Source organism: Dipteris shenzhenensis, chromosome 30 (genome assembly GCF_047967505.1).
Source record: "Dipteris shenzhenensis isolate YYH24624 ecotype China chromosome 30, Dip_SZ_1.0, whole genome shotgun sequence".
NCBI lineage: Eukaryota > Viridiplantae > Streptophyta > Polypodiopsida > Gleicheniales > Dipteridaceae > Dipteris > Dipteris shenzhenensis.
This window is the reverse complement of record NC_141625.1, coordinates 10,582,795-10,654,883: the sequence shown is the minus strand read 5'-3', so window position 1 is coordinate 10,654,883 and position 72,089 is coordinate 10,582,795. Positions and strand designations below refer to the sequence as shown.

At 40.4% G+C, this 72,089-nt stretch overlaps 2 protein-coding genes across 2 annotated transcripts; both read right to left on the bottom strand.

The window, feature by feature from the left end:
* Positions 1-17,828: 17,828 nt before the first annotated feature.
* Positions 17,829-23,448, bottom strand: LOC147881704 (cell number regulator 6-like). The gene is made up of 5 exons (XM_087401871.1): positions 23,398-23,448; positions 23,209-23,327; positions 21,643-21,757; positions 18,600-18,862; positions 17,829-18,355 (listed from the first exon to the last, which is right to left on the bottom strand). The coding sequence occupies exons 2-5, from the start codon at positions 23,317-23,319 to the stop codon at positions 18,134-18,136; spliced, it is 711 nt and encodes a 236-aa protein (XP_087257997.1). The 5' UTR covers positions 23,320-23,327; positions 23,398-23,448; the 3' UTR covers positions 17,829-18,133.
* Positions 23,449-44,140: 20,692 nt separating this feature from the next.
* On the bottom strand, positions 44,141-46,849 carry LOC147881703 (transcription factor KUA1-like). The gene is made up of 3 exons (XM_087401874.1): positions 46,363-46,849; positions 45,744-45,952; positions 44,141-45,644 (listed from the first exon to the last, which is right to left on the bottom strand). The coding sequence occupies exons 1-3, from the start codon at positions 46,697-46,699 to the stop codon at positions 44,946-44,948; spliced, it is 1,245 nt and encodes a 414-aa protein (XP_087258000.1). The 5' UTR covers positions 46,700-46,849; the 3' UTR covers positions 44,141-44,945.
* Between the last annotated feature and the right edge of the window lie 25,240 nt (positions 46,850-72,089).

Here is a 72,089-nt window from a genome sequence, read left to right as displayed (position 1 = left end):
TCGATAGTATCTTCTATTGATAGTGAGGTCTTGGCAACAATACAGGCTCTAGTGAGCATGCCTTTTGGTGACACAATTGGTGGCTTGTGACACAGTTCGATATATTACTAATATTTTTCTTTGTGATGCCACCCTCTCTCTTATGCATACTAAGAATCCATTGCTCCAAAACTTTTCCTTGTTGATTTCTTTGCATTGGTATTGATGCTGATTTTAATTTGCATTTTGGGAAATGTCTTACTGTATTAAGGTATGTTGTAGTCATGCTGGAGAGAGTTTACATCAACAAGTATGTCAAAGATCTCCAGATAGCATTCCGCTAAGTGTGGACAACAATTGAGAGATCTCAAGAGAAACAGGAGAGAACTATCACAACTTGTTATGCTGAAGTTGGGAATGACATTATCAGTTGTACAGATGGATTTCAATGCTTCAATGAGAAACCAATCATCTTGTATTGTTGCTCTTGATTGAGCATAGAGATGGCGATTCCGCTATAACTTGGCATATATGTTCATACATCACTGCAACTACAAATGGTGATCTTGTAGTTGTGCTATGTTTAGTCACTAGGATATTTAGAATGCAAGGTGGAAGAGAAGAGCAAGGAAACAAATTTGTTAGAAGGATGGATTTGATACCAATGTAGATAGGGGGAGGGACAGATTTGGAGAAGGGGGATAGAAATAGCAGGATGGAGAGAGAGGAAGGGGAAAAAGGAATGGGAGTTGAAGGATTGTAGGGGGGGGAGAGAGAGAGAGAGAGAGAGAGAGAGAGAGAGAGAGAGAGAGAGAGAGAGAGAGAGTGAGAGAGAGAGATCTATTAACATCTTCAGGAGGCCTTACGGGTCTATACGACAAAGTACACAAAAAGAAATAGTAGTTACTACATCTTTGGGAATTAGAGAGTCGAGAAATGCACATGGAAAACTCAGCTTAAAGTTACTTTAGCACACAACTATGTTTCTAGTCTTACCATAAAGTGGCTTTCATTACATCAGTTTAAGATTGATAGTCTTTGGGTTTAGATTTGAAATCGTTAATTAAAGCTTGCCCATCTAGATAAACCACCCATTTGCTTGCTTCCCTCACTTTGGTGAGTTCATTATTCCTTTGTTTGAGCTGAATCAGAGTGAGCTCCTCAGATATCCAAATCTTTGTACCCCTCAGCATATGTGTTTGTTTAAGGATCTTAACTCTTGCTACCCTCCATCTGAAGTAGACCTGTGCTTGTGTGCCATTTTGATTGATATTGCATATATCATTCTTGTCCCATTCAAATTGCGGTATTTCCATCCTGAGGCATGTGATAATGTCTTCTATGGATTTTTCTTCATCATCATGAAGGCACTCCTCTTTCAACCCTGATTGCATAAAATCATTCTATTATGCACACTGGATTCTTGCTCTTTCACATCCATATAGATCTACTTTATCTACTTTTTTACTTACATTTTCAATAATCTCTCCTTTGATCGAACTTACTTGATTAGTGATGGTCGTTTCCTTAACTGTGGAGACAAGCTGTGGTGTTGGTGGATATACATTGCATTTGTTGAGTACTTCTACCATAAATTCTTGTTTTCCACTGCTCTCCATGTCTTCTACCTTCCAAGAGCTACAAGTTGGAGATTGAGCTCTCATACTTCCTATTGCAAAAGTAATAAATCTTCTCCTGTGGGTTTGAAATGATCCTCTGCTTCATATAGATCTTTGCATAAGGTTGGGGGGGAGAGAGAGAGAGAGAGAGAGAGAGAGAGAGAGAGAGAGAGAGAGAGAGAGAGAGTGCGAGAGTATGTGAGGTATGAGTGGGGAGACTAGGAGATAAGATTAGTCAAAAAGTGAGTACATGTGTGGTGGGTTTGGACTTATAGAGTATCTATTCTAACTCTCATTAGAATAATCCTTCATTAGTCCCTTCCCCCCCTTTATTAAAGATACATGTGCTACTTAGAAAGAAGGAGGGCAACACGATCTAAAATAGTACTCAGATATATAACCGAAATAGTATAGATGTATAGGTGAATCTCAAGTATAAAATCTTGCCAACATATGTACCAACACCTCTAGAAACAATCCATAAGGTAAAAAACAAGGCTTTGTTTAGCTATAGCTTTAAGGAAACTCCTCTCTGCCATGTGCCTCTATGATAGGCTGAGCATTCTTTCAAAATTTGTGTTTCATTATTCTTTGTTGAAAGATGCTTCATTGTTATTTGTCATCAGAACCTTCCTCCATAGTTCCTAATGCTCTTGTACTAGATGTAGGTCTACACCTAGGTTTACTTTGGTTCTGATAGATGTCTTCTCCAACATGAATTGATTCTTGAACTCTTTGTTGCCTTGCAATACAGCCTAAAGTGTGGTGTACGATAACAAATATTGCCCCCTCAAGGGCCTATCTATAGGGCCTACATCCCTCAAAACTTGGCTCACTTGTTGTAGACTAGCTGACTAGTCTATCAACCAACCATAGGCTACATCAATCGACCCTATTTTGGTAGCCTGTTTAAGGCCCTTCTTACAAGCAGCTCTGGCTAGGATCTACCCTAGCCTATTTGCAATCTCTAGGCCCTACAAATTCCAAGAAATTGGAAACGGGTGCGGGGAATACGGGGGGCGCGGAAGGGCGGGGGGGCGGGGTTGGAGTGGCGGGGGCGGAGAGGTGAAGCGGGGGGCGGGGAGAGCATAAGAGAGTGGGGAGAAGAGGAAGAAGGATTACAAGGAGGATAGGGATTTTGCAAATGCAAAGAGGACCTCAAGAGAAGAGAGGAGGAATTTTTTTTGGGCAGAAAAGTAATGTGTCTATTGCTTTATATCATGTGATACATCGAAAAGATAGAACCACATCCTGAGTAACAACAACAGTATAAACTCCAAAATCCAGAGTGACTTTTCAAAGATGAAATGAAAAGCTGGAAGTTTCTTCCTTGGAATCTCAGGTAGCAGCAACAGAGGTGCCTGTGGAGTGTCCCTGGGCAGCAGTAGTATCTGTAGAATGTCCCTGAGCAGTAGAAAGGGGGTCAATAGACATAGATGACAACTAGCTGAGATCAACAAAGATAGGAGTGAGCTAAGCAAAAGAGCCAGAACCAAGGATCTGAATGTTGGCTCTAGGAGAGCCATCTTGAGGCTATTTTGATGGGTCCACAACCATAGAGGGGGAATTGATGGAGAGGCACCCAATAGTAGAGGTAGAGTGGATGGGACTAGCAATAGCAAAGTAGAGGGAGCTTTGCTTGAAGAGGCATGAGGATAATGAGGAGCTGAGCCTAGGGAAGAGGGGAGGGGGTAGCTTTGCATGATCAGTTGTTGCAGATCTTCTTTAAAGAAAAGGGGGTAGCTTTGCATGATCATCTGAAATAAAACAAGAGCGCTTGTGCCTGGAAATATCTGCACTTGACTTTCGATGTTCAAGGTTGTATGCACTAATAAAGAAGTCAAGTCTCCTTTTTTCCTGTTCCACCATGCAGCAAACATAGCATCAGTAGAAAGACTTTTATGATTAAATTGGAAGTTATTTCTAGATATCCAAATGAACCAGAGTGCATGGGGGCCCTAATGAGAAACCAAGGCTCATGCCTTATCCTACAAGCATCTCCTAGAAGAATAGCTTTCTAGTTAACAGCCTCACCACATTCCATCTGAATAAATTTCCATACTTTTTCGGCATGAGGGCAAGCAACAAAAAGAGGAAAGACATCCTCAACAGAGTTTAAACATCTCACACACTTGCCATCCCCTTTACCAATGCTGAGTCCTCTTGAAATAGACCAAACTGATTTATGAAGTATTAGCCAAGCAAGACAAGACATTTTCTCTGGCACATTCCTAATCCAAATTCTGTAGAATCTGGAGTATCATTTGGCTCTATCATCATTCAATTTCCACCTTCTGTTAAGAGTTCTAAACAGATCCTCCATATCAGCAGTGGGAGTTGGGATGGGTAATAAAGAGGAGTACCCCACCCAGCTAAACTCCTTGTGCATGCATAATACTAACCCTCCCTTCCAAGTCACATCCCCTTGCCATAATTCCAACCTTTCCATAATCAGTCTCTGATGTTGATTCGTTAAAGAGAACTCTCTTCTTATTTTAAGCCAAGATTTCCATTTGATATGTTCTCTATTCCAAAGCTGCCCCCAAGTTTGAAGCCCTTTCTTGAACAAGCTAGCTACAACTAGAAATTGTACATCTGACAAAGTGGTAGATCTAAATATAGAAGACACCCAATTAGAATCCAGTAACATGAAGTTACCTTTGCCAGAGAAGAGGATATAAGCTTTTATCTCTTTAAAAGATCCCCAGATAGACTTCCATAGGGGACTCCCCTTGGATTTACAAGGTTTAGGGTTAAAAAGAGCAAAAATAAAGGGATATTTTTTCTAGTTAGGTGCCCTGCATGGTCTAATATAATTCATGTTTCTCAATAGCAACTGGGCCTAATCCTCCTCTAGATGGAGAGCAGCTTTGATAATCTAGGTGGCAAAAATTTTTTTGGCAGAAGAGGATTTGTTAATCACCCCTAGACCCCCTTCTTCTTTGGGTTTGATACAATATTCCCATCTAGAGATTTTGTTAGACCCCCCCCATAAAAAGAATCTACAAGCCTGATAAATCTATCCAAGCCAGTTTTGGATGGAGACCAACAAGATAGATAGAAGATAACAATAGGATAAAGACAATGATTAAGGACCAATTTCCTACCAGCAAGATTGGCTTGGAAGCTTCTCCATTTGTCTAGCTTTTTCTAGAATCTGTCCCATACCCACTCCCACCTCTGCTTCATTGTGACATCAAACCCCATTGGTATCCCCAGAGTCTAAAAACTATATGTTTTTGTATCTTCATGCATCCTAGCTATTGAAGAATCCCCTTCTCTTTTCCACTGAGAGTAGCATATCCTGTTTTGGAGTGATTAATACATGAACTTGAGGCTTGATAGAAAACTTTAAGGAAATCCATTACACACCTGACATCTTGATCAATGTTTCTAGCAGCAGTCAAGGGTGGTATCATCGGCAAACTATTGGCATAATAATTGCTTACCATTACTAATTTCTATCCCTTTCAGAGATCCCTCTTGTATTTGGCTTCTAAGAAGCCATCCTAGAGAATCATCAGTAATTGTAAATAAAAGAGGAACTAGAAGGTAGCCTTGTCTAATTGATCTCTTGAGAAAAAAGGAGTCACTCATAATAGCATTGACCTTGACCCTAGCTGTAGCATTAGTGAGCAAAAGCCTAACACTAGACACAAAGAAGGGGCCCATTCCCATATCCTACAAAAATTGGATTATAAAGTCCCACTCCAACCTATCATAGGCTTTATCAAATTCCACCTTAAGAAAACAGATATCATGTTTGGTTTCCTTAGCATACTCGCACCTTCCCAAATGTTGATGATAGCTTCAAGAAGGTGGCATCCTTTGATGAATACTTTTTGCTGTGGAAGAACCCAATCCTTCATTTTTCCTTGAATCCTTAGAGCCAAAGCTTTGACAAATATCTTGTAGCTACAGTTTAACATTGTAAGAGGTCTCCAATTTTTTAACTCATCCTTAGGGCCCTCCTTAGGAATTAGTTTTATAATTCCTCCATTTATGTGAAGGGGAAGACAATCTTCCATAACACTTTCATGCCATAGCAATAAAAGGTATGGTCCAATTAGTTCCCAAAAAGATTTGTAGAATTCAATAGGTAGACCATCTTCCCCTGGGGTCTTCCCATGTGCCATGACATTCACAGCTTCTTTCAACTCTTCTAGGCTGAAGGGTCTTTCTAGATAGGGGAGGTCAAAAGATTTAATAGCCTTATCTCTTATTATTTGGCAGTGTTGTCTTCCTCTCTTAGTGTCCTCATTAAGAGGGCAAGTGCTAGAGAGTAGATCCTTGAAGTGGTTCTCAATATATTCAATATTCTCCTCAAGGTTGTTTCCTTGAGGGCCATTTGGTCTTTTAAGAAGGGGAATCTCCTCTTGACATCTTTTCCTTCTGATAATTCTGAAGGTTTCCTTAGTGGGCCTATCAATCTTTCCATCCCACCAATCTCTATAGTACACTCTGAGTTGTTCTTACTTTCTGAGCTCTCTTTTTGCCTTGTTTAAGCCTTCCTGAGCTCTCTTTTTGCCTTGTTTAAGCCTTCATGAGCCTCTTCATCACCCTCTCTGGCTTTTTGCTCTAAAGTGCTGATATTAACTTGAATGCAATCCATCCTTTGAGCCCTAATCTGAGCCCTTTTCTTTCTGGCTGTTCTTAAAATATTCTGAGTATCCTTGACAGCCATTTCCCAAGCATGTGATGCTGAAGTGTGCTTTGAGAAAGCACTATGCCAGGCCATCTTTATTAGATTCTGCACACTCTTAAATTGGAAAAGTTTGGGGTCATCTTTGAACCAAGAGGGACTCCTCTCCCTAGGGCCAAAATCACATCTCAGCAAGATAGGCTTGTGGTCTGACAAGATTAAAGAAGAGTATGCTACAACTCTTAAAGAAAGATGCATGTTCAAGAGTTTTGGGGAAATATAGAATCTGTCTAGTCTAGCCTCCCTTCTGTTTTCCCCTACCTGATTGTTGCACCAAGTGAACTCTCTGTTGTTACTGACATCAACCATCTGCTAGTGTTCTTTACAATCTTCCCAAAAGCCAGTAATTTAGATCCTTTGATGCATGTGCCCATCCCCTTCCATCTGTCTGCTTTGCTCTCTACCATATTGAAGTCACCCATTATTATGCAATTGCCATGTGGGTATTGTAGAGATTCCCATAGATCCCTCCTTTTTGAAGCTAAATTAGGAGCATAAACTTAATTGACAAATACATCAACTTCTTTCACACAACACTGCAGCATTAACCATATGTTATGAACATGTGTAATAACTTGAGAAATACAATCCTTGCAGCATAGTGAGACAAGATACCTAGAGCCGTGCCCCCTTTGCCATCCTCATGGGTAGTGTAATACCAAATACTTCTTCTGTCTATTACTTTTAGTCTATCTTCAAGAGTAGACCTACTTGCCTTAACTTCTTGCAATGCTAAAAAGAGAGGTGAGAGCGAGTTAGCTCTTAGCCAGAAAGCTAATTCCTCACTCCTACCAGGATCCATCAATCCTCTAACATTAAGAGTCAAGAAAGTCATTGATTTATCTAACATTCTTCTTCTACCCCTTTTTAGCCCTGGGGTTAGGGCTGTTCTAGCACTGTGGTTGTTTTGGATTGTCTTCTCTTATGTTGAACTACTGTGAATGCCTTGCCTTGACTAGTGTCTTCCTGAGAAGGTAGAGTGTTTTGAGTGGCCTTTCCTGGATCGTCCTCTGATTCTTCCTCACTAGCTTCTACTTCTTCCATTGCATCTTCCCTATTAACATCATCCTCAAATTCTTTGGACCAACCAGCCTCTATGACCATGTTATCATCTTGGTTGATAGTGTCCCTCTTCTCCAAACTCTCCTCTTGTTCCTTGAGAGGATCAAAGAAATTCTTATTAACTGTCTCTGATTATTTGTTATCTTTTTCACTCCTTCTATTGATATTCTAACCAGTGGACTGGCTTTTATAGGAGGGTTTCGAGTTTTAGGTACCCACTTTTCAATGGGAGAGGACTGCTTGGTAGTATTGGCTTCTAGCTCCTTTGCTTTAGGTCTTTTTAGAGGACAATTCTTGACCACTTGTGTGGACAGTCCACATAGAAAGCAAGAATGAGGGAGATTTTTATAAGAAAGTGGTTGCTCCCTAAACACACTACCATTTCTGTTAAGAATGGTAAGAGTTCTAGGCATCTCTTCTGCTATGTCCATTTTGATGCAAATCTGGGGATTTCCTCTAGGATTGATAAAATTTTCTTGCTCTACTCCAAGGACTTCTCCATCCCACTACATAAGGAGGGAAGTTGGTTGCATAAATAAAGAGGTAAGTCTGGGAGATCCACCCAAACAGGAATCTTAGTTAACTTAGGAGTATCAGGGGAAAATTCTTTACACCACCACTCAAGATACAAGGGCTGATTCCTAATAGTCCAAAGACCATTTTGCATGGCTCTAGAGGCCATTTCTGAATTTTCAAACAGAAAGACAAAAAAGCCTTTCTTAAGAAATCTTACATTCAAGACATTCATACCTTATTCATCCTGATCCAGTCTTCAATGAAAGTGAGAGGGAGCCTTACTCCAGGCAGAAAACCTACTAAGGCATGGGTCCTTAGCTAGACTAGAGAGTCTTGAAGCAAATTTTCACATCAAAGAAAGCCTTTACTGACTTACCTTCTCGATCTACTGGATTCGCTCCATTAGAGTGTTGTGCTCCATCCTCATCTGGTTGTGCGTCATGCTAGGGTTCTGTGATGCCCGATGGCAAGAGGTCCTCAATTTCTTCCTTGCCAATTGCGGGTAGCCTCGAGTCTCCAAAGTCGACCTAGAATCGACTCTATCCCTCTTGAGTCTTTATTGGAGGAGCCTCCACTTTGTCTCCGGTTACAGTTGGTTGACCTCCATTGTCTCTTGTTTGATCGTTTCGCATGGTTTCGCCTTCACTTCTTTGGTTGAGTGGATGCTTGGAGGTAGAGCTAGCACCGGTGCCTGAGGCTCTTCCTTCATTGTTGTTTTGCTGCTTCTTCGCTGGAGAGACTTCGTGATGTGGGCTTTGTGTAGGAGTGGAGGAGTATGGATGGAGGGATCTAGCATCACCTTTGAAGCCTCTCTCACTATCACCATCATCTTCAGTCTCCATCATAGGAGAGTTTTGAAACTTTTAAGGAAGAAGATTAAAAAAGAGTAAGAGAATTGCAGGGTCCAAGAGTGTACCTGCAATGTCTATACATAGTTGAGACTGTAAAGGAGCATGGGCTCTAGAGTGAGTGTGCAATTGCATAGAAATTGAGTTGAACACAATGGAGAAAGAATATTGATTTCATTTTGTCATAGCATATGATCCTGGGAACTCTCTCACCAGGACCATTTGTCTATATTGACCCCACCACACTGATGACTACTTGATTGCTAAAGTTTCAACCAAGGGCATGACTAAGGGTGATTCAATTATGTAGTGCACTTTGATTTTTTCCCTAACAATTTTTATCATGCCCCACCATGGCACTAAATATAGTTACTAGGGGTTTTGAATCTGTGCAAAACCTTAGATCCTCAATTCAAACAAGAAAAATGATGAATTCTTGAACTTAAAAATCGCCATTGAGAAGAAAATCTCGGTGAAGTCACAAGTGAAAAAATTCAATACATGTTTGCATTTTTCCACACATAGAAAATTGTAGTTCTAATGTGAAGAGCAATTGCCATAGAAGCAATTCCATATTAATGCCTTAGTCACTTAACCAATGATCTATAGTTAATTCCACTCTTCTAACAAGAATATATAGAAATTTTGAAGAGTAATATACAAACATTAAAATCTATTACATAAAGATAGAACGCTCACACAATAAATGTTCCTACAATCCATTAACTTACACAAGGAACTTGTCTTTCTCTCAAAGTTTACAAAGATCGATCTTTATATCCACCTACATAATGAATAACCATAGATATAACATTGTGTGCATGTGTACACGTGCGTGTGCATGTGTGTGCACACATGCTCACACACACGTGCTTGTTAATGATCTAGTTCTCGACTTCTAATGGACAATTAATAGCATTTCATATCTACATTTGTAGTCGTATCAATTTGACTCTTCAAATTTACATGCTGGTTGCATAGATTATGCCCATTAGAACTTCTTTCCACCTCTAGTTTCAACCCAAGTGGGGTATAAACCCCAAGTTTTTAGTATATCATCAACATTGGAGGTACACTCGATAGAACATCCACTAATGGGCATAATCTATGTTGGTTGCATAGATTATGCCCATTAGAACTTCTTTCCACCTCTAGTTTCAACCCAGGTGGGATATAAACCCCAAGTTTTCAGTATATCATCAACATTGGAGGTACACTCGATAGAACATCCACTACCCAGATGAAAGTGGAAGTCACTTGTCTACTATTGGACACATGACTTAAAACTCCCAAGCCACCCATAGACTTTTTGTGCCGTAGAAAAATTTCTACCCAAAAACACTACTAATAGCTGAGAAGCTGAAATTCTACCAAAACAAAAATAAAATGAATAAAGGGCTAGCCATATCTAGCAATAATCTTAATTTATTAAACAATGGAAATGTGATTGAATCAAATCACACTATAAAACTGCAAATTCAATTATCCCTTTGGTAAATGTGTCTCAGCATGCCTTGGAACCTTTTTAAAGGGGTTGATAAGCACAATCGCCATTCAATATTAGAAACAACCATGCCTTCCCAATCTCATAAAAATGTGGACTATTGACTAGAAACACCCATGAGTGGAACTTGAGAAAATAAGATTCAAATAGAGGATGTTGCATTAGCCAAGAAGTCTAAAAGAGGCTGCAAACCAAAGGCCACTCATGCCTCTAGCTTTTAGAAGAGGATTGTGCCAGCCAACCCCTGATATTTGGAGGTCATTGTCAATGCTATAAGTCAATAACTAGTCTTGAAGATTGCAAAGCCCTAGTCTTCATCATCTTCTTACATGTCAATGAGTTAGGTGTACAAGGCCAAAGAGTTACCCAAACCTTATTATTAAGCTCAAGTGCCCCCTAGACTAGACAAAGTGCAATGATGGCCTCATGCAAATATTTGAAGGTCCCCTTGGATATTTCATGCTTATATTCTACCACCAACCTTTTTATACTTCTTCTCCCATTATTGCACTTTGGTTTTCCATTCTTGCACACATCAAAGTTACCTCCAACACTTGACTACTCATAGATTGGTATGGACATCGAGTGATATTTGGATTTGTGTGGGAGATGTTCACTCAAATATAAGAAGGCGCATCTAGATTGCTAGAATTACCATGTTAATTCCCATTGAATTCCTTAGGGGGTGGACACGCCTCCTCAAGAAGGGGAAATACACCATGCATTGTGATGGCTTCATCCACTTGCTATGAAACTTAAACTCATCAAGCTCGGTGGTAGGCAATCGATATACATCCACGTCTTCTACCTATGTCTTGAGTATCATCAATCGGGCCTGGGTCACAAACAACTAGGCACGCATCAGGATGTAGGTGTCTGTAAGCTTACGAATCTATGTTAAATGAGATTGGACCACCTCATCATCCCATTGTTCATCATCGTCATGTTGAATTTGCAAAGTCATCATATGCTAATGAGACTATCAACCTCTCACATTAGCTTGGATTGGAGATAACTTGAGAACTTTACAAAGGCATAATCTCCAACTTAGACATGAGTTCAATGAGTTGATTAGTAACGACCATCACTTAGGGAAGTCACTTGTTGGTTTAGCACATTGCTATGACCTTCCTATTAGACCGCATCTTGCATAGGTCATAGTTAGGTTACTTTACTACAACTATTCATGCTCCTCTACGTGTTGTCACCATAGAAGTAACTCTTGTTGCTTGCAATATAGACAAATAAGTGGCAAGCTACATTGTTCCATCCCTAGATCATAAACAATTGAGATGCAAAATGGACCTGGAATTGAAGGCAAATCCATTATAGCAAAGAATGGCTTATTGGATTGCTTAGTGACAAATGGCTTGAGATTTGGGATAGAAAAATAAATAATCAAAGTAGTATAACTATCTGAATCAATAGCTACATCCATAGCCATAGCTAGAGGCATAACTCGAGCATCCTAGGGTTACTAGATTTGACACATGTAGGTTGCCCATTCCACATATGGTGGGTTGCCCGTTCCACATGTAGCACACCTCTCTCCTAGGCTACAAACCCATAATAAGGCTTTGACTGAAACCCATTGAAAGGTTTAGACAATTTTACACCATTCAACATTGCTAACTCAAAAGTACATGTGTCAAATTTCCCACAATATGGTAGGGTCCTAACCATCACCACTTTGAGCTTACCCAAGTGATGCCTCACCTGAGAATGAAAGACCAACTCCTCATCACCAATTTCAAAGATTCTAAATTGCTATTACAATCTACTAATGCTTTGTGGCAGCATTGAGCCAAATTTATTGACCATAGTTTACGTTGACCATAGTTTCTCTTCCAAAGCTAGAAGCTATTCTTCTTTAAATTCAAGTCATGGAAGCTAGCCTTTCCCTTGGTAATAAAACATATAAAATGGTGAATAAGCCTTGCAGACACTAATAAAGTTTTAAAGTATTGGGTTGAGTTTGAACAAGCTTTTCTAAAAGAACTTAAGAATGATCTAGAAAGAGCATGGGTATTATGGGTAAAAACACTCTAGTCTAATATGTAGCAAATTATAGAGAGGCCATCCTTAATTATAGAGAGGTGGTCCTTAAAAATTAAGGGTTATTGATGAATTCCAAAAAATAAGAGGTTTTGTGAGGGGTTTCAAAGACAATTATAAGGTTGTGGTGAGAGTTTTCTAAAATCTTTGAAGAGGCTATCAAGTATGCCTTGCCCAAACATACGATGGTACAACAGGAAAATCTAGAAGTGGAACTATGAGACAAACTAGTTTTATTCCTCGATTCAATCAATTTCCCAATTTAAGAAAGGGACAATTTAAGAAGGGGGTTTCTCAGGCATAGCCCAAGAAACTCCAAACACAAAGATATCATCTTTTCAAAAGAGAGGATTATGAAAAAACCTAGTAAGAAAAACTTTTCTTTAAAAGTATAGAACTGCCTTAGGAGCCAAAAGTCAGGATCTTAAGCCTTAAATAAACCTCCATAAAAACAAGTGTTATGGCTTAAAGGCACCATAACAAGTGTTTGGGAGGTTTATTTGTTGGAAGCTTAACCTCCAAATAAGCACACATGGTGCAAAGTGTTATGGCTTGAAGGTACCATAAAGTAGACAGAAGTAGAGATTAATCATGACGATGGCACCTATATCTTCTACCTAATATCATTGGCAACATGGAGGCAACCCACGTTTGGTCGTCACATGATTTAATGAGGATGCATGGAAATATTAAGGGGGGGAAAGGAAGGATAATGGTTGATAATTTTGCCACATAATTTCTTAAACTACTCTTCATTAAGTTACTTGAGAGACCAAGTGCCTCTCTCTCTTCCAAAAGGCAATGATAAGAAAGTGTGGGACACCATGATACATGGTGTAGAGGTGACATTCAATACTGTTAGGATGCTTTGGATTCTCATATCATGAATCTTGATAGAGCAAACGTTGTTAAGCGGCAAGAATGGCTTTATAGTCTTGGGCATAGCTTGCAACAAACTTACTTATATAACTCTATCTTGAAAAGAATGGTATATTCTAAATTCAAGGGGAACTTGATGTATGTAATTCTCCACTTATTTTTTCAATGGAATTGCAACAAAAATGCAAGGTCTATATTTGTGAACTTATTTTTTATTGATGATTTTATTTATAGCGTATTTGCTGTTGAGATATCTTATTCATCTAAAAATTTAAACTTTTACTTGATGATGTTGAAAAACAGAAATATTTTTTTAATGATTTAATGTGGTTGAAATTAAATATATTTTATGTCTGACTTGCATGATGGTTTACCCCTTCAGAGAGAAGAATATTAAAAAATAGATATATTTCCTAGATCTAGCCCCATCTGTAAACACCCTTATAGACTTAGTCGCATGGAAGAACATGCAATAGAATATAAACAATCTAAGCAATTAGACCACTTTTGTCAAATGTTCCATATGCTTTTTCTTGGTTTTACTATAGAGATAAGGATATCATCTAAGGATACTACAAAAATGTTTTCTAAATACCTCCTTAAGAGTGTCATAAATATTGCGAGTGCATTAGGAAAACAAATGGCACTACTGTAGATTATTAATGTCCATATCTAAATCGGAATGATGTCTTAAGTACATCCTCTTTTCTAATTTTTACTTGGTGATATTTAGATCTTAGATCGAGTTTAGCCCTTGCAATTGATCGAAGAGCTCATCATCAATGCGAGGCATAGGATATTTATTTTTTATTGGATTCTATTTAAAGCTTGGTAAACTATGCATAAATACACATTACCATCCTTTCTCTTTACCAGTTAGATTGGTGAAGACCAAGGTGAGCTACTTGGTTGAATTTAGCCTTTTTAAAGATATTCAATTGAGATAACTCTCTTCTTGCTTAAGAAACCAAGTGTGAATTCTTTGCAAAAGAAGTACAATATTTGGGACATAATACATCCCATGAAGGGATTCATATGGATCCCGAGAAGATAAGGGCCATATTGGAGAAATATATATTCTTAGGATATTCTAGATTCTATAAGAGATCTCATTGAGCAATAAGCCAAGATAGTTCTTTCGATGAAGGATTAACTGAAGGAAAAGGGAAATACCTTCAAATGGGATGAATCTTAAAGGAGAGTTTTGAGAAGTTAAAAGTAGCTATAGCTACAACTCTTGTCTTAAAGGTAATGGATCCCAATGGCCATTTGTGGTTGAAACAAATGCCAGTGATTTTGTAGTTGGGGTAATACTTTTACAACATCCAATATCTTTGGAAAGCAAAAATTTAGACCACGCTCAATGAAATTACTTAACATATGAGAAGAAACTGCATGCTATAGTTAATGGCTTAGAGAAATGGGGACACTATTTACATGGTGCTAAACTTGAGATCATCTTTTATGAAGAAAAAATCATATGGATTTGCGATCAATCAGAGCTTAAAGCAAGAAAAGCTAGGTGGGTAATGCAAGAATTCAATTTTCATTTAACATATAAATTTAATGTGGTACCATATTCCCTAATTTTTCATTTAACATATAAAATTTAATGTGGTACCATATTCCCTAAGCCTAATGCCGATGGTTAATGAATTAATTTAACTCAATTCCAAATAACTTCGTAGAGTCCTTAAAAGGAAAATGCGAGTTTGATTCTTACTTTTTTGAAGTATGAAAAGCAATTATGAGAAGGGATTCAATAGCTTGAGGAGCTTTCATTGAGCAGTCACATGCAAATGGTGACAGAACACATGTTGTTAGGACTCTCAAATGAAAAAATATAGTATTAAAGATGACTACAAGTAGAGTCAAATAACAATGACATTAGGTACTAAATTCTTTTTTAGTGTCATGATAGTCCTATTGCAAGACACCCAAGAATTTAAAAGACACATGCTTTAATTTTTTTAACAATTCTTTAGGCCTGGAATAGATAAGGATATCTAAGAAAATATATTAAAATGCCTGGCCAATAAAGTTAAACATCTTAAGATGGGCAATCTACTACATCCTTCAAAGATCCCACCTAGCAAATGGAGAAATATCTCCATGGATTTTATAATTGCATTATCTAGGACACAGAGGCAACACAACTCCGTGTGAAATGGAATTGTTGACCAAGATGGCTCAATTTTATTACAACCAACAAAGAGGTTAAAACTTTTCGTATTATCGAACCTATTTGTGGAGCATATTTATAGATTGTATGGACTACCAACAAGTGACTAGGATCGCAAAGTTAATAGCCATTTTTTAGGAGGCCGTATTTATGAGGTTAGAAGCTACTTTGAATAGGACCACTACAAATCATTCACAAAGTGATGGTCAAACTAAAAGAGCTCATCAAAGATATGCTTTGGGAATACATAAGTAAAAGGAAAACTAATTGGGAGCATATAAGAATTGTATGTTATTGAACCACAAGTTTTAGTCCATTCATGATATTGAATAGAGCTCCCAATTACGATGAGACTCAAGAAAGAAAAGATTCAAGTAACGAAACACTTTCTTAAAGATATAAATCAAATGCTTAACTTTGCACAAGATAGCATTAAAAAGAATCGTGATAAAGCAAGAAGTTATACAGACCAACACATAGGAAGTTAGAGTAAGAGAAATTTTTAAGATGCCAGAATTTTCAAAAACCCTAAAGAGTAGTAGTGTCCAAAGTTATCTCCTTGCTATTGTGGACCATTCCAAATACTTAAGAGAATTACATCCAATTTTTCATGTAAGTAGACTTAAAGTAAATAGTTGAATTCAATGAACCTCTACATCTTTACCCCTTGACTCCCAAAAAGTTTAGATAGGCAAGAAAAAAGAAAAAGACAAACAATATATCAAGAATGTTTGGTTAAGTGGAAGGATAGATGTGGAGAGAATTAACTTGAAAAGTGTGAGTAATCTCCAACATAGGTTTCACATTTTGTTTCAAGGACATGAAATTTTGTTAAGAGGAAGGAAATGTTATGTCAATTGTAATACCAAGACTAGTGACCATAGTATAAGGGGATAGATAATACTTGCATAAGTGGAGCCTAAAGGGCTTGAGTATAGTGCCATTCCTAGGCTCAAACATTACTATGAAGAGGTGTAAAGAGAAGCAAATGAGACGAGTTTAATGTAAGGGTCCCTTGGGGGGCACATGGCACCAAAGTATTGGGCCAAATAGCAAGCATTGGGCATAGGGGAAGGGTTCAAAAGAGACATCAACTTGGAAGGAGGTCTTGTGATAGAGTCTTCATAGAAAGAGAGAAGAAAAAGCAAGCTTATGAGGCTGAGTGGTAGCTCCAAAAAAAGCCCTCATAGCTCCCAATTTCTATGGAGTCAACCATTTCAACAACAATCCATGAACTCAACACCACAAACTCCATGGGAACTACCGCTTCCATACCAATGAAAATGGAGTTTGCCCCGTAGTATCAGTTTTATGTGCTGTCCAAAGTGCCCAGAGTGCAGAATGTGATTGTTGATCTTAGATCTAGAAACCACATAGCCAAGTAGTATGCCTCTTTTCCCTACGTACACACACTTTGCCGAGTTTAAACACAATCGAGACTAGCGGCATTTTGTCAAACACTCAGTTGAATGATCCAAGTGCTCATTGTCATGCCAAACACACTGAAATTGTCCAATAACATCTACGTAAACATCATCAAATATTTGTGAAATTTTTCTCGGACCATTCTTCAATTCACGAGGCATGAGTTATTAGTGCTAAATGAATCACGAGTAACAAACTAGCAAGATTTGAACAGCCATGTCGGGTCACACTTGGCTAGTCATTGGCTGGCTTGTGGCTACAAAGTAAGACAATGATTCGTGCTAGGGTGAGTAAACAAAGGCGAATTTTTCTTTGGTAGAGATTTTATATAACCTTGCTGAGATTTGAAGGTAACATAACAGTACCATACCTGGAGTGCCAGAAGTTTCTAAAATTTTGTTCAAAAACAATTTCGTCCAAAACAGACAGGTATTTAACCTGATGCCTTCATACATAAACACAATTTCCCATGTTGCATCTAAAAAGCACCATTGGCTTCATTATCAATTTATTAACACATGGCATGCTGAACTTGGAGAATCGAAGGATAAAAGGTGCATGCTACATTTTCTAACAATCAGAATACAGTTTTCAAGCTGACTTCTTAATATTGTGTAAACATTAATATATGATCATGATTTGTTCCTCATTGCAATGAATTATTCAAACGGAAGGAAACCGGGGGGGGGGGGGAGATCAGAGAGACATAATCAGGCAAGGTCTATGAAATAGACACCTTTGTGATCAAAAAGTCTGTGTCATGAAGTCCTATCTAGCATTTAACCCCCCAAAATCTGAATAAGATATATTCTAGACCTATGAAGATGTATATTGAATACCAAAATTATCTCATCAACTTCAGGAGTGTCTATTTTTCTTAGCATCTCAATCCATGATAGTCAACCTCCAAGATTCAAACCATCATACACCGTGCAGGCTGCCACTGCAGAGAAAAATCAGGAAAAGCAATTGGATAGCACCAACCAGGCAATGAAGTCGTCAAAAACATAAAGTTTACTCAGAAAATCCTCAAAAGGTTACCAAGAAATCCATGCAATAAAAACTGAATGCACTCCCTTAGAGATTAATTAGTCATTAAGCCTCACTCTTGCATCCACAGGAATTCAAGTCCTGAGGGGACATGTGGGTGGGTGTGACCTGCTAATTACTTAAAAATGTTTGCACTAAAAACTTTGGAACAAAACAGTACTAACAGCAGGAAGAGGGCGTGCCAGCATAAGAGCATTACAAACTGATCATCAGCTTGGAAGGCCAACACTCATTTAACCTTCCCTTTCATGCAATCAATTTAGCTATTCTAAACATTACTAATGAATCTGGAATATCGTTCATATTCACATTTCAGGAAGCTTGTAACTCAACCATAACATCTCTTTCCTTGCCATTAACAGTCTCCAATTTTGGAGCTTGGTCCACATGCATCTCTTGTGGTGCAGGTGGATTTACAATGGTCATGGGCATGACAACATCATCAGAAAGTCTTCCCTGCATTTCACGGTGTTCCTGACAAATAGCGCACCAGTGCATGCAGCAATGTACCACACATGGATCACATGGAGAATTCTGCAGCAAAAAAGGATCATCCCTTGCAACAATTGATGTTTAACAAACTTCACAATACAACCATGTGGAGAATACTCCCAAGATACAGATACACACCCAAACAAGGAAGACATTTGCTTTTAAAACCCAAAAGGGACCACTGGCAAGTATTCAGAAATCATCACCAGTAATTACAAGAACATGGAAAAGTGAGGAATTAACTGTGATGACAAAAAACCAGATCAGAGTGTGATTTGGATATTACCTGTAGATGGTATTTCTTTTGCAAGTCTTGCCTGAAGAGCCCCGTGTATATCCCACAGACCCACCAGGTAAAGAGCAATCCTTCTCCTAAGAGGAAAGCAGCACGTGGATTCACACCATGGAAAGCCAAAGTTGCTGCTGCAAGTGCCAGACCTCCTTCAATGAAAATAGCATGACATGTGCAAGGCCTAGTCCATGGTATGTCCTTCATTCGTTCAACATTCCTTCCAAACAGTACACATGGGCAAACCAGGCCTAACCAACCTGAGACCGAAACCGGGAGTTAGAGACTTCACAACTTTTCCACAAAGGAAAAACAGGTGCCTAGACACATTACATCAGAGGTAACAAAATCATGAAATTTGATGGCTTTCATGACTGTTCATGACAAAAGTCATCTAATTGTGCATCAATTCACACGTAAAGAGATTAACCTGCAAGAAAAAATCATTAGAGAGAGACTGTCTTTTTTCTCATATATTAAACCTACAATTGCAACCTCAAAAGCAGGTAGCATATTTCCATGTACACGATATTCAGTGCAAGAAAATACACACAAGGACTTGGAAACAACTCTTGGATTTTGTCCAAGCCTCAAGGAGAAAGTAAACTTATATTCAAAAATTCACTTCTCAAAGGAGAAAGATAGCTGCTCAATACCTTCAAAGTCTGTCCATTTCAGTATCAATGATAAAAGAAGATCTAATGAGAATGCTAATCCATTCTTTATACCAACAAATGATCATCAAAAGAATACACAACAAGTAAACGTCTGCACTTTGCATGCAATTTTTTAATAAACATCACATGAGCTGTACAAGTAGATTCCTTGCGAGCAAAGTTGCACTCCCTGCGAAGTAAGAACACTGGCCAATACCATATTCCTCACCAAACTACCAAAAGTGTGACTAAATCCCCTTTCAGAGACAGTGTTACACTTTCCTTTAAGCCTGTAGATTTTACAAAGTTTTGCTTTGGTATCCTCTATTTGTGTATTTAAAAAGTCATTTAAGAGGCATCCAATCCAAACGATCTCCAAACCTCTCGTTGTTCTCTTAAAAGAGGATCGGAGTGCTTAAACTCTCACCCTATCTTCATGAAAGGGTTTCTCCAAAGAAAACTCATTGAAGCAAGCCATCAAGGTAGTTTCGCCAGCGAAACCCCTTTGAACAAGGTCTTTCAAGGTAGTTTCGCTGGCGAAACTACCTTGGACAGCACTTTTAAAAGTGACATAACTTTCACATCCAATGTCCAAATATAGTCATTCAGCCACTCAAATTGATTGGAAAACCCCATTTGAGCACATCTATGGGGTTATATTTTGGAAAACCTTGCATATATGGTATTAAATATTACATGTATTTTATGAGAGTGATATATAAGCCCAAGTTAATACTTATTTACAGTAATTTAAACTTCTGTAGAAACATGTCCATAAATATATTGTTATTAATACTATAAAAACACTTGAAAGATATTGCCATATGATATAAATGTGTTTAATAAGTAATTATTTATGTATAATATTATTATGTTGAGAGTGATTATGAGGGACGTTTCTTAAATGAATTATTTTTCAATACTTTTTTAAGGTAATAACAAGGGTACAAAGGGATGTCTATGAATAAGAAGATTTATGTTATGTAAAAATGAATATCGACTAGTTTGTATATTTTTATGATAAAGGGATCTAGTTCTAATGAAAATAAAAGTGTAAAAACCATGTTTCCTAAAGAAATACTATTTCTAAAATCTCTTGAAAAACACGCTCGTATAAACTTGCTCATAGGTTTTTGCTCGTAAAATTGACGCATCCGTCACAGCTGAGCACAAACTGGTCACAGTTGAGCAAAAGGCTGGTTTGTAATAACAGACATGCATTTCCATGGTTACATTTTTCTATGAAATCAAAAATTAATGTCTATGAACCGACAAGCTCTTCTCCAATCAGGAGCATGTGTGATGTAGATGCTTAACTGTGTAGTCCCAAACAAGGAAAGGAGAAATTAGGATAGGATTTTTTGGGGCAGAGGGCTATGCTCCATCCACTAATGTAATGGTGTGATGGATGCAAACAATACGCAGGGTTGTTGGACAACCGTCCTCATCCTCATCTTGGCGCATTTGGGTCACCTATGAGGCCTAGACTGAAGCATACATGTGGACCTAGCATGCATTCAGATCAGCTGTCTCCAATGGTCAATTTGGCAAACTTGTACTAGTTGAGCTTGCTTGTCGGATAGAGTTGGCAAGTGGTCACCTGAGTGGTCGGAATTCAAGCTGGCCTGAACGGCACATAGGTGATAATGCTCCCCTTACCTTTTATGCATTGAAGCTCATTAAAAGGCATGCCGAAAGGGGGAGGAATTGCTTATTTTATTTAGTTTTCTACTTGGATTTATTTTTAGCATCTCCCCCTACTCTGACTTGTGCAATTTTGTGTTGACCTGTTGCATTGGCCATATGAACTAAGTCATGAAATATCACTCTCGTTTGTCTTCGAGAAAATGCAGTTAAGGGGGATGATTTACCACTTTAGCTGCTTCAAGCAGAATCAGTCTTGACATCTCATCAAGATGACTCCAAGAAGCTATTTAAAAATTGGCTACCATTTGGACAGACACAGCACACAACTGTACTGGAATTTGATGCACTAGTATTTCCAAAGAAGGTGTAAATCAGCACCTAATTCTTCAGCCTTAACAAATTTCTTTCAACCCAAAAAGACTGAGCAATGAAAGCTCACCACCCTCCCTAAATCTGAGGACTGGAATCAACAAATATGCAGCTGTCATAAGCTCTCCCTAACACATAATTGGGAGATAATCGTTGTAGCTGTCCTAGATTATTATGGTCTGTTCTGGGACAGGAGATTCGCTGTATGCCTGAACAGCACACATTAGATCATCTCTGAGAAAAAAAATAAAAGAACATTAAATTCTAATTAACAATGCACAAAAATATGCCAAGCCGCAGAAATCAGCATTCAAAAAACCAAAAACCTGTAAGGCAGGGAGAACTCTGAAATCCAAACAAATACATACAAGAGTCCGTGTCCTCTGCACAGCCACAGATGCCTGTTGTCCAGGGCTCACTTCCAGGTGGTTCATAGCTTTCTGGAAGAGGTTGACCACACTCTCTGCACCGATGAACCACGAGCTGATACATGTCCACAAAATTAGTGATGTAATATTTGGGCAAATGAACGTACAATCGACTCTTCAACCAAACCCTACGCACCCACTACTTACATTGGCAACCAACTCGACCCTAACTACCTCTTGTCCATTCCCTTATATACAAACCCTTTGACAATGCAGATAAGATGCCACCTATTTGCATTTACATTCATTGGCACGTAATCATTAAAAACATAGGTGCTGTCAAGCCAAACGATGAAATGCTCTAACATGCCCTGATACATGCAACGAGTCCTTCTGACACAAGGGGCCCCACCGGCTTGATTCGGTGTGCTCCAACAACAATCATTTCAGATCAGTGAAGACGATGTTGACTGGGGCAAATGGATCGCCCTATGCTTCACCCAACCCTTGCATTCGTTCTCCTCCTTGCTAGTGCCATTCGTTGCTAAGCCTTGGTCGTTCATTCAATAGTTCCCTTTATTGGAACCCTATCTCCTCATCCAAGGGGTTCAACACAACACATGCTCTTACATATACTTGAGCATCCAATAATACAAAGGCCTTCATACTGAGTTTCTATGAGCACTACGAGGTTGAAGGGCAGACTCAGCCATGACAAAGGCTAGCACTAAAGGAGAAGGCTAATCAAAAAGTAGTCCACACTCTCTTCATTCAAGCTAACAACTTCTTGGAAGACTATACAATTTCATCTAGTCTCTCCCAAACGAGAGAGCTTGCAATACAGCCCCAAACGGGTGCAAAAAAGTCCCCGTTCCTAACTGTTTTCAGCCCTTGATGGGCCATTGACAAACCTATTATAGCTGCTGTGTGTGTCTGGGAAGATCCTAGGCCCATTTACACAAAAAGAGCAACGGAAAACTAACGCTAATCCATTATATACCTTCCCCCAGCATACAAAACTTTTCTTATCCACATCAGACCTCCTAAGAGATCTCTAATTTCTTCAATACATACACAGGCTGCAAAGTGCAGCAACAATCTACCGAGCTAAATAACGAGTGTCTGGACAAAAACAAAAAAGATCCAACTAGCGCATTTCCAAGAAAAGCTTCCTCTTCGAGATTTGATCTCAAACCGATGATGAAAACGTGCTACGGATCAAACTTTAGCGGAGACAAATAGCGACATCCTCCGATCCGTTAGGTTGCAATGTACACGTTACTTTGAACCCAGGGAAGGCTAGCCATCAATATTCTGCCATCCATAAAACATGACTGACCAATTCACCAAGAATTACCCTTCAAATCTACGTGCGGATGTTGAGAGATCGACTAATCCTAAAGAAACTTAGAGGAGCTTATTTCGTCGTGGTGATCGAGGGACAGATCGATGTAACTTACAAGCTCTATATCGATCAAGAGTGAGTATTTTGATTAAATTTGCAAAAGGAAACAAGCGGCATAACAAGAGCCCCGTCCACAACTGCTGGATCTACTGTGGGCAAACCTGGGGAACAGTGACAGGTTGGTTGAGCTCTCCGGGTCGGATCTCTTCTAAAGGAGCTTCCTGATCCTTGAAAAGCTTCACGTAACGGGAAGGGATGCCGGGGTCGGCCATGCCCCGATCTGTGCAACCAAATTAATCTGCAAAGAAGCAAGCGAGAAAAGCTTCAAATCTGGGTTTATATGAACGAACTCTTGTTCTTGGTTGTGTTAAGACGTCTTGTTGTTGTAAGACATGATCCAGGTCTTGTTGTTGGGTGTGTTCACATGATCCTGTGACTTGTGGCCTTAGCGTTCCTTTGTATAATTGGAGTGACTCTTGTTGTTGGGTGTGTCGACACGATCAACGTCTCATGAGCCCCGCCTTGTGGCTTGACTTTAAAGAATTGTTCTCTCGTTCCTTTGTATAAACGGAGTGGGGTGTGTTGACACGATCGACGTCTGATGAGACCCGCCTTGTGGCTTGACTTCAAAGAATTGTTTGTTCTCTCTCTCTCTCTCTCTCTCTCTCTCTCTCTCTCTCTCTCTCTCTCTCTCTTCCTCTCTCTCTCTCTCTCTATCTATCTCTCTCTCTACGCATATCATCCACACACATTATCTGAGGTTGCTCTCTCCCTCAATCGGCTAAGGGTGGTTTCGGACCACCCGCCCACCCATGGAGAAGGAAATAGAATTGGAGGATGCTTGTCGTGATTCACACCACCCCACAATCATCAGACCGCTAATTTACGTCACCAAGGTGTGATTGGTGTAGTGGTTGCATGAGATGGAATGGGCCAATCATGTAGCGATTGGAGGTGGCCATGGAGTGGGCAGCTTTCATGAGCCAAACACAAATCTTTTGTGTCAGTGTCTAGGCTCTCGTCTCTCCTATTGGGCCAACTCGAATGGTAGCCCTTCATATCATCTTTTGGAGGATGCCAACACAATAACCAGAATGTAATTAGATGAAAGCATTCATACAATTCGTCGTTACATTCCGGACCAAGCTATTGAGCTAGAGAGGCAACTCATGGTAGACTTTCAAGGATTCTTGTCCCGCTTGGCACCCCTAGCCACTCTTTCCAGCACTCTATGAGAGACCAATCAAATCATGTACACTCACCAACGTCCATGCAAATATGTGCAGCTATGGACGATTGGGTGGGTTGTGTAGATTGCTATGCTACTGGACACGGTTTTCATACAAGGCTAGGCCTTAGCTAAAGCGAGCACTTGTTCGTTTGAACCCACTTTAAGTTACAAATAGTGCACATGCATGCGCACGTGCATGTGCATGCACATGTATAGGCACTCATGATGACACATGCGTATGGCAAGGGTTCAAGGGCATTGTGTAAACTGGGTGGGTTGTGTAGATTGCTATGCTACTGGACACGGTTTCATACAAGGCTAGGCATTAGCTAAAGCGAGCACTTGTTCGTTTGAACCCACTGTAAGTTACAAATAGTGCACATGCATGCGCACATGCGTGTGCATGCACATGTATAGGCACTCATGATGACACATGCGTATGGCAAGGGTTCAAGGGCATCGTGTAAATTGTGCGGAAGTTTTTATCGTGAATCAAGCATTTGTTTGGCAAGTTTACATTCAGTTTCATCGCTTTATTTGTGCAGGACTATGTTGTGCGAAGATTGGGCTCCAGAGGGTTGACTCTCAAGATCATCCACAGACTTATAGGTGAAGCATCTTCTTATATGTTTCACAATGCAAGCATGGTGTCTAGACTTTAATATGGGGCCATTAATTTGAAGGTTTTGTTTTCATTTGTGCAGGAGGGATGCAATCATTCTCACCTAGTATCAACGATGCTAAGAGAGTCTTCAATTTGCTAGCTCTTGAGGCTCAAAATTAGAAGTCGACCTGCAATTTGAGCATGCGTATTGATAAACGATATGTGGGCCGATGTATTTTGTTGCTTGAAGTATATAGCAATGAATATTTGTTTCCTTTGTGCAAGATGGATGCATCCACTCCTGGAAAACATTGATGCTCGAATAGATTTGAAATAGGATCGTGAACAAACCTTGGCTATGGACACTCTAAAAAGGACAATGTCAAGCAAGGCTTCCTATTTTTTCATTCCTTTAGCACTCAATCCAAAAGCAAAATTATGCAGTAACGATTTTCCACATGCTAATGAGGATGCTTTTGTAGAAGGGGTTTCACATGTAGTTTAAGACAATGCCATGCTCAAAGGTTTGTAATTCAAAGGTTGGTTTAACGAGGGTGACTTGAAAAATTTGCAATAAAGTTGTAATAACAAGCATGTAATTGGACAGAGTTGGCTCTATTTCAAAAGTGTTGATCTATTGCATGTGCTATATTATGTGGCTTGGCGAGAGCCCTACCTCTTATGAACGTGTTTTGTGTAGATCAGGATTCCTGAGCAGAGACTATGGTTCACAATGCACCAACAACTATAGTAATGTTGTTGGAGGCCATTTTCACAAATGTTTCTGCTATGCATTTCTTTTAGTAGAGAAAGTCGGATTTTCTGTAAGGACGATGGTTGATCTAAAGCTTGGTGCGTTTGATGAGGTGTGATGCAATCTATGCCAAGGAGATTAAATCACTCCAATCCTTTGGCTTTGCCATAGGCTAGCACACTTACATACCCCAAGGATATATGAGATTAGCTCTATCAATGTTGTTAGCTACCGGTAATTTACACTCTAAGTTGCATTACTGAAATTCAAGTTTCCAAACCATTGAAAAAACTGCTTGTTTAATACGAAGGAAGGTAAACTTTTCTAACATGGCATCTTGCCATGTCATGGAATTCGAGGGATACACAAAATTTTGTGTATTTCATATTAAATATATTTTGCATGGAATATATATCAAAGGAAATAAATATATACAAAATATATTTTGTATGATATGAACTATTTATTTTGTGCAAAATAAATTATTTGTAGTTTCCATTATATTTTATACAATGCAAACTATTTATTTTGTATGAACTCTATTGTGTACAAAGATTTATAGATTTAATTTAAAAAATATAGGCATGCTTGTGCAGACCCTACCTTGTTCTTCTATACTCTAATTGTGGACACCTATGACACACCTAGTGTGCTTATTATAAAAAAAAAATCGTGTTGGTTTTTGTCCAAGTAAGAACTAATATGCTTGGCCAGGATGCTCGAATAAGACACAATGAAGTGAACCATGTATGTGTACGCCACTCAATGCATCATGAAACTAACCATTTGTGTTATGAATATCGAGTGTTCTTGTAAAGCACATTGATTGGATTGTTTCTTTAATGTATGTCGCTAGATATGCATGTTTTGAGTACAATACTCCATACAAAATCACATGAAAGCACTTGCAATAAATATATAGAACACGTAGGGAATTGAACTTGTTAGTTGTCACGTGAAGAGATAAACGAGCTTTGAATTATAGTATACTTGGGTTGGGTGGAATAAGAGCAGACGTAGCGAACATGCCAAAAATTTTAATTCGTTACTAGTCACATGAAGAGATAAACGGACTTTATCTCTTCAATAACAAATGTATAGAACATGTAGAAAATTGAATTCAGTACTATCACATGAAGACATAAACGGACTTTAAATTATAGATCGAAAACAATGCAAAAATTGAGGCGAAGGTCCAAAACAAGATACATCCATTTATTTATAGTAGTTTTCTTCTTTTCAAAAAATAATACTTTCGAGACCTTGTGGGGGGCCCTACCTTGTTCTTCTATACTCTAATTGTGGACACCTATGACACACCTAGTTTGCTTATTATAAAAAAAAATCGTGTTGGTTTTTGTCCAAGTAAGAACTAATATGCTTGGCCAGGATGCTCGAATAAGACACAATGAAGTGAACCATGTATGTGTACGCCACTCAATGCATCATGAAACTAACCATTTGTGTTATGAATATCGAGTGTTAGCTTGTGCAGACCCTACCTTGTTCTTCTATACTCTAATTGTGGACACCTATGACACACCTAGTGTGCTTATTATAAAAAAAAAATCGTGTTGGTTTTTGTCCAAGTAAGAACTAATATGCTTGGCTAGGATGCTCGAATAAGACACAATGAAGTGAACCATGTTTGTGTACGCCACTCAATGCATCATGAAACTAACCATTTGTGTTATGAATATCGAGTGTTCTTGTAAAGCACATTGATTGGATTGTTTCTTTAATGTATGTCGCTAGATATGCATGTTTTGAGTACAATACTCCATACAAAATCACATGAAAGCACTTGCAATAAATATATAGAACACGTAGGGAATTGAACTTGTTAGTTGTCACGTGAAGAGATAAACGAGCTTTGAATTATAGTATACTTGGGTTGGGTGGAATAAGAGCAGACGTAGCGAACATGCCAAAAATTTTAATTCGTTACTAGTCACATGAAGAGATAAACGGACTTTATCTCTTCAATAACAAATGTATAGAACATGTAGAAAATTGAATTCAGTACTATCACATGAAGACATAAACGGACTTTAAATTATAGATCGAAAACAATGCAAAAATTGAGGCGAAGGTCCAAAACAAGATACATCCATTTATTTATAGTAGTTTTCTTCTTTTCAAAAAATAATACTTTCGAGACCTTGTGGGGGGCCGTCGAGAGTATTGTATCCTAATGGTCCTATGGTGGTGTTTTCTCTAATGTGTGAGCTTAGTCTACATTTTTTGAAGTGTCCAAAATTTTCACTTCAAAATTCTCATCGAATGGTTAATGAGTAGCAAATTTGATCGCCATCTTTATCAATGGGTTCTTCCTATGTTGGGCAATCCTTCTCGAGAGGTTTGTCGTGTATCCTATAGATTGTCTACCAATCGAATGCACATTTGCTATAAACTATGTGCTTCGGTTCATTTGTTTGCATTGGCACTTCGTTGCTGGCTCTTCTTTGTTGTCCCTGTTGTTCTACTGGTGTGTTTTTTCTACCAAGAAAATAGTAGATGCAAGCATGAGTGAGGCATCAAATAACTATGTACTACATGAAAGAAGCAACGCTTTTCATTTACTTGCCATGGTTTGCTTCTGAAGATATGAATGGATCTGTATCTGCACCAAATCCTTGGTCATAAAGTGGCTTATTGAAAAAGTAAGTGACCTTCTCGCTTGTGACAAGGGGGATCGTGGCATTGTGTGTATGCTTGTATTGTTTCATGCATTGTTCTAATACTGCATTGCCTTGATGTCTTGTTTTTTCCTTCACTAAATCTAAAGACACATTGTATCCAAATCACAGTAACTCATACGTATATACGGATATGCCATTTGTTTTTTCATCTAGCAGTTTCTAAGCTTTGATGTTATCAAGTGGTTCTTTCAACTCATCAAATTCAATCTCGAGTTCAAAAAGAAACCTCTTCCAAAAGGCCTATCATGATCACAAGATGTGTTCAATTGGGTTTTATAGTGTGTATTTTTATGACTGATATTAAGAAATGGTGGAATGAATCTATGCAATTTATGTAGGAATGTTAAATGCAACATATCATTTGCATATCTGATGCCTTTTGATTCCTATCTGGCTACCTGTTGGTCATGGCAAGTGTCCATATACTCATGAAGCTCCTTGTAATTTGTTGAATCCATTGATGTACATAGATGGTCGGTGGCCTATAACATTGGCCAAACACATTTGGCTTGTTGGTTAGATACTGAGTCTTCTTGGCTGCCACACAAGCGTGCTAGTTTTCGTGTTCTTTTTTTACATCTCAAACACTATAATAGAGTTTAATCGTAAGTGCAAAAATGAGCAAAGTGCTTCTGCAAATTTTTTTTTAGGAGGGGGGTGCTAATTCGTACCTTGTTTGTATCCATGTGCCTTTTTTGTTTACAAATTTTGATCCACCGACAACAACTGAATGTTGCAGACAAAAAGATAAAAGAAACAATCATTAAAAGATTAAGTTCGGCTTATTAGAGGGAATCCTAGAAGTGGAGAGATGTGTATATTTTTTGCAATGCAAATATGAATGTCTATTGTATCACCAAGATTCCTATCATAGTATCTAGTGGCATTGGAGTAAAGTAGTTTGGATGTGGAAATCCAAGGATTCACAACTTTGATCTCTTAGTTACATGGGATAGCATCACGTATCCAAGGCCTGGTGCAAACGCTTCACGAAAAATGAGCAACACTTTGTTTGAGATCATTGCACCTTGCGATTTGTTACCCGTGATTGCATATGCGAGTGTTAAAGGAAATGTTGATTTGTCGTATCATGTGCCATTCACAGCCTTTCGTTGATGTTTATAACGGGGTATTGTAATTGTTGCTTTAGTTGTATCGATGATGACAGTAATTCCGATTATCATGCCCGTTGTAGACATACTAATTTCATGAATCTTGCATGTTGCTCCATTCGCAGCAGTGATGGTGAGATCAATGCTTTCTATGATCATCACCCTTACTCCGATGCTAATTTTGCTAACCTCATAGCAAGTACTATCATTCATCCATTCATGTAGTGATGGTTTGTTAGTAGCATTTGTGTGGACGGATATGAACAACCGACTCTGGTGGATGAAATTTTTCTATCAACACGTCATTGTATGCACGCACATCTACTCTATCTATGCATATAGTGGTGGTTTTTCTATCAATGAATCGAAGAGCCTCTTCTTCATTAATGATGCATTGGCTAAGGCGTTTAGTGATCTCTAGCTCCATAGGCTTTCTTTGTCTAATGGATTGGAGGATGATACATCTTTACATGTGCCCAGTGCGATGACGATGTTAGATGGAATGGAGCACATAATTCTGCATGATGCTTCCACTAGGGGTAGTTGGGCTAGGTCGCCAAATAGTATCAATAACTTTTGCTTAAATGGGTCAAGCAATGTGCCGTTGGCGTCGTTTACTATTTGTCGATCCACCAGATCAAAAGTCATCCTTGTTAACATGGGCATCTCATCAATGATAATTGCATCAGCTTCCTTGATAGCATTGTGCCGCTCATCAATCTTGTGGATGGACAATGGGTATTGATTACTGTGAATAGGAACCTTGAATTGGTAGTGTACTGTTGTGGAAATACTGCTTAACTATATCACGGCTGCTCCAGTCGATGCAGTCAGTAGAACCATCTTTTTTTGTGAGATCAAATGCAAGACATAGTATTCTTCATGGAATAACACATTCCCTTTTCCAACTGTAGGCAAAGGAACAAGATATATTTGAAGCACTTCCCTTCATCAATGTGGTGAAAGTATGAGCCACTTAATCCCAAAGCTATGATAGCAAGAGCCTTCTTGTTTTTTATCAACCAATTAGCTTTTTCTTTTGTAGACTTCTTTCCATTCACAACATTCCATATCCTAATAGTGCTTCCCACTGCATCTCTAAGTTTGCATGTATCCATTGTTGGAAAAGGAAGTGCAATGTTGGCATCAAAACAAACATCACGACTGACACAGATACACATGAAGACCCAATTTACACACCCTAACACAAGCCACCTACATCATTGTTGAATATTGTACCGTGTGCAACAATAGTGCCACTAATACTAAGCTCCACCATATCACCAATGTTGAGCATATTGCCTACAGAATGTTCATGACATTGTGTCCAACATCATCATCTTATATAATTCATCTCTCTCTCTCTCTCTCTAAGTGAGTGCATACAAAATGTTCATGTTTCCAACATCATCATCTTATATAATTCATCTCTCTCTCTCTCTCTCTCTCTCTCTTCGTTGACATGCTAATTGGGAGCCAAAAGTACAAGATTGGTTTGAAAGCCGATCTTTGTCTCTCATGCCCGATGGAGGATGAAAGTTCAAGATCGATTTTAAAACTGATTTGAACTGTCATGCATGGTGGATGATAAAAGTTCAAGATCGGTTTAAAAACCGATCTTAATCTCTCATGCCTCATGAAGGATGGAAGTTTATTGGTGGTTTCAAAATTGATCTTTGTCTCCCATTCCTAATTTAGGATGAGAGTTTCAGATCGGTTTTAAAACCAATCTTGATCTCTTATGCACGATGGATGACAAGAGTTCAAGATTGGTTTTAAAACCAATCTTCATCTCGATCTTCATCCCTCATGCCCGACTAAGGATGAAAGTTTAAGATAATTTTCAAGACTAATCTTGGTCTCTCTTGTCCTATGATTGATGAGCTATCAAGAACAGTTTTGAAACTAATTTGGTACAGAATGCTTGTTAAGGATTAAAGTAGAAGATCACATTTAAAATAGATCGTGGTCACGCATGCACAATGGAGGTTGAATTTTTAAAACTGATCTGGATCTTGATCTCTCATGTCCAAATCGATTTTTAAACCGATCTCGAACCCCACTGTCATATGAAGGATGAAGCCAAGATTGGTTTTAAAATGATGATGGTCTCTCTTCATGGAAAAGATTAAATTTTTGTTAAAACCGATCTTGGAATATTAGGTGAGTTGGAGGATCATTGATCAAGATTGATTTTAAAACTGATCTTCATGTTGGAAGCCGAATGGGGGAAGAGAATTTGAGTTTGTTTTTAAAACCGATCATGGTCTCCATCATATCATGTGAAGGTTCAAGCCAAGATCAGTTTTAAAACCAATCTTTGTCTCTCAACCATGGTAAAGTTTAACATCAATCATGAAGTCTTATGTGTGGTGGAGGATAAAAGTTCAAGGTTGCATGAAGGATGAAAGTTTGAGATCAGTTTTAAAACTGATCTTAATCTCTCATGCCAGATGATGAAAGTTTGAGATCGGTTTTAAAACCAATCATGGCCTCCAACATGTCATGTGGAGGATGAAACCAACATCAATTTTAAGGATGATCTTTGCTTCCATCAATGATGCAAAAAAGAGAGGGTCAAAAACATACTTAAGAGCAACCAATATGTGGTCTTTGTGTTGGTGGACTACCAGCACAAGTTTTGCTCATAATACCTTAAGCTTCAAGATATATTTGATGGATCTAATAGATACAAATAGCCAAAAAAAGCTCTAGAACCTATCTAGACATACTTGCAAAATCATGATCTAGAGAGAGAAATACTAAATTATCTAAACATAATTGCAAAACCATGATCTAGAGAAAGAGAGAGAGAGAGAGAGAGAGAGAGAGAGAAGTGTAGACAAAAGGTTTTGAAAAATGAGTGCCCTCATCATAATGATGCTATGGATTTGGTGCGAGAGAGAGAGAGAGAGAGAGAGAGAGAGAGAGAGAGAGAGAGAGTTCGCTTGCTATTTTTCACATATGCTCGCCAAAAATCACACCCATTCAGCACTCTAGTTGAGATGTACTTATGGGAGGGAACCCACAATTACTTATGGGATGGAACCCACAATTGCTCCAAAAAATGGAAAAACAAAATTGGGCAAGACACTTGTCGCATAGGTGGGTTTGAAATTCAACATCAATATGCCTATTAAAATCAAGTGAGCTTTAAGGCCTATTTCATCTATGCTAGTTGAGCATGGGAGGGAAAACTCTTGGTGCATACCTATACGTGAAGTTCTCTAGCTCTCCTGATAGTTTCTGGATTATGACTCATTCTAAGACTTCCACAATGTATAAAAATGAAGCCTTCCACAACAATGTACTCTATGGATGATTCTTTTCAATCTACAACCAACTATGACATCACCACGATGTCTAGGATATGCAAAGATGCACTTGTGATGTCAGTATCTTATGCATGTGGTGGTAGGAATAAGACAAAGAGAAAAGACCACACTAGGCATTGTTCTTCATTAGAGAGAAAAATAAAAAATGATTCCACTGAATTTTCCAAAGTGAAAGATAAGTTGCTTTATATTGGAAAAAATTGCACTTCTTTAATGCCTATCAAGAAGGGTGGGGTAAGTCTACTTAGTTGATGGAGGTTACAATGAGAGCTATGTCTATTGATGTGATTTTATTTTACCTTTATTTTGACAATGGTTTGAGCAACAGCTACTTCAAAGGTTCATTGTCTTTGGTCCCATCTGATTCAAATGCATGGTTATATTTTGGGTGGTTGACACATTCCCTCTTTAACCATGTAAGTTATCATAATATTAATGCTACATCATGTGCATTCAAAAGGAGTGGTTTTCCTATTCAAATTCATGAAAATTTTAATAGGAGAGGTTGTAAGTTTGAACTTTACAAAAGAATGTGTTAGTCCATAAGTAAAGAGGGCTGGTTATATTGGGAGGGAAATTTTAGTTCTAATAGACACCCCTTGAATGCATGTGGTATAGAAGGTTTCTTAAGGGTGCTTCTCTCAAGGCTTGGTTGGATAGAAATTGCAATAGAAGCTATCTTGAAAGCTAGGATAGGAAGAAGAAGCCACAAATCTAAATAATCTTCATACTTGGATTGTTCATGTGGTTTTGGAAGGATGTAACAAAACCAGAAGGATTCAAATGTGCAGGTCAGAGAAGTTGTTATAGTTCAACAAAGTAGTAAGCTACTATTCCAATCAATTTTGGATGAGCAGAGAGCTTCTAGGAAGAGGCTTCAAGTAAAAGTTGTGCATGTGCTAGAAATAGCATGGATGCACATGTGCGTGCTAATGATTGTTGCATACAATGGATGAATTGTTGCTTGCAGTTGTATGCAAGCCTTTGCCTTGATTTGGAAGCATATTCTACTTTGGGTTTAGTGTCATAAGTATAGTAAGTTTCATGCATGCCCTAATTTTAGGCACATGCATGGGCTAGAAAGATATGCATGTGGCAGATATAAAATAGGTAACTCATTTTGGGCTTGTACCACCTAATTTAGGGTCATGGGAGTGATCTACATTTAGTCACATGTAGAGTACAAGTGAAGGTAGTCTGTGTACTAAAAGTTAGTAGCCAATCATGTGAGTGACTGAGTGTTGCATGTAGTTCCTTTTTGGGCTAGGCCTTGTTTTTAGGAGCTTGCTTCTAAGTGCTTCCAAGTCCACCACCGTAGTAAGCAAGACACAATCTAGATTGGAGTCGTTAGGCCTACTCTAGGTTGGTTGTACTAAGTCCACTTGCAAACTAGGCCTATTCTAGGTTGGTTGGACTCCTCTAAGCCTACTACTCTAGGTTGGTTGCACTAAGTCCACTTGCAACTAGGCCTTTCTTGGAGGATTTCAGTCCTATTGGAGATATCGGGTCTGCTCTAGGTTGGTTGGACTAGTTGGACTAAGTCCACTTGCAAACTACAGTAATATGGCCTACTCTAGGTTGGTTGGACTAAGTCCACTAGCAAACTAGAGTAGCTAGGCCTACTCTAGGTTGGTTGGACTAAGCCCACTTGCAAACTAGAGCTATTAGGCCTACTCTAAGTTGGTTGGACTAAGTCCACCTGCAAACTAGAGCTGACTAGCTCCATGCCTTTCTTGGAGGATTTCAATCCTATTGGAGATATTGGTCAATACCCCACATACGAGCCCCCAAGTGAGAAGAGCTAAAGGGTTAACACCTCAAAATACTTGTGGGTACATGAATCTATATGGGGAAGGGGTGAGGCTACCATGGAGGCAATAAATGGTTTCCACATGGGCAAAAAATTGCACATGAACCTACAGGGGGAAGGGGTGAGGTTGCCATGCAAGCAACAAATGGGCAGCAAATCATAGTCCTTCTTAGAGTTTCTTTGAGGCAACCCAAAGGACCACCACAAAGTGCCTACATTGGGCTCGATGTTGGGATACAAGCCCATCCCTAAGCCCATGTAGAGAGCACAAAGTCTATAATAATGCACGAAACCAAAGCAAGAAAAGGTTTGTAAGAGAGAGAGTAAGTGTGGTGTAGTCCATCAACTAGATAGGTGTTGCATCAGCAAGTATGGTAGGAATGCTCCCTACTCCCTCCCACTCCTCTCGCACCCTTGCCTTTACTTGTATTCTAGTTCATCAATTGCATTTTCAGCCCTAAAAATTCTTCAAAATCCTAAAATCCCCTTCTATCTCTTATCTCAAAATACTCTTCCCCTTAACACTAGAGAAAGAGAGAGAGAGAAGAGAGATTAACATATGCAAAAGGCCTCAAGGGTCTATGAGACAAATTAAAACAAACCAAAAGTGATTTACGACATCTAGATAACTAGACAGTCGAGGGACTATACAAAGCTAGCACCTCCTGAGTTATTATAGGGCATAACTACATTTTGATACTACTATAAGGTGGCCTTTTTAACATCAGTTTAAGACTGAGAGTCTAGGCTTGGATTTAGAGTCTCTAATTAATTCTTTCCCATCTCGATAAACTACCCATTTTCTTGCTTATGCTTCCTTGACTTTGCTGAGTTCACTATTCTTTGTTTGAGCTGAATCGTGGTGAGCTCCTCAAATACCCAAATCTCTTTATCCTTCAGTTTATGTGTTTATTTGACGATCTTAACTCTTGCTCCCCTCCATCTGAAGTAGACATGTACTTATGTGCCATTTTGAATGATGTATATATCATTTACATCCAATTCAACTTTTGAAACTTCCTACTTAAGGCACATGATTATATAATATATGTCTTTCTCCTCATCATCATGAGGCAACCATTGTTCAACCCCCATTGCATAAGATCATTTTATTTTTCATTGTAGATTTGTGGTCTTTGACTTTGGAATCCATATAAATATAAGCTTTATTTACTTTGTTGCTAGCAACAATATCATCTCTTCTTTGATAGAACTTACTTGATTAGTGATCATCCCATTAACCGTTAAGACCAATTGTGGTACTGGTGGAGATACAATCCATTTGCATGGTACTTCTGCCACAATTTTTTGTTTTCCAATGTTCTCCATGTCCTGTATCTTCCTTCTAAGAGATGCAAGTTGGAGTTGAGTTCCCATATTTCCCACTGCAGGTAATATATCTGCTCCTATGAGGTTTGAAATTATCCTTTGATTTTGAATCTTTGGCATAGGGGAAAGGTGATGGAAGGGTTGAAATGGTCAAATTAGAGACCTTGCAGGTTGGAGTCAAGGAAAAGGTGTTAAACTTGGGAAATTCCATGGTGGCTTGTGTAGATTGGGCACCCCCTTGCTAGAACTAACCCCCATTTTGGGCTTGGGGTTCAACCCAACTCAGGGTTAAGGGGGAGTGGACTGAACTAAACCTATGAACAAAGGTAAAGTGAGTTGAAAAGAGGTAATATCCAGTTGAATTGTGGCCTAAACCTTGGGACCTTAGAACTTTGATAAACAACTATTACTTTTTATGAACAAATGGGCGAACTTTGGAACGGTGGCGGATGATTTTGGAGGCATCTAGGAGTGAGAGGCTGAACAAAACTGTGGTGGACAACTTTGGAGGTGGTTGGGAGCGAGCTAAATTGGTTGTGATGGAGTGAGTTGAACGATGAGCGGACTGTGAGAGAGATTTTGGAGCTGAAAGATTGAGTAGACTATGAGATAGTTGGAGATGAGCGGGTTGAGTGAGAGTTTTTGGAATTGAGCAAGTGAGTGGGCTGAGTGATAATGAGAGAGAGAGAGAGAAAGATCAAAAGACCTCATGGGTCTATGAGACAAACTAAATATATCAAAAAGTGACTTACTACGTCTGGATAACTAGAGAGTTGAGTGAGTGCACAAAGCTTTACTCCTCTTGAGTTGTTATAGGGCATAACTACATTCTAATACTATCATAAGATACTTTTATAACATCAGTTTAAGGCTCTTTGCCTTTGGTTTTGGATTTGAAGTCCCTAATTAGGCCTTGCCCATCTCAATAAATTGATCATTTTCTTACTTTGCGTGCTTTCTATACCTTGGTGAGTTCACTATTCTTTGTTTGAGCTAGATTGGAGTGAGCTCCTTAGATATCTAGATCTTAATACCCTTTAGCTTGTGTATATCTTAACTCGTGCTGCCCTCCCTTTGAAATAGACTTGTGCTCGTGTGTAATTTTGATTGATATTGCATATATCATTTTTGTCCCATTCAACTTGTGATACTTCCTTTAAAAAAATTATGATTATGTCATGTAGTATGTCTTTCTCCTCATCATCATGAAGACAACCATCTTTTAAACCATCATGAAGACTTCCATATAGGGATTGACTTTATTTACTTTGTAACTAGCATCAATAATCATCTCTTCTTTGATAGAACTTACTTGATTAGTGATCATCTCCTTAATCATGGAGACAAACTGTGGTCCTGCTGGAGATATTATGTATCTATATAATGATTCTTCCATAATCCCTATTTTTCATTTCTCTCCACGTCCTGTACCTTCCTTCCAAGATCTACAAGTTGGAGCTTGAGCTCTCGTATTTCCTATTGTAGGTAATAGATATGCTCCTATGGGTCTAAAATGATCTTGTCCTTTTAAGTCATCTTTGTATAGGGGGAGGGCAATGAGAAGGCTATAATGGTTGAGTACGAGACCTTGTTGGATGGAGTTGATGCAAAGGTCTTGGAAAATCCCACGGTGGCCTACATGGATTAGGCACAGGCACGCCACCTACTAGGACTAACCCCTAGGTTGAGATGGGGCCTTGGGCTTAGGGACGAGCTAAACCTTTGAACCCTTGAATCTTTGAAGTGAAAACGAGACTGAACTAAAAGAAAAAATGCAGGAAACTAGAGTTGGCAGTGCCAAGCAATTTAGAGCTAGAGCTTGAAGTGAAGACCATGGCAATGGAATGGACCAGGCGCCATATAGATAAGAACAACCCTGTGCTAGCTTGCAGTTGAGTCACATTGCCGAGTTGAGGTGAACGGCTCGAGAGTCGAGGTAGTTAGAGCTAAGTGGCTATGATATGCCTCTTGCATCCCTCTTTTTATTAACCTTTCCTCTCCTTACATGTGGCCCTATCCTACTAGCAAATAGATTCATTATTCTAGAACAATATATTTCCTTTAGGTGATTTAAACCTCAAAATCTGGAAAGACACTTAGTGAAAGTAGGCACATTAAGTAGCAATGATACGATCTACTCTAAGGATCACTAACTAATTGGTGCTAAGGATCCTACACAACATAGCATATCCAAATAATGGACCTGCTAGCCTACCATGAGGGAGAAACTAGAGATTGAAAATGTTGGACACATTACCATAATCTTCAAACGATGGCATCAAATTCAAGCTTTGTTAGTCCTAGCAATACTATTTAGGTATTATTGAAACAACTACCTTGTAATTACACACAGCCTTGATAGCTCTCCCTAATTCCTCGAATGATTTCAGTCATCTATTTTTCCCATCTAAATGTTTTAAAGGCCCTAAGTCTGAACAAACTATCCCATACATGTCACTCAACCTAAGGAGGAATGTAATTGAAGGGCCTCTAGTTTTTAATGGAGGAACTCCATTGATTTATTTGGTAAAAACGTGGAGATAGGAAGATTAAGCTATGGTCAAAGAGATAGCTTCAAAATTCCATGTAAAGGAGGAACTTGAACTCAATTTCATGTAAAGGTGGGGCTTGAACTCAAGATGTCCTTTACCCACTCACGAGGTCTTTGCACCAGGCTACATGAAGATATTGTGAAACGAATGTTAAAAGGGTTTTCTTTCTATTATAAATAAAGGGGGCAATGGATTCTCCATTATAATAGAGGGATGTCAATTCTGCTCTTTACTCCCCACCTCTCCCCCTTTCCCCTCTTGATTTCCCACCCCTCCCCTACTAGGTTTTCCACTAATTTATATATTTTTGAATTCTTTTCAATTGGGGGGACCTATCTAATCCCTCATTTACTAGTTCCTTGTTGCTAGTTTAATAAATACCCTAATACTTTCAAGGGAAATTGGGCTCTTCACTAGTTGTGGCTTGTGTAGTCTCTCACCCATCTTCCTATTTTTACATTCTTCCTTTAGATAGGGTATCCAATAAATTCATGAATGAGTGCAACATATATGAAAAAAAAAAACTATTTTGCTCCACTTATTTTTCACTTTGGTTATTATATTATGCACACATTCAATCCTCTTCAATTGTCTTTAAAGTTATGTGTACATATTACTAGTTTCAAAGCTAGCAAAAACCTTTTATGAAGCATAATTAGAGAAAATATTTATCTTATTAATTTAAGACCTCTAGAAATGAATCCATAAAGAAGAAGTACTATGTAAAATAGAGCACATTCCCTTAGTTTGAATCCACAAAGAAGAAAAATTAGAGGATTAGTGATGGGATAGGAGTGTAGATATTAGGGTTGATCATTGTAAAAGTCTAGGACACTACTACCATTAGCCCCTTTTTTGATGCTATTCTTAGTGTAAAAGTTTTCCTTCAATATTTGTGCCAAAAAAACATAACATTGGAATTTCCATCAATATTAGCATTGATAATAGTATGTAGGGTGGAAAAAGAATCGATATTAGCATTGAAACTATTTTAGGAAAAATATACAGCATTGGAAAATGCATCAATATTCAAACATGCCTAAATTTGGGTAGTGTGGGGTTTCACCCTACCTAAACCTCGCAAAAATTAAGTCAAATTCAAATGTTTCACATCCAAACTATATTGTATCAATGTTGTCCTCCGTCCTTTGATCAATTGAAGTGTCATTAGAATCTTCATTATGAATTTGATGCAGCTCATCCTCTCGATCATCCATGGCTAGGTCTTGCACATCTTCAACATGTAGACCGAGGTCTCCAAAATTAGTGTCTGAGAAACCCTCTGAGTAACTCTAACAATCTTCACTTTCAAAAACTCTCATAGAAGGGGTATTGCAAGTGCTAGCTTCCAACCCATCTATTTCTTAATCTTTCATTTCATTCTCTACTTTCACATCTTCAAATACATGTTGGTTTCTAGGTGCCACTTGAATCACAAATCACCATTGGTTCCACTCGATCGGGTTGAAAGACCACCTAAAACAAAAATCCATGATATGTTCATCCAAAATTTAATGAATTTTGCAGGGAAAATGATATTCATATAAGGAAATGCTTACTTGCTCGTACTGCATGGGTAGCACAAATGTGTTGCTAAGGTCATCCCAATTTTTTACTGAGTCAGTGGCAAAAAACCCACGTGGATCCTTCTTGACTGTAGCTTGAGAACCTCTGCAGATGACTTTGAACCATTTTACATCAAATATAAATACTACAAATTTTCTAAAACTCACTTGCAAAATATTTCGTATGTTCCAACATAATCCATTTTGCTTGGGATGAGATTCGTATCCCTTACACTAGCTCGACTCTCTTGCAAAAAAATGGCCTTGACTCCTCGATCAAATGTGTTGTCTTACATCAAATTTCTCTATTGGATAGTGATTACCATATTATTTCCACATTGCATTGAATGAATGGTATTGCAAAGGTAATGGATTCTTCTTAGTTTGTACACACAGTTTACAGCCAAATGTAAATAAAAGCAACATGATTATATATCTTTAGATCACAACCCCATGTAAATTCCTCCTCCCTACTTGTCACAATATCCCCTCTTTGACTAGTAGCTTCAAGAACGTCTTCTAACCAATCAATGGTGCATTTAGCTAGTATGTTTGATTGAAAAGGCATCTGCAACAAGTATCATGGATATCCAATTGCATCTGCTCGTGCACGTAGCAGATGAAGTGGCATATGCAGGCACTGTGCATAGCCGATGGATGTTTTTCTTAGAACGGTTTATGAAGGTGTTGAAAGGGTATGCAAGATTAAACGCTAGACCAAAGGGAAGCATGGCATACTAGACTGGCTACTACAAGAGTCAATGTTTTACATTACGGAGTTTCTTGTACAACTCATGCCAGACATGCCTCGACTTTGGGATGATAGCAATGAGCCACGAGTTGTAGGAGAGATCAAACAAGGGAAGGGAAAGCAGAAGAAAATGAGTGTCTCCATGCAGCAAAAAGTGAACACCTTTTGTCTTTAAAATTGTGGAGAAATTTGAGAAGTCCCATTTTCAGAATGGATGATTTTTTGATCTCTTTTGATGATATCCACCCGTATTTATATATATCAATAACTAATGGAAATTATTTTTGCAATGAGAAGGAAAATTAGACATGCATTTGTAGACCCTCTAATATGTTGAGCTTGTTCTCTTTCCCTTTTTCTTCTCCTTTTCATACCCTTTCCCTTTTTTCCTTCTCTTTCCTTTTCCCTTTTCCCTTCCCCTTCAATTTCCCCCTCCCATTCTATTTCCCTCTCCCCTTTCCCTTGTTTCAAATAGAATTCATGTTTAAATTGAATGCAACCGTTTTCCCTTTCCCTTCCCCTTGTTTAAATTAGAATGCATGTTGGGTTTGCCCTTCCCATTCGCTCTTCCTTTCCCCTTCTCCTTCCCTTTTTCCTTTTTCCTTCTCTTTCCCTTCCCCTTTTCCCTTCTTCTCTCATATTCCCCTCCCCCTCTCCCTCTCCCTCTCCCTTCCGCTCCCCCTCCCCTATTTTCAAATAGAATACATGTTTAAATTGAATGCATCTGTTTTCCCTTCCCCTTCCCCTTAATTGAATTAGAAAGCATGTTTGCTTTGCCCTTCTCATTCCATTTTCCCTTTCCCTTCCCCTTCCTTTTCCTTTTTCCTTCTTCCTCCCCTTGTTTAAATTAGAATGTGAGTTTTAATTGAAGGCATGTTTGCTTTTCCCTCCCCCTTCCATTTTCCCTTCCCCTTCCCCTTGTTTCATTTTTACTCCCCTCCCATTTTCCCCTCCCCTTCCCCTTGTTTCAAATACAATGCATGCTTAAATTGAATGCATCAATTTCCCCTTCCCCTTCTCTTTTGTTTAAATTAGAATGCATATTTGCTTCCCCTTACATTATCCCTTCCCCTTGCATTCTAAATTTGCATGGTTATGTTTGGTTTAATTCCGTGAAGGATGGCAAGTAGAGGATCGAGTGGAGGGGGTAAAGAGCGACCCTTTGATACTATTACCTCAGGTAGTAGTATGCAAATTATTGCATGGTTCAATCCCATTGGTGGAAAAAGACTCCTGTATGAGTTTGAGAAGGAGAGACAGTGTGTGTTGAGCCTGCCTACCTCCATAGAGATCTCCTAAGGTACCACCCATGATGGAGCTAGGGGGAGAGAGAGAGAGAGAGAGAGAGAGGGTCGATGTAGACACTTTGGATATGGTATAGTTAGTGTCCCTAGGGCGCCAACTCCCTTTAGTAAGGAAACCTATCAAAATCTTGAGTATGAGATGAATTTAACAATATGCCATGAGTAGAATTAACATGCTTGTGTTCTACACTAAAAGAGCTTCAAATATGTCTTTACACCTTGAAATTTGGGTAACGCATGAGAAAGTTACATTAATTTGAAAGGAGATGGGTTTTCATATTTTAGTGTTATTTTTGTTCTATCCCCCCCCCCTCCTCCAAAATATGTACAAATCTTAAAATCTTGCATACTTTTCAAGGTACATACCTTATATTTTGTGGACTTGTTTGTAAAGAGAGGAGAATTTGTCCCCTTGCTTAAAGTAAGCCCTAACTACACTCATTTATTTTCAAATTCTAGAATTGAACAACTAAAAGATATACTAACCTCTAACATGTGTGCTGGTTGAATAGGAGGATGGAGATGAATATTTAGATCAAGCTCGCTGCCAAGAGGAACGAGAAGGTGGAGAAGCAAGAAGAGGGGATATGACGACAAGGGCGAAGATGAAGATGATGGGAGTAGTGGCAACGACTCGAACTAGAACCTTGTATATAGGATGTATAGAAAAATGTTCTATTGAAATGAGATTTAAACAATGTAAGCAATATGAAGGCCACTACAGTGTAATATAAATTTTTATACAAAAGCACAGATTAGGGCTTGGCAAAGCCCTTATTTGCCCTTAAAAAAATTCGCGCATAAAGAAAAGCATCGATATTGTCATCGAAGCAGCTTCGAGATTTTTTACCAAAGTCAATATTACCGTTGATATTACCATCAAAAATAATTTATCAGAGTTGATATTAGCGTTGAAATCAGCATCAAAACAGGCTTGGAAAAAGTTTGGTAAGCGTCGAAAATACCGTTGATAATAATGTTGCTATTTCTCTCGACATATCATTTATCCAAGGAAATATCGACGTCATTTACGATTCTAATCTCGTTGCTATTTCATGGATGCTAACTGCATCACTTTCCAGAGTTAAACAATTTTTTTCAATGCATTTTCTATCAAAAAAGCATCGAAAAAGAGGTAATCACGTGTAGTGGGAGTCCACTTGTTTTTTTAAATTTTGTTTAAACGATTCTTGTAACTTTTCACTTAAGTCGTAACTCCATTGCTGTGCTCTCCATTACCTTACAAACTCTTCTGCAAGAACTTTCTACAATGTCCCTATTTCGAGAGACTCTCCCTCCCAATTTTTGCAAGATAGGAATTTATCCAACTTGCATTCAACTATAAGTGCTATTTCTTCATAGCTTAGTGGATATGGATATGAGATTTTTTATAAAAGTCCTTTTGAAAGCGTATTGGGACTCTACCATCGTATTTAAACTACATGTGCCCCTTTCGTTTAGTCTATAAGGACGATAGCTTTTGGGGCGTAAAGTTTGAGAAATAGATAAGCTTCTTAGGAAAACTAGCTACCTCCATATGCCTAATCTTCGTTACTCTATCAAGACAAAGGACATGTTGGATGGCTTGGTGTGGGTGACATTCTCGCATAGGAGAATCATTTTATACTTCATTACATGGATTCCACCTTATGTTCTTTCTTAGAATTCCACGACCCGTTTGCTGTAGTTTGTGTAAGCGCTGACATTTCGATTTCTCATCGGTAATGTTCTCGTTCATAGGTGCATGCATTGCCGTCAATTGCAGCATTTTTCAATACAAAAAATCTTCATAAGCAAAGGAATCTAGTGCTTCTAGCAAAGTGCGCTTGTAGACAAGACATTTTCTGCTATTTAATGTTGAGCCCTTTGATGACGGGTTGTGCACAGTGATCTGTTTCTACGATTTGCCTTGAAAGGAATGCTTCCAAAGCATATCTATATGTACGCGACAATCTATCAAAAGAGCTTTTTGCGCGTGCCATCCCTTATGCCAGGCCAAAGGGGACAAAAGAGATTCAAAGATTTAGAAGGAATTGCTGCCAGCAGCTACCAATACAGCTTTCTCAACTTGTGTCCACAGAACCGCGTATCATATGTCTACTAAAGTGCAGCGACGTCAAGGTCGTGCTTCTTTTGATGCAGCCATCATCATGCACCCCCCCAAAGTATCAGAAAAACTATTCAGCAGAATCAGCACTGCTCTTGTTGCTTGCAATCGAGATAGAGGCGGAAAGATTGAAAGAAGATGTTTCCCTTTCAGGAACTCTGCCGGTCATATTCTGGGTGAAAACGTAATCAGGCCATCCCTCGGTGCAAAGCATATTCCACATGAGAACTGGATGTCTAAGTTTCCGGGTCAATGTCATTACAAGCTACACGCAAACGTTCGTGCTTGTGGTCGTTGAATATGGTGCTTCATACAGGTCAATTACGCTTCTATAATCTACACTTAACCTACGCACGCAATCCAGGTACATTCCAGGAGCTTCTCCGACCTGAGACATATTTTACAATGGAAAGCAAAATTAACATCATGGTTGGTGAATTTCGCGGAGGTTGGCTTCATCATTCAGAAACATATGAGTAGGTTCAATCGGCCCGCCGGATAAGGATTAGACAGAGCCTCCGAAGGGGATAGGGCTTGGAGAGAGAAAACCCAATTCCCTACTACCCATTGCACAGATTTGTCCGAAGCCTGCTACGAAACTAGGGAGACATGACAAATCGTATGAAATTCCAACCCTTCTCCCTGCAGCTGTTGATTATTCTCCGCGACCTGCTCGATCACCTCCCAGACCGAATGGATGTTCTGTACAAGGATTGCTGCTCAACAAACACAATTTGAGCTCCTAGACAACGCTGATGGCACTGTTCAAGCTGCCATTCGAACCGATGCTGCTACTGGTCATGGATGGACTGGAGTGAAATGCCGAAGGCCTCGATGGTTGATCCAGCTTGAGAGAGAGAGGAGAAGGCTCGGCGGAAGGGGGCCCGATGCTGAGGCTCAGGTTAGAGAGCTCCACTGCCTCGTCTATTCTCGCCAAAGTTGACGGCACGGTGGCTGTGGGCCGGATAATTCTGTTGTCACTTGCAATTGGAGAAGCCAAGGGTAAATGAAACAGTTTGCTCGACAGAGGATGCGATTGGGATCCTAAATCAGGCCACAATGGAAGACCAACCGGTAAGGAAGAGGCGGTGGGGGACGTAGATCCGCCCGTTTCCGAGACAGTAGAGCTGAGGGGAAGCGCTACAGGGCGCCTCTGAAGGGCAGCAATGCTGTTATCGCTGTCTCCAATCCTGTGCCAGAAAGAATCGGTAAGATGGTCCCTGAGTTTCTGCGTGCGTCCCAAGCACAAATCCGCTGGCAAAGAGATGGGGCTCATCGGGGGGAGGGGAAATTGTCCTACGGGAATGTCAAACTTGCGGCACGCGGAGGTCTCCAAGATGGTGGGAGGAGCAGGGGGCGAGCTACGGCCTAGACTGAGCTCGGGAATGGGTAGGCGGAGCTCGGTAGGCTTCTGCGAGTCGACTTCCATGCTGCAGGGGACCTGAAAAAGACGAAGACGAAGCCCTGTCAAGCAAAAGAAAAACGAGTTCACTTCACCAGGGGTGGAGACGAGGCAAGAAGTTGAGACGAGAGCACGCACTGCGTGTGCCGGAATGTCGAACAGACTGGATCTCCGCTTGCGTTTGTTCAGGTTGCTTTGACGCAAGAAGTACTTCTGTGCATGGCTGGCTACCTGCGTGGGGGTTCTGGTAGTGACGAAGTTCCTGGAGATGCCTCGCCAATCGCCTTTACCTAACTTCTGCAGCCCGATTAAGAACATCCGGTGCTCTTCCTCCGTCCACGGAACGCCTGCACACCACCGCCAGCGGTGAGTCAACGACGAATTCGGTTGCGGAAACAAACAAGATCTTGCCAATCCGGCGAGCAATTCGCTGCAAAACAAGCGAATGCAAAGAAGACGACACAACTACGACGCAAACTGCTCCGTCAGAAGCACCGGAATCGCACCCAGAAAATTGGAATACGTTTTGTTTCCGTCCACGTGAATGCATGAACCATCGCAAACAATCTGACAAACATCGTAAAACAATCTTGCAACGCCATTATAGTTGTCGTTGTAGATGCACAGTGAGCCTGAGCATGAACAGCAATCATTGCGCCTACGTTTTGTTTCCGAAAGTGCTGGAACAGTTGCTTCCGACGCTACATTACGCTGCTTTAAGTGGAGACATGCTGTGATTCAGAGGCTGATTCGATACCTTTCTTTCGTTCTCGCACGCTGCTGCTCAAGGAAGTCTGCACCTGCCCGTCGGAGACATACCCATCCGAAGCGCCCACAGCGGCGCCAGCGCCACCCGACTCGGAGTGCTCGGGAGTGGACGAGAGCGTCTGCGAATTGTACTGAGAGAGGTTGCCCATGCTGAAGCTCTTACGGATGCAGGCACCATCGGTGAGGCGGACGCCGAAGAGGCGGACACCGCGGTCGGGGCAGGTACGGGAGTTATGGCCATTGAGGCCACAATGGGAGCAACGGCGGAGCAAGTTATGGATATCTTTGTCGAGGGAGAAGGAAAGGGAGGAGTCGAATGGATCCATAGACGAGAGAAGGGAAGGAAGGAGAGCTTGGGAGTAGACGAAGGTGAGCTATGGCTACGACGGAACTTCAGCAACAGCACCAAGAAGATGAAGATGAAGAAGAAGAAGAAGAAGTATTAAATATAACAATTGCTTTTCATCATAATAATCACATTACAATACACTCAAAAAATATCTCGCCAATTAACTTTGCCTTCCCATTTTTTAAAAATGATTCACACCCTTTTGTTTTTTTTTAATTTGCTTTCATCCCCAACCGCTTCTTTTGTCTCCGAATCTTATCGCCAAAAATCTTGGCCCTTTCCTCGACTATCCCCTTAATATTCCTCACCCTCTCCTCTTCATAGAGGTGGAGGGATTCCATGTGGTGGTGCTCTCCTCTTGGAATACCTTGGTTGACTCGGCATTGTTAGCCACTACACAAGGAACTCCTCTCATAGAGCACAAAAGATGGGATCGGGGGGATTCCATCTCGTAGTGCTCTGGCGATCCCATCTTTTGCTCTGTAAGAGGAGTTCCTTGTGTTGTGGCTAACGATGTCCAGTCAACCAAGGTATTTGCAGCGTTAGCATAGTGTGAACATGACCCTCCCCATCTTTTGCTCTATAAGAGGAGTTCCTTGTGTTGTGGCTAACGATGCCGAGTCAACCAAGGTATTCGCAGCGTTAGCATAGTGTGAACATGACCCTCCCTGAGGTCGCTAGCATCGTTGTAGCGTAGAAAGCACATGATGTGTCTCAACTTGGCTTAGATGTCTGGAAACTCTTCTTTGGTGGCTTTCTCAGATCCGTCAAGGCATCTCGCTCTATAATAGCTTGTTTTCCACTGCAAGAGCACTTTCCCGCATAGGCTAGTAGGGCACAATCAGCCATAGCACCATGGTTTTGCATATGTCCCCATGAAATACTAGTGCCGCTAGTCCAACCTTGCAAGGCTAGCCCAGAGTTCCCATTTTCCACAATTCTAGCCCAACGATCAATCGTTGGAAGGTTTTGTCAAGATTTTGGCCAATGAAGAGGGAGTAGAGAGTCTTCAGGAATGATTCAGGTCGAGTGTCCCCATCGCCAAGACCCTGGCATTCTAGGCTAGGCTTAGAGGGCATTCCCGCGAGGGCAGGAGCGCCAGGGAATGCCCGTTCGACGGATCTCTCAATGCCAGTGGGCATTTTTGCTAGCAGCATTCCCGCGTGTCTCCATTGGCCTCATCATCTCTAGCAGGCTCTGATAGAGGCAACCTTCTCCCAATCAGTTAACCCTTCCATGCTCCTGCGTGTCTTGTTCCCTGCTGATTTTCAAAGGCGACGATCAGGTATAGTCATCCAATCACCAGATGTTGCAGGTCATTTGCATGTGAGCGCCGAAATGCCCGGCGAGAGAGCTCCAGCGGGGTGGATTTCTGCCAGAGGCGTGCGTGGCGGTGATCGGAATCACGGTGCACGCAGAAGGCATTTTTGGCCATTAATGGCATTCCCTGGCATTTTTGCCCTCGCGGGAATGCCCTCTTAGCAATGAGATTACCAAGCCATTCCCACTAGCATGTGCATTAATGCCCCAACATGTGCGGAGGGATGCTCATGGCAATCGTGGTGGGGAGGTTCATTTTTCATCACTAGTTGGAGCCTTGTGGCGCTCCTCCATTAGATTTCATGCTCCCAAAAATTCAAGATCCAAGCATCCACCCATAAGCATCATCCATTATATCTTGTTGAGTAATCTCACAACCTTTGGAAGACAGCGACTTAAATGAGAAAAGGGCGAAAAAGGGCGGTTGCTACCATCCAATGGCTTTTAAAGTTTTGACTCCACGTTTGGCGGACCTTTTTATTTTAGGGGAGGATCAGCACATTATCCTAAAAAGGCGATAGATCGGACGTCTGAAATGGATCCAATCCTACGGCGCACGTGAAGGCCGCGTCGGTGGGAGCGAAGGAGGTTGAATATAACGCAGAATGGGTGGCTCTTGGATTGGATAAAGAACCTGGGGTCGCCAGCTCGACACATGGATTCTTCCTTACGGGCCGCCCATTCCTCTACGTGGCACACACCCATTCGCTTTTTCTAATCCACGTCTCCCCATGGGCTGGCTCACAGTTGGACATCTGGCGGCTACCCCTTTTCCGGAGTCCGGACGACCTTTTTAAATTTCGCCTCTTACAATGTCCTCCATGTGGCCTCGCTGATTGGCCCGCACCCCTCCACGTTGGCATCTCCTGGTACGTGCGCCATCGCTTTTGCTCAAGCTCCAATCCCTGACAGGATTCTCTACTATCCTTTACACGCCGGCAGCTCTCATTTGTTGAAATCCTCCACGTTTGCCTATTCCAATCGACGGAAAAGCACCCTGCAGCTAACATACGTGTACCTTTTCCCACATTCAGCTTCCTTTTCCCACCTGCTCGCCTCACACGCGTCATCACATGCTCGTTTGCTTATGGGCACTAAATGGGCGCATTGGCATTTTGCTCGCTTTGCTGGGACAGAGAGAGATGTGCCCACTGGTCATGGTGTCGATGAAAGAGTTCCAGACTCTGGATCTGGCTCCTCCCTCCCTAGCTAAGCAATACGCAATATCCCAGAGAGATGTGGCGATGCGGCAAGTTGAACCGGGTCCGGAGAGGTGGTGCCTGCCTGCCTGGCTCGCAGAGCTGAGTCACCACTCACGACTCACCACATTGCAATGGCTGGCTGGTTTTGACCAATGAGAAAGAAACATCCAGACTCCCACTCTTTCACCATCGTCAACTGCACAAAAAGCAACGTGCATTGTCGCACTTGCCAGCAGATAGATGGAAGAAAGGCACCTTCGAAGTTCGTCCCCTGAGATCTATTTTTTATGAGGAGAAATGGGCCACAAAATAATTGAAAGGGCGAATAGTTACAAAGAATATCGCTGTCAATTTTAGGTACAGAGTCGGGACTCACTGCTATGCTCAAATGGCTGCTCACCGCTCAGCTATGGGCTCAAGAACGTGCTCTTTAGACAACAGAATAGAATTCAATAGATTATAGAGTGAGCCCATGGCCTTATTTTACTTTCGTATTTCAACGTTTTATTTTCTTGTGGACGTTGAGGCTTGATCCCCAGCTCACTCGTCACCCCCGTCTCAGCTTTTTCTAGCCCACATCTTTCTCGCATATTCTTTAGCGGTACCGAACTCCTCTTTTAGGCCATCTCCCACATCTCATCTTGTCAGTTCTTTAGATTCTTTCTCCCGTCGTCACTCCTCTTTCGGTCTTTTCGTCCAACATGTCGCCATGTCACCCTTTGTGAGGCCCGTATTTCGCACGCCTCACTCTCTGCTTACAGGAAGGAGCTTCAGGAAAGGAATGAACACCATTGCGCCACGTCCGTATTGCACCTTCTATGTCTAATACGAACGGTTTCCACGAGTAATGCGCTTTATTGAAAACACAGCCCTGCCCGAGTGTCAAGTTTTTTTCGTTGTCGTTCAATTGCTTTTCAGAATAAATCCGTCCTTTCCAAATGATGCACATATGGTTAGAGCCATCCATATCAACGGATAAGGCGTTATTTTGATGGGATTTCGTGCCTTTGGATATTAGTTGAAGTGTAAATGGGCAAGAGCAGCTCCCCATGTAGGGCCTCGCGTTGGGGAGGCTGCCCAATGGGCAGCTAGCACAATAGGGACAAACCATGTCCCCGCGTGTCGAACTGTCGGGTAGAAGGAGAAGCGATCCTGGTTGCATTGTTTGCAACCTGTTGGAAAATGCTGCAATGAATGTAGGAAAGAGTGGAGAAAGCGGAGGGGCTCTCAGTTTCAACACTTCACCAGTTGAACCAGTCCAGCATGGCTTGAATTCCCAAAATCTCGTGCCCCAGGCTAGTAGTCCATTGCCAGCCCAAAATGCTAGATGGACATCTTTCCTTCAGGGGGATGGGATTTTCCCTTGCCACTAGTGGGGCAGGTCCAACTCCACTAGCTCGCGTGTCTCTAAGAGGTTGTTCACACGAAGAAAAAAATGTGACTTTGTGCCATTGTCGTGGAGCTCAGTGTTTTGTCCATGTGGGCTGATTTGCCTACTAGCTTCAGGCATTTATTCCATCTCTGACTATGTGCACATGAGAGTTGACCAGTTTCATTGGCTTGTGCATCAACGTTTGTAACGCTCTTGAAACATTGAAGGCACTGGGACCCAATGTCAGAGACAAATGCCACATTGCGATTGGCTAGAGAAAAAATGGCACTCCACTACTTAAAATGACACCCTCCAAAATTGGGGTGCATTTTACACACCAATGTTACTTTGGAGGATATTGGGGCCTCATTATTTACAATGTGTGCCCTTGGCAAAGTGCAACCACGTGCATAGACCTTATGACTTGGGGGGTGCAATGGTAGTCTTCCTAGTAGATGCTTTCTTATTAGTCATCCCATTCCGTATCCCCTGATGACTCTTTTATTAAGCCTCACTAATCCTTGAGGGTCACAATGCAAAAACTTGACATACCATGTGTGAATATAAATACGCTTATTTTACATAGGTATTCTATGTTAATCCTTCATTGAAATTTAATATTTTCTATAAATGCCTTTATAATGTCCCTTCTATAATCATAGATCTATAAAAGATGTGTACATTATCTAATCAGCAACCTCTTCTCATGGTTGCATGTGCTATCTAGTTCTTTCCAATAAATTTCGTATGCCCAAGGTAAAAAGGCTAACCATCAAGCAATTTTTACAGACAATCGTGACTCATGGAGTTGTTTTGTAAGGTCAAGCCTTTGTGCTTTTGGATAGCTTTTGAAGATTTCCATGAAAGCCTCGTTTTACTCATTTGAGCTTGATGAACTACTTGGCTAACTCTGTTTGCAAAGCTTTATCTCTATTAGAGGACCCAATTATACCATGATAGAACCACTCAAACATTTCACAAAGAGTGTTACTTAGAGTAACTCCATATCCATGCCACATACTTTTGAAGTATGCACCTCATGCTCTGTAGTGTGATTTCTCCATCCATTAGGGAAGATTGCCTCAAAAAAGGCCTTTTGCATAGTCCTTTAAGAATGGGTCTAATCAGGAGGCTCATGAATTAAAAATATAGAAAATTATAAACTCCTCCTCATCCAAAAGCAAGAAATTAAGCAAAAGAAGTAAACTGCACGTATCTTGTTGTAAAGTATCTTATTGACCACCTCTAATATAGCCTAGTCCATAGCTAAATATATCTTGACTGCTCAGACCTTCAATATAAATACTATATTTAAGCCTTAGCCCTAGGGCTTCGACCCTAGGCTAATAGCCTCAACACCTACTATCTCCCTTAATGAGCCCTCTAGCTATTGGCAACCCATGGTTAGCCAAGGGTTTAACAAACTTCCTTCCTTAAAGTATTCACGTCCTCATAAGTGGAGCGAGGAAACCTTTCTCCTTGAACTGACAACTTTTCTCTTCACACATGGATCTTTCTAACATATATACCATAGTACAACAATTCCAAAGTCCTCCAACTTCTAGAAGTTAATTTGGCATGTCATAAATAACTCTTAACCAATCCTTATGACATCCCATACCATAGTGAGTCATCCCTTTAAGACTAGACTAAGTCATTATCAAGTTCAGCTTCAACTAAGGCCTCTAGTTGATCAAGGCAATCTATGACATCTTAACAATGTTACATTTGAAATGGTGACATTACATAGTTATTGTTTTGAGTTTTCAAAAGATTCCCTTAAGAAGCTAAGAACTCATTTCATTTTAACAAAAGGATAAAATTTTTTCCAATGTAGCATGTAAAATGCATGAAAATTTTGACCGTTCAAAAAATTTATAATATGTTCTAGGAGCACAATACAGAACCTTGGTAGAATATAGAAAAAGTTTTCATCGTTTTATGTTCCTAAAGATTAAAAAACAAGGGTTAAACTTCACATTGTTGAGACAAAGCTTTCTTTCTGTCACACATCACTTGTGAGAAAACATCACTTAATGTACATCTATGAGCTACAATATTGACATGTATTCATGTATTACAAAAACCATAATTCACTATAGCCAATATGCTAGTTTGGTCTTATGCTCTCTTTAGATGGGATTACCCATGTATTTGAGTTCCTTTTCATGGTATCAATACCTTCATTTACTTCAAACTCCCTTTGGAATGTTCATTTGATAAAACAATATTGTTTTTGTCTTGAGACCTTCTTCAAAAAAGTTCTACTTTGAACATGCACATGTGGTGATGTGAAGTCTAGCAAAGGAGTAATTGTTCTCTTAATGTTTACAGATCATCTTTCCATCTCCTAGCATTAGGCATAAGTTTCATGGATTGGAACAAAGGATAGACTTGTAACACATCCATGGGAACCTAATCTAGAGATGCGGTATATTTCTTACCATGTTCTTCAATGATCTGCTTTTTTCTTTATGAAAACTTGATGTTGAAAGCTCAACTCATAGAATTTCTTCGCACAAAAGTTTCTCACCTTCTCCACGTTGAATAAATCTTTTGAATCACGAGTCTCTTTCAAGTGATACACCTTAGGCCATGTAATATAAGATTCTTTCACAGGATCCATCATCTCTGCCAAAGTGAATGCATCATTTCTTCCAAGCTTCTTGATGATTTATTGTGATTCATCAATTTGCATCATGATTCATTGTGCAAATTTGGATAATTGGAAAATACCTTAGCTTGGAGTTTTGTGACACAAAAGACATCCCACAAGATGCATTTGCACAAATGTGTCTTCCTTCATATCTTTTGGAACTCTAATAAAGTATGGCAAATATGTCATCTTTTGATCCATACCATCCATAAAGATCCCAAGACATTTATCGGGATTCTTTAAGCATTTTCTTCTATGCTTCCCCAACTTTGATTGAGCTTGTTGCTCTCTATGGCGGTTAAGAGTACTATTGATTTGAGTTACATGTAAAAACAAACAATAATTATTGAACATGCTCAAAATCTTTTAGAGAATCAATATGTACATGTAAAAATATTGGTATCGCATTCGCTTGAGGTTTGAGCCCTTTGTCATCAACTGTTAAGGTTTGCACATACAGTACATACTTCCATTCTAACTTTTTGGGTATCTTATATTATTAAAGAAGATCTCCCACAATCTGCTAAAATGACTACAGCTAGCAAACTTTTCATCGCTTTTTGCCCTCTCCTCCTCGTATGATGTGTAAGCCTCAAACATTGTGTAGATTGTCCATCAAGTGTAGTTTTCCTATTGTGGGCATCACTTCTGCATTCATAGCAAAGTAGCTTTCTCTCCATGATACAACCATATGTCAAATAGGCCCTATAAGACTTGGATTTCTAGAACACCTTGTCCTTTTTTGCACACATTCTAGCTTGAGTTCCCCAAGTTATGAATGTTTTTAAAGTCTTATCTACAAATCTGCATACTCCCTAAATGATACTTTTCTTGCTCATTCTTCAGAGGGGCGATTGTTACACTGAAACATTACTCTTGTTTGTCACGTTTCAAACCAAGGTAATGTGTCCTCATAGTTATCAACTTTCTCACCCTTACTCTCCTTAAATAATTCTGAACGCGACATAGAGTAGTGAATGTTACTCTCAGTGAGCCGTCAAGTGAGCCTTGAATATCAAGAATTGCATCCTTCTCCTCCCATAGCTCGCGAATCTTTTATCAATGTGCAACCTTTGCTCTAATGGAGTGAATACGATGTTTTTAGCTTTGATACATTCATTTGCTCCATTTGTTATTACCTCTATGTTTTTTGTACGTGAAGACATTTGCGTGATCCTCATGTGATCAAATCAATCACATGTGATAATGCTCCATTCATAGTAGCCCCGCTGGAAGTCTAGAATGCACATTAGACTTGCCTTGTAGCTTTGGAATCTTGTGCTGCATTGGTGGCTCATCTTGCTCAATCCCTCTAAAAGAATAAGGTTCATATGAGGACACCCAAAGATCCCCTAGAATGCTAATAGGTCCATAGGAAGAGATAGACATGCCCCAACAACTATTTTCTAGATTATGTGATGATATTGAAGGCTTTCAAGGGTGATGATGTTGAGTAAGATGCACTTGCAGGATCATAAATTGAGATTGGACATCTATAAGATCACTTCAAACACAAAGAGGAACTATGTACACCCATAATAATGAAATGCCCCTAAAGAAATCTTGGGTTATATAGAGACATAGAATTCAAAGGGTGTGCATCCTCACCCATTACTAAAAATGGACCTAAAAAGGACTGAATTTAGCAAAGAAATGGAATTTTAATGTCCATATTTGAAAAACTAAATATACTAAATTATTAATAAAATACAAACCCTAGTCTTGATAAATATTATTTATGTTGACCTGATTCTCTTAGTATATAAAATCTGAGTAAATCCCAAAGCTTTCCCTAATTCCTCATTATTTAGTATTTCCCCAAATCTGACATATCCTATGCTCCCACCACTGTTAGCTTTCCAAATCTATGTTTGGAGGCACATCTTCATATCTTTTGGTTCTACATTGTTGTTCATTTTGTGTGAAAGAATTTTAGGTGATAAGGGGATTCCTACTAAAGATGATCTATCCAAATATCCTTTAAGCTAGAGAGACCTCTTTGATAGGGAAAGAGTGCGGAAGGCATGATCCCCCTCTGTCAAGCAGGTTGCCATGCTCCAAGAGAAATCCTTCTAAATCCTCTACACCCGAGCCATAATCTGAAGATATTCCAGCCAAATCCTCTATGCACTAGGACAACTTCACAAGTAGTGAGGGATCTCGGCTCTAGATTTCCGTCCATGTAGTGGTAACACCATCCATCCAGCTCTTGCTATGGGCCTATGGGTAGACCCCATTTGGCAACAATCCTAAAGACTTAAGAGATCTTTGTGTTGAGAGTTGTGGTGCCATGAGCACATAGATTAAAGGGCTAAGGTATGGTATAGGAAAGAATTAAAGTAGCCACCCTAGGATGTGGACTACATGATGTGGAGATGTGGATTGAGGATATCCACAAGGAGAGATGTGGATGAGAGGATCCCACATGGTTTGACTATTCTAAAGGCTCTCTCTATATAAGAAGCCTATCATGTATAGTTGAGTACACACATTGCAAGAGATATAGATTTGTTATCTCTCTCTCATGTCTTATTTAGTGTGATTTAAGCCTCCTTAGTTCTTCTGCTGATCTTGTGTGCACTAGGTTTAGCACGATCTTACATTCTTTCTCATGGTATCAGAGCATAGGATTAGCTCTCCTAGTTTAGCTCATTAATGGTTCACTAGGATTGCTTCCATTCTTAGATTAGTTTCAGAAGGTAAGATTAGTTTTAGATCTCGAGAGTTCTTGTGAGATAGAATTCATTGAGAGAAAGAGCGAGAGAAATCCATCTTCTTGAGGGAATTCCATTCATTGCACTTCTTCTCTCCATTGCCAGCCTGCTATGAGCCATGCAACCTGGCTACGCTCTCCATCGACCCAGTAAAGATTTTGCAATTTATTGAGCTTACCAAGCTCTGAAGGAAACCCCTCGGTCAATCTATTTTCAGATAGGTCGAGGCTGTCGAGAGATGTGCAGTACATGACTACAAGACGTGCAATTCCAAAGAGTTTCCCATCTATTATTCGCAGCCACTTCGACGCTTCACAATGGTTCTCCAATGATTAGCACCTCCGAATGCTGACTCACAAACGCTTTGCAACAAGCCTCTGCTCCAAACAACTCTAAGTCTATAGCGCACAGCCTCACAAAGCTCCATCAACGTAATCAACGCTCCTGCAGCACCATGCTCCATCTCTGTGTGGCGGCACCTACAACAAGAGTCAACCAGAAGCACAAACGGGCCAAACCTCACACTATGTTTACGGGCCAAGGCTCCTTCTCAGCAACGATTGCTTGCAGATGCTCACAGCGCTCTAACAGACAAAGACTAGGTGCTCCATGCTTGTGCCTCTCCAACAAGCTTCCAAAGCCATCCCGACCTTCTCCTATTGTCTACATCCACGGGCTGTAACTCCTGTAACCAGCTCAATGCCCTGAAGCCTCTATTGTGCCTCGCTCAACGAAACCACTGGTGGAACCATCACCCTGACATCTGAAACTCTAGTTGGATAGCTTACCCGTTTCACATGCATAGCAACGCCCAAAACTCCAGCAACGCGGCTCAAATGATCGAAGACCTGCGCGCAGTCTTGAAAAGCTTGGACATCGACCACGACCTGCTGCAATAGATTCTGAGGAGCTCGTCAACCACAAAGACTCCAAGATCTCAACAATGCCATCAATTACAACCCTCCATAGCTCCAAAAATCCTCACGGCCGATAGCAAGCTCATCCCCTCCAGCCCATCCATACGTGCATCCACGGAATGTGCCATCTTCATTTCTTCTATGCATCTCCAAGGTTCACACCCTTAGGAGACTACGTGTGGTGCTCCACTAGTCTTACCTTATCCTCTAGGGTCACCACCACCCGAGGAGTGGTCTGCAAGTTGACACATGAAAGGATTGAGATTTACCATAGTTGATTATCTTAAACCTTAGTTAAGAGTATGGTTCAGTTAACTCACAGAAGGTTGGATTAGTCAACTACACTTGGGTTAGTCTACAAAGTGACACGTGGTAAGCTAGCGCATAGTGCCACCCAAGCATAGTCTTGCAAGTTGCATGTGAACAGCCTCTGCCACATCAGCGATTGCCCCTCTTCTTCATAGAAACTTTGACAAGCCATAACTTCTAATCCAAGAAGAATTTGCACACGCTCCAAAAAGGAAAAGTGATCATCTTTTCCAGCTCTACGCCTTGTCAAGTCAGAATCAGTGTTAGCAATTAGACACTGCCAATATTGAAAGAAATCAATTGGTACGACCTTTGCAACAAATCAAAGCATGAATGCACACATCATTGTCATAAGCATGCCAAAAGCACAAGTGCATGAGATGACCATAGCATGAAGCATGTCATCCACACATAAAGCATCAAGGCACATGGAAGAACAAAGCATCATGCATGAAGCTACACCAAGCAAAGAAGCAAACACCATCGTCATCAAGCCATGAGTAGAATGACAGGAACAACATGTATTGAGAAAAAAAAAAACCTTGCCAACCTTGCCTATATTTTGTAAATCAAACCTGACCACCTCAGAGTAGCTAACCACACTTGACCACCTTAAGTAGCAATGCATGCACTAAGAGGAAGTGATGGATTTGTAACTCACATCTGACCACCTTGCAGTAGCCAAAGGATCATGGCACTAAGGGGAGGTGTTGAGAGTTGTGGTGCCATGAGCACATAGATTAAAGGGCTAAGGTATGGTATAGGAAAGAATTAAAGTAGCCACCCTAGGATGTGGACTACATGATGTGGAGATGTGGATTGAGGATATCCACAAGGAGAGATGTGGATGAGAGGATCCCACATGGTTTAACTATTCTAAAGGCTCTCTCTATATAAGAAGCCTATCATGTATTGTTGAGTACAGACATTGCAAGAGATATAGATTTGCTATCTCCCTCTCATGTCTTATTTAGTGTGCTTTGAGCCTCCTTAGTTCTTCTACTGATCTTGTGTGCACTAGGTTTAGCACGATCTTACATTCTTTCTCACTTTGATGGTTGGTGATTGGACCATACCACGCCCAAAATCTAGATCTAACCTCCTAGGGCACCTGCTAGTCAACCCAATGGCTCTCTCTTTATGGAGTCATGTTGTCGCCTTGAGTTGAAGCATTGTCTTATACTTGTCGTGTAAGAGAAAAAGTCCACCTCCTGCGTACACTCTACGTGGCCTACCCTGGATGGCCAAAACCACTCTCTTGAATCCCACTAGACCTTACAAAGGGGATGGCATTCCACAACCAAAGGCACCAATAGGGTGCATCATGGTCTGAAATGCATGAAGGGTTAATGGAACATTCCTTGCCCAGCTGGCCCACTTACTTGGTCATATGCCACAGAAGTAAATTTAGGTGGTACCCTTGTCTTGTGGAAATGATAGGCCCACCCAAATATGGATTCTTTCCTACCATGACTCATGAATGGAAAAGTCAATATCTCCCATCCATAGACCTATCCCGAAGATGAGAGATGGAATCAAGCCACCTCCACTAGGAGCCTACTCCAAGTCTTAAAAGAACTGCTTGGGCGAGTGTCCCATTATGCCCAACCTATGTGAATCCACTATTCACACATGAGCCCATCTGGATCCTGAATCTTTGAATACCAAATAAGTCAAAATCCTACGTATGGCAAGGCTTCTTTAGAATGAGTCCTCCTGGCAGTTGTTGTTAAACCCTGTGAAGGCTACTCATGAATGGGGACCTTTCCTTGTAAGGGGGGCCTAAGAGAAAATCCATAGATGAGGTTGCTACAACTCGCCACTAGTTTGTGGGGTATCCTTGAGAGGCCCTCTTTGAAGGAGGAGCTTGCAAGTCCCTACCGTGGGGTAAGACTAGTGTGCCTAGGAGGGCTCTACTTTGTATCTATAGGTCTATGATGCCCAAGCCTCCCAATGCCAGGGGCATGATCACTCTCTGCCATGCAACTTTGTGGCTAGTGTTCTTCCTGCTAGCTGGTCTTGTCCATAAGAAATTGCACAGCAATTGCTTGAGCTTCCCCATGCATCTCTTGTGAAAGGACTAGCAAGAGGCTATGGCCATGGTGAGAACAATCTAGTTGGACACCAAGGCCCTACCTACTAAGGAAAGTTTGGATGATCTCCAATAAAGAAGCTTGCATTAGACACTCTCTAGTATTGAGGCCACCTGCTAATCCACTGAAATGTCCATGCCCACTTGGAAACCAAGGTGTCTCGCGATCTTCCTCTATAGAATCCACCTATAAAAAAGTGCCATCCTCAATCTCAAATTTCTTGAACCTCCTCTTTTGTTGTAAGAAAGCCAACTAATTTGGTCCAATTGGTCGTAGGCATATACCAAGCCTTGGAGGTCGCACAATTGATATCTAGGCCCCCCTTGACTATCGCACGGTTCTCTGCTAGACCCTCCACCTATAGGGTTTTGTCATCTGCAAACTTAGAATCCAACAGCTCCTCCTATCATATCAGAGGCCTCATTCGAATGTAGCCTATAGTTACTATATGGAATAATAAAAACTAGCACAATGTTTTAGCGAACGAAAAGGTATAGAAAGGGGGAAGCCTTGCCAAGCCGAGTGAGAGATAGAGAAAGAATCACTTGTGGGGTCACCAATAAGCATGTAGCTAGACTCCTCCTTGTATATAAGGTTGAGAAGGATTATGACAAGTTGGAGGGATCTTTCTTGGAGGGCACCATGTTAATATTAGGCTTCTTAGATAGATGGATCAGAGGAGTTCTCAAATCCAAGAGAAGGATTGCAAGAGGCTGAAACTCCTCCCTGGCCCAATCTAGTTCCTCCAAAAGGTGAGGATATTATCCAGGATATTGTGTTATAAAGTGTAGCCTTGTGGATGTGGTCTCCTTTTATTCCTAGGCTTGCTTGAATCCAATCATGCACCTAACTCATTGTGGACATGAGTTCAACAATCCTACCCACCGATACTCTGCCCTAGAGTGACTTAGCTTCTTTCTTCACCTACTACTTATCTTCTGGGAAAAGGAGAACCTTAATAGCTTAGGGAGTCAAGGATGCTGCCATGTGAGCTTCTCTTGCCATACCAAGGGTTACTACCAATATTTGATCCCTAGAAACAAATACAAATGCTACGTTGCTAAAAAGGAGAAAGAGGGTGGAAAAAGGGGGAAAAGTGAGGGAAAAGAGGACCAATATGCTCAAAGAAAGCTGATTGAAAGGGCTAATCCAACAAGAAAAAGATCATAACCAAGGAAGGAGGCACCGGCCTTCATCAAACTCTACCAAACAAGCTCAAAACAACTAGCCAAGCTGAGGGGAGATCGAGATGAAAGGTTGCTCTCAAAACAACATGAGCAACTCCAAGAAAAATCCCAAGTAACATTCTTGAAACACCAAGTGCCAAGGGAGATCTGAGAGGAGGTTCAAAGGGGAGGTCTATTAAGGAGATGACCAATGAGCCAAGTAGCTCTCTTGAGGCCCCAAGTAGCTCTCTTGAATGGAGTGTTAGTAGGCCGATCGCTCAAGTTTAACTATTGATAATGGGAAGCTTTGTGGTCTTCCATATGGGCCATTTCATGGCATCTATTTATAGTTGAACACTTTATTAATTGAAGGAAGTGTGAAGAGAGAGGAAAACTAGTTAGAGTAGGACATATACCATATGACTACTATAACATGTGTTTTAGATTATAACATTCTATTTTCTAGAAGTGTCTTGGGCACCCAATTCAACAATACTAAATGATTTCCTTTTATCATTCATCCACACATATTTGAGTCATCTTCATCATGTTTACAAATTAAAAGAACTACAAGATCCAATTTAGGGGACTAGTATAGTAAAGAATGTGTCTAAATCTTTGCATGAGCGTGATTCGAGCAAATAGCAAATAGTGAACCAACAGTAAAGCTCATAGCATGATTCTAGAAAATAGCAAATAGAAAACAGTGAACCAATAATAAAGCTCATAGAGCCTCACTCAGGTTACTAGAGTTATGTCATTTCCCCAAAAAATAAGGTGGTAACATGATTTATTCCACTTTAAAAATGAACGTAAAGTAGCTCAATCAAAAGATAAACTAAAACCCCCAAATAGGGGAGGGTTGAAAATGGCAAGGGAGAAGGTGAATGCATTTGGGGGAGAGACGAGGCACAAAAGGACGGAGGTAAAATGAGAGGGGAAATTAATGTAATGAGAGAGGGAGGCCCATTAATTGGGGAGGGAAATGCAATATCGAAGTGTCATATTCCATGTTATACATTTAATAAAGGGGCTAAGTGACACTAGTACTGCCTTGCTTTTGGGGAGAGACAAAAAGAAAAAGCTTCAAAACCAAAATAGATTTTTAAAAAAGTATCCAATAAAAGACTTGCATGTAGAAAAATATTCAAAATTAGAAACCCCTAAACCCTATAGGCCATTTGATTATAGTAACAAACACATATAAGAAGCATCATATCCACATTAGCACGCCTACTCAAATCAACATTGACCACCATTTCCAAAAAATGAACCAAGATCCTAAAGTCTCTTAAATGGGTGTCCAAGGAGTTGGTCTAGTGTGCCTCAAATACCGAGGTTATGAGTTCAAACCCATAGAGGCTCCAAGCCTTCCATAGTAGTCTTAGTAAGAACCAATGGGGGTGACACTCGTATTGGGGGGGTGGGGGGGATTAGACCCTTTTGTGGTCTCAACAAATGTGTGCTTGCCCTCTCTTGGGGGTTACACTCAAAGAATGTGGGTGCCTAAGGTTCAACAAGCCATGTGGGTGAGTTTTGTAGGAGGGGATTCAACCCTTCCACACTTTCAAGAGAAGTAATCTTGCCATTTATTGGAGGGCTACAAAATGTGGGTGCCTATGATTTTAGCAAGCTAGGTAGGGTGAGTTTCCTACAGGAACTTATATTATGCTAGTGACATTAACATAACTAGTTTTGTTACATTAAAGGTATCCCAAACAACAAAATTTAATTTCCATTCACACCCATTATGTTATGCAACAAGTGCTTTGACAAGGAATCTCAAATGTTTTTCACATGAAATGGTTAATCTTTACACCATGAAGTTTATTCTCCAAGCTTACGATTGCCATGGGTTCTTCTTTTCAACAAATTTCAGATGAGTACCCTTGTAGTACAATTTCATCGTGGTCTTGATCCTAAACAATTCTTAACAAGGATCTTGCTTAAACTAGCATTCCCATTGCACATGATGCATGGTAGTTAGCCAGGATTGGTTGAGATGGGAGGCATGTGCCTTTGAGGACATTGTGTTCGATGGTACCTTTTGGTATTTAATGGATTGCCTTAATTTCTATACTGCAACATCTTTCTATTCGCAAAAGGCACTTAAAGTACCTATTTTGAGGAGGCTGGTCTTTCAAGATTTTTTTAAGTGACGAGATTAGGAAATTGGAATAGAAGGCTTTGCTAACTGTTTTGAGTTTGAGTGGTAGGAATTGATCAAGAGGCTTGTGCATGAGTGTTTCTCTTTCAATTAGACTAAAGGTTGGGGTGAAGTGCTCGAGATGGATGGACCGTGAAGACGAGGATCATGAGACACCTAAGATGATTGATGCAAAACAATCTTTTTTGAATGATGGTGGGAGTATTGGTCTTGGGGCTGATGTAGGAGGTGAGTCGGCCTCTGCTATGAAGGGGGTGGAAGAGGATCCAAATCAAGTCCCAACTTATGTAGAGAAACTAGCTCAAAGACTTGAGGGAGGTTTCACAGAGGTGGATGACCACGTCACCAAGATGCTCATCTATGCGGAAGCTAAATGCAGAGCACAAGAGATGGCTAGTAAGCCTTGGCAGAAGAATAAGAAGCGACATGCCAGTGGCATGCAAGCTTGGTTTGGATGACCTTAAGATGGAGCTCACTCATCTGGCAAAAGGCAATCTATATCTATTCTTTACTAGATGTGTGCTTTCACTTGTGGAGCTAGAGGAGTTCATCTCATTCGAGTGTGATGTCCTTGCCTTGCGGGATACTTAGTCAGGTACTTGGGTAAGGGGTTTTTTCTCATTCGATTCTTGTTACAGGGTCTTAGAGATGAGCTGGATGGCAGGATGCTTTTGCTTTCTGGAGCTACAGTGCTTGTCATACCCTGGCGCCCATCGTTCTATATGTATCACAAGTGTCCCATGTGGGTGGACTTCTCTAATCTATTGTTTTTGTTTGGAAACTCTATGGAAAGGATTGCTATGGCTCTAAGCAGGGTTTTGCAAGCTCCTTCGCCCTTGAAGTCATTGTCAAATCTCAAAAAAGCCTAGATACCATGGGATTTTGTGGAGATCGACTTTCTAATGGAAAAATGGTGGCTTAGCAGGTCATATTTGGAGTTTTTTTGAATTCTTGCTACATTTGCAAGGCAAACACACACTTCGCTAGAAACTACCCATGAAAGGCCTCGAATACCAAGTTGGCCTATGGAGAGGAAAGGGATACTCAACCAATTGCTAAGGATCTACATGCAAAAGATGATGCCAAGAACAGTGAGCAAAACTCTCAGTCAAAGCACAACACTAATTAGAAGGTAGAAATGGAAACACTGGGGAGCGATGCATTCTTCCTAGTTTGGGCTCAGAGGACCTTGGACACATGGGCCACAAGGGGAAATCCACTATGGTTGGAAGTAGCGAGACATCCAATTCGGTTCATCCCTCATGTAAGCCAAATTCTATTGGAGATATCTTGGAGGTCTATCCTATTTAGGGCGTCTCAACTCCTTTGAATGATCAAGTACCAAATATGCATGGTGTTTCTTATGTTCCTAGTTTTGATGGGGTTACTTATGTTCCTAGTTCTGATGGGGTTACTGATGTCCAACCAGCTAGCATGGCTGATGTGGAGATGCCAAAAGCATACCATAGGAAATGCCTCTCGAAGGATAAGTTGCATGCCAGGAAACCTTTTGAATCTATGGACTCCAATGCAAGTGTTGCTAGATCACCATCCAAGCGTATCAAGGATGTCACCTACTTCGCAGGTTATGGTAAGGAAAATATATTTAGTCTTCTTAAAGATGCCTATCGAGCTTTGGCAAGCCAATAACTCATCCTCTCAATTGGGTGGTGGGGGTATGAGATGGTTCTCTATGATGTTGCGGAATGTTAGGGGGTGTTTCCTTCCTTCCAAGCAACGAGGGTGGTTATTGTCAATAATTTGGAAGTATAACTCTGATCTAGTCTTGCTTCAAGAGCTCAAATGAGGTGAAAGCAATAACTTTTGGTTTTCTCTTACTCAAATAGATTACAATATTTTTGCTAATTGCCCAGAAGATGGCTCTACAGTGGCTATCAAACTTGCACTCGGTGTTAAAGAGCTTTTTTGTGATAACATCAGTTGGTTCATTGCTATCTCAGTCCATTTAGAAAGTAGTAAGGTCAATGTGTTGAGCCTTTATGCCCCAAATGAGTCGGGTGAGAGAGTGGGTTGTTGGGATGTCTTGTTGGAGAATTTGGCCAATGATAATTGGATTCTTGTTGGATATTGGAACTTTACTAAGGGTGGGGGTGATAGATCCCATCCGAATGCTAGTGTTTTGGTTGCTAATTAGAGGTCTGGGATGAATTATGCCTAAAATTTGGGTTGATGGATTTGTGCCAAGTTTGATGAAGATGGATTCAAGGGGTTTCCTGGTGCAACAAGATAAAGGGTGATTCCTTTAGGACGTGAAGGCTCGATAGAATTTATACCTTAGGAGATGGTGGATGAGGGCACCAATGGGAGGCGAATATGCACTCGATACATGCCTTTCAAATCATCTACAATTATTTGAAAGATTTGGGGTCCCTTCTGCAATTGGTAGATCACACAATATCCCGTTTAAGTTCAACAAGGGATTTCTTATGTCAAAAAAGATTTGGAGGTTGATTAGGAGGACGTGCAGCTAGACTGCAACCAAATGACACATGCATGAGGTGGGATCTTGCTATGAGGGTTGTAGTACCAGTAGTTAGAAACTGGAAGAAGCAAGAGAAGTTAGTCAAATGGAAGATTGAGGAGCTCATAAAGGTAAGGAAAAGTTTGAGGAGTGCCCTTGGGGAAAAGCTGGTGGATGCTCATCTTGCAACCCTACTGGTGGAACTGGAGCATGAGGTAAATGCCAGACAATTGATAGAAGATATTTTTCAAAGTATTGAATGATTAGGGAGGGATGGAGGATGGTGATGGGGATGGCGATGGTCACCTGTGTCCCTCCCAATATAGGCTTCCTCTCCCACCTCTCAGACCTGAGTATGAAGCACTCCCGCTCAGGTTTTTGTCTCACTCAACTTCACTGTGGAGCATGCGACACTTAGAGAGAATCCAACTTATATTTTCCATGATGTGACAGTGTCCTCACCTCTCATTGCTCTTTGTGCTAACTTTGGTAAGGAAGACAAGGCCCCTAACCTCTCAGATCTTTCCCCCACTAGTGGACAACTCTCAAGCACCTCAGCAACATGTTGGAGACTTGCGAAGCAGAGAAATTTGGACAACTCCTTCTGATTCCCAAGGAAGAGCTATCAAATGAGGAGGCTTTTTGTTGTCTCCGACCATGGAGGGAGCAGGTTGGTGGGCAAGCCCTCAATGGAGGGAGCAGGTTGGGCAAGCCCTCAATGGGTCGTGGTGCTCTCCACTCTTGAACAACAATTGCTAGCCACTCTCAACAAACTTCAGCATTCGATACCTTGTACATGCGATACCTTGTACATGCTGGCTCTACAATAGAGCAGAGGGGCTTCTTCTCAGCACCTTTTTGGAAAAGACACAACCTTTTAGTAGATTCTAGACAAGCAAGAATATAAGAGGTGGAACACGGAGTAGAGACCCAGCCTACGGAGCCATCCCAAGAGAATGGTGCATTGCCACCCAAGACTACGTACAGAGGAAATGCACACCCCTAGAACGTCAATAGCCTAAAGGCTAGAGAACAAGCACCTGAAGCTCCACGAGAGTTTCAAAATCCAAGCACAGAGTTTTCAGAAGAGAGGTGGCCTTCTGGACTAGGTAAAACAATTTTTGCACAAATAGGTGAAGGCCTCCTTGAAGAATCTGTTGAATGGCTAGAGTCACATGCACTAGTCGGATTCTTGCATGGTCGTCATCCTCCCTTGAGAAGTAGTTTTGCATTAACTGGAGTTGTAGAGGGATTAATGTTACCAATGTCCATTTCCTTATATGAGTTGAGAAGAGTGGAGATGAGGAGAGAGGGCACAGCTAGAGAGCACACCACAAATGACTAAATGTACACTAGATTTAGTTGAAAAAATAGAATATATACAAACCCTTTTAGGGTTAGGGTTAGGGGATCTAACCCTTTACTTTATAGCACTCTATAAGGTTAGTGCTATGCACATATGATCACGTGATGGTGCTATGCACACATGATCACATGATGTTGAGCGTGAACTCTTAACACCTTCCCTCAAGATCAACATCATGAAGTAGGCCTTCCCTCAAGATGATGATTCTGGGGAATCGAAGAAGGACTGAGCATTACATTCCATCACACCCCTTTAATGGGAATGTCCTTCCTCTGCGTCAAACCAAGAGCTAGTCGGTGTTTCTCGAATAGCTCTTTACCGAGTGGTTTGGTAAAGATGTTTGCAACATTTTCTTTGCTATCACAATGTTGCAGTGTGATGTCACCAAGTAACACTCTTTCTCTGATGAAGTGCTCTCTGACATCAATGTGCTTTGTCTTGGAGTGATATACTGGATTTTTGGCCAAAGCTTGATTATCATAGTATATTGTTGTTGGCTTTGACTCATCAAAGTAATCTATTTCTGAAAATAGTCTTCTGAGCCATATAGCCTCACATGCACTTGTAGTGAGTGCTCTATATTCTGCTTCAGTCGAAGACAAAGAAACAATTGGCTATTTGTTTGACAACCATGATATCGCACCTTGACCAAGAAAAAATGCATATCCCTATGTCGATCTCTTGGTCTCATGATCTCCGGCATAGTCACTGTCACAATATCCATGCAACTGTGGATGACTTCCTTTGTATTCTATTCCAAACTGTCTTGTACCTCTGATGTATCTCAAGACTCTTTTGGCTGCATTCCAATGAGACTGTTTTGGATTTGCCATAAACTGTGCTAGTGAGCTTACTGCATAACAAATATCTAGCCATGTGATTGTCAGATATATAAGAGATCCGATGAGCTGCCTGTAGTATCTGTCATTGATTGTAGGCTTTTTTGAATCTTTAGTAAGTTTCAAACTTTGTTCCATGGGAGTGGCTGCAATCTTGCAATCTGCCATATGAAACTTCTTCAAGAAATTGTCAATATACTTGAGCTGACTCATAAATCTGCTATCTGAATCTCTCCAGAACTCAATTCCACGACAATAGTGCATAAGTCCAAGATCTTTCATGTCGAACTTTGCAGATAAGTCTTGTTTCAATTTTTTGATGAAGCTATCCTTGCTTCCTGTCACAATCAGATCCTCTACGTACAAAAGTGCAATAGTAATGTCTTCCCCTTGAACTTTGTAGTAGAGAGTATGATCTGCATTGGATTTCATGTATCCCAGATCAGCAAAGTACTTGTCAATTCTACTGTACCAACTTTTGGGTGCTTGTTTTAAGCCGTAGAGACTTTTCTTGAGATGGCAAACCTTATTCTCCTTTCTTGGTTCGACATAACCTACTAGTTGTTGCATGTAGACTTCCTCGTCTAGATAACCATTGAGAAATGCATTCTTGACATCGAGCTGGTACACATCCCATTTGCTGAGTGTCGCTAGTGATATCAAGAACCGTATGGAATCCATCTTTGCTATTGGAGCATAAGTCTCATCATAATCTTGACCATATTGTTGTGCAAATCCTTTTTCAACTAGTCTGGCTTTATATCTCTGAATACTTCCATCTGGATTGTACTTCACTTTGTATACCCATTTGTTTGCTATGGCCTTCTTTCTTGGTGGAAGGTCACGTAATTCCCAAGTATTATTCTTATACAAAGCATCCATTTCTTCATTCATAGTAGTTTGCCATTCTGGCTTGTCTATTGCATCTTTGAAGTACACTGGCTCTTCTGTAGCCATGATGGTAGTCATTAGAGCATAGTTGGTGGTGTTGAGATATCGAGCTCCACTCGCGATATGCCAGGGTGACCGTTGTGCATTTATGTCACCGACTTGTTAGCTGCAGACGCGGTTGGTACACCACCCACGAATAATAGGTGGATGACAGCTATCCTTATCTACTCTAGTTTGTGGCTCAGTTAGTATGCCACCTTAGTTAGTTGAGTTTGGTTTGAGACCCACATATAGGGTTCTTCTATTTCTTTGTATGAGAGTTCTTTTGGCTTTCACAACTAAGAAGAGGAAAACTGTTTTTAGCCTCCACCTTTGTGTGTATTCCCCCATTGTGCATGTGAGAAAGCCGCAAGTGAGACTCCTTCCCTCTCTCCCACTATCTTCACATGGTATCAGAGCCTTGTTCGTGGTAAGGAGCTCAAGAAAGCAAACCAAGTTTGCGGTGTCCTGGTAAGAGGACCAGTGTTGCTTTCCTATTTCGAGTTTGGGAGCAAATCTCTGCAGGTAGCACAGCCAGAAGTGCAAGAGTGCACTGTCTCAGATTGAGACGCCCTTCGCGGTGTGGCGAGAGTGCAGTATATGCTGCGGATAAGAGCAAAGCCCATAGTGACTTTATTTTTCTAATTCGAGGCCATTTTAGGGCCCGTTTTGAAGGCAGAAGTTCTTTGCAGGCACTCAGGAAAAGGCCCTGTTTTTGCTGTTTGACCACTGCTCTGTTGGTCGGTGAAAAGTTGCCACAAAAATTGCATCATATGACTGTGTGCAGAGATATTGGGAGTTGTAGAATCATGCTTGTTGCCTGTTGATGCAAAATTGTCACTAGGAAAGTGACTGTGTGGTCAAATACCACTTTCGTCAGTTTTGCAGATCTACCCGTGTGAGGCAGAAGCTGTGTTTTTTGCAGTGACAGAATATTTTGCAGTGTTCTGTAATGGTGTCTGATTCTCTTTCACAGATTGTCACAGAAAAGTTTGACAAGAACAACTTCCAGGCATGGAAGTTTAAATGACGAATTTCCTCATGAGAAAAGGCTATTGGGAGTTCATTACAGGAAATGAAGAAGAACTAGTTCTTCCTAATGTTCCCAATCAACAGGAAATGCAGGCATTTAAAGGATGGCATGAGAGAGCCAGGAAAGTTATGTACTAGCTGTCTATTAGTATTTCTGATTCTATGATTGTGCATATTCAGGATGCAAGTATGCCAAAGGAGGCATGGGATACTTTGACAAAAATGTACAGCACAAATATGCAAGCCAGGAAAATGCAACTCAAATAGGAGCTACACAATGTGCAGAGAGAAAATTTGAGCATAAATGACTACCACATGAAGGTGAAGAAAATTGCAGATGCACTTGCTTCCATTGGGTCGCCAATGGAAGATGATGATCTAGTTTCTATTACCTTGAATGGTGTAGGAAAGGATTATGCACAGTTCCGGACATCCATTGCCGTCCGTGAAAAATTTCCTGATTTTGAAGAGTTGTTTGCTCTTCTAATTTCTGAAGAGCAGAGAAATGGGGGTGCATCTTCTTCAGGAGGAACTTCAAAAGAAACTGTTTTCTACTCAAATGCTAGAAGAGGTAGAGACAGAGGTAGAGGAGGCCAATCTGGAGGCCGTGGTAGAAATCAAAATATGCAGCAAACTCAAGAAAACTAGTCCTATGGAGGAGGACGTGGTAACTCTAGAGGTAGGGGGAGCCAAAGAGGCCGTGGTGGATGGCAGAGAGGCCAAAATGCAAACAACAATGTTGAATGCTACTACTGTGGTAAAATGGGTCATATGGCTAAGGACTGCTACAAAAAGCAGAATGACATTATGAATGGAAAATTGCAGCAAGGCAATTATGCATCTTCTAGTAGACAGGGTGATGACAGAAATGAGCATCTATTTATGGTGCAGCATATGACCAATTCTGTGACAAGTGCAGAAGAACAAAATGATGTGTGGTATGTTGACTCAGGTGCGTCAAACCACATGACAGGTCATGCAGAATGGATGCAGGATGCAAGGAAAATGGAAAAACCAGGATTTGTAGAGATTGGTGATGATATTGCACATCCTATTATGCAGATTGGTAAAATTCCTTTGTCTATGCAGGATGGGAAAAAGAAATACCTGTCTAATGTATTTCATGTCCCGAACATCACCAAGAACCTGGTTTTTGTTGGTCAAATGGTTGAGTAGGGCTTGCAGGTCAGATTTAATCCTCATGGATGCTTTATTGAGGATATGAAAAATAACGGTCGCTTGATAGCAAAAGGAAAGAAGAAGGGCAGGATGTTTACATTGGATGTGGACATGCCTGAATTGAGTGCAGCAATGTTTGCACATGGGACCGGTGTAGTTGCAGATATTGATATCTGACATAAACGCATTGGTCATGTTAATATGCAACGACTTAAATCAATGCAAGCCCAAAATATTGTTGCAGGATTGCCTAAATTCAAGGTTGCAGAAATGCATAAGGTTTGTGAAGCCTGTCAATTTGGAAAACAGGCAAGGAAACCATTTCCTAGGCATGTTCAAGAGAGTAAAAAGCCATTGGAATTAATCCACTCTGATGTTTGGAGAGGTATCTCGGGCCATGCTAAATGAGAAAGATCTACCAGATTATTATTGGGCTGAAGCAGTTGCTACAGCAGTTTACATAATGAACAGGACTCCCACTGCAGCAATACATGGCATGATGCCAGAGGAGATGTATACTGGTAGGAAACCCGACATTTCTCATTTGAAAATTTTTGGTTGCATTGCCTATGTTCATGTGCCAGATGAGTTGAGGTCCAAGTTGGATCCAAAAGCTGAGAAGTGCGTCTTTATTGGTTATTCTCTGCAGCAGAAAGGGTATAGATGCTATAACCCTTCTACTCGTAAGTTTACAGTGAGCAGAGATGTTGTTTTTGATGAGATGAGCAGTTGGTATAAACCAGTAAATGTGATGATTGATGTAGATGCACAAAATGGTAATGCTGCATAGAATTCACAACAGCAATCACAAAATATCAGTGGACTTTGCAGTGTCCTCTAGTAGTGGTTCACATACTTCACCATGGACAGGCATATTGAGATCAGGAGAATCTCTTCAAAGCAATGCAGATAGTGGTACGCAGGTATCACGAAAAGGAAAAGAGAAGGTAGATCAGCCCATGTTTGATGTGAATAAAGGTCACTCTTATGTGGATGGTGAGTCCCCAATGGCTCAGAACAGAGCATTGATGATGAGTTGGGTATTCCTTCTGTTGTTACACCTGGAGTAAGGAAGACTAGGGATGTTTTGAGAGCACCTGGAAGTGAGCCTATTTTGCACAGGTCTACCAGAGCTAGGTATCCTGTGGATAGGCTAAAATATGATGGATTTACAGCCATTCACTATGCCTATATGGTCAAAGTGATACAGGAACCAGAACCCACTTCTTTTGAGCAAGCCATGGGAAATGAAAAATGGGACAAAGCCATGGATGAAGAAATGGATGCCTTGGAAGCCAATGCTACATGGGAATTGGTGCCTTTGCCTAAAAACAAGAATGCAATTGGCTATAAGTGGGTTTATAAGATCAAGCACAATGCAGATGGTTCTGTGAATAGATACAAGGCGAGATAAGTTGTCAAGGGGTATGCACAGACATACAGCATTGATTATGAAGAAACATTCAGTCCGGTTGCAAGGATGGCAACTGTAAGAGTAGTCATTGCTATGGTTGCATCAAAGGGATGGTCTTTACACTAGATGGATGTAAAGAATGCCTTCTTGCATGGTGATTTGCAAGAAGAGGTCTTTATGGAGCAGCCAGCAGGTTATGTTCATGCTAT

Coding starts and splice junctions, on each gene's coding strand:
- LOC147881704 (XM_087401871.1), bottom strand. CDS start 23,319: ATGGCCGACCCCGGCATCCCTTCCCGTTACGTGAAGCTTTTCAAGGAT. Junction 21,758..23,208: donor AACCTGTCACTGTTCCCCAG/GTTTGCCCACAG, acceptor GACATGTATCAG/CTCGTGGTTCATCGGTGCAG. Junction 18,356..18,599: donor AAAAGAAATACCATCTACAG/GTAATATCCAAA, acceptor TTTTTGCTGCAG/AATTCTCCATGTGATCCATG.
- LOC147881703 (XM_087401874.1), bottom strand. CDS start 46,699: ATGGATCCATTCGACTCCTCCCTTTCCTTCTCCCTCGACAAAGATATC. Junction 45,953..46,362: donor CGTGCGAGAACGAAAGAAAG/GTATCGAATCAG, acceptor GGTGGTGTGCAG/GCGTTCCGTGGACGGAGGAA. Junction 45,645..45,743: donor TCGACATTCCGGCACACGCA/GTGCGTGCTCTC, acceptor CGTCTTTTTCAG/GTCCCCTGCAGCATGGAAGT.